The sequence below is a fragment of the Thamnophis elegans genome, chromosome 4 (assembly GCF_009769535.1).
Source record: "Thamnophis elegans isolate rThaEle1 chromosome 4, rThaEle1.pri, whole genome shotgun sequence".
In the NCBI taxonomy this organism is placed as follows: domain Eukaryota; kingdom Metazoa; phylum Chordata; class Lepidosauria; order Squamata; family Colubridae; genus Thamnophis; species Thamnophis elegans.
In genome coordinates this window covers 108,050,112-108,122,200 of record NC_045544.1, presented here as the reverse complement: position 1 = coordinate 108,122,200, position 72,089 = coordinate 108,050,112, and the positions used below count along the sequence as shown (strand labels likewise).

Here is a 72,089-nt window from a genome sequence, read left to right as displayed (position 1 = left end):
CATTAAAAAAACCTCAGAGGAAAGTTTAAATTAATGTTTCAAATCACTTGACAAAGTTTTTTTGATTGAAAAGCCCCAATGATCAGGACCATGATCATCTAATGCAGGGGTGTCAAACTCAAGGCCTGTGGGCCAGATCTGGCCCATGGGATGCTTAGATCTGGCCCATGGGACCGCCATGGAAACAACAAAGGACTGGCCTGCTGTACTTCTGTCAGTGAAAACGGAGCTCAAAGGGCTACATATGCCCCCCCGCTCCATTTTCACTGGCAGAGGATTGCAGGAGGCCCTAGCAGCCAGAAACAGAGCTTGGGAGCCTGTTTTGGGGGGCAGAGCATTTGGGCCACACAGGTGCCCCCAATATGAGTGATGTCGAACTGGCCATGCCCCCCCCCAAGGTAAAACACAACCCTGATGTGGCTCTCAATGAAATCAAGTTTGATTCCCCTGATCTAATGCAACAATCAGAAGGACAAAAAAATAAATAAAAAAATGAGCCTCTATAGAATGCACAGCCACAACTGGTAATTAGCCACTCACTTAGTTGACTACTTAAGATATTAGACAAATTAACTCAGGTGAATTAATGATGACTACATCATTACATTACCAGATACCAAAAAACCCAGCAGCATTGAATGCCTCATCTTGTAGGAAGAAACTGAGGCTTTCCTGCCTTGCCTGGGCAATCAATAGAAGAGGAGGACTAGGGGAAGAATCACTGACTGCTGTTCTAAGCAGTGGATTAGTTGCATCTTTCATCTAACCAGAAACATTCTGATGTTCTTTCAATAGCAATAGCACTAAAAGAACACTAAAAATTACAGTATAACCAAAATAATATTTCCAATTCATTTTGCTGCTTTCTGATTCCATGGTTATGTGAATGAGCCAGAAGATCCTAAAGATAATGGAAAAAATTTCCCATTACTCCAAATACACTACTATTCACTTCACTAAACATTTGCTTTAACTTAGATAATCAGAAGACACTTGGCAAGAAGAATCATCATGCGGGAGAAGACATATGAATTTAGATTTGCAATGGTCTATTAGTTCATGCAAGCCTAAAATTATAATTACATCAGTGTAGGAAACACTAGTACATGTATAGGAAGAAATTTGTTGGACAATTGGTGTTGGACAATCTATATACTGAGTTGAAATTTCTATAAACATTATTTAAAACCTGTCTCAAGATGCTAACTTTTATTTGCTGTAGGTCTAGGAAATACTATGTTTTGAATTACATAACTCTTTCCTTATCTCATTTGTATTTCTTTTCGAAAGTCAATTTAACAATATCCAGGATGGAATTTTACAACATTGCTACTCAAAACATGGTTATTCCCTCTAACATTTGTTTCTTGCTGAAAATTCCAGGTTTTCTTGCTTTTTTCTAAAATATTTTTAAGTTTGGAAGCCTCTAGTTACATAGCATAGCTAATTCAGAAGATAATATTGTAGCTGCTGGTTGGCATGACCAATGGTTTTTTTTATATTAAATGAATATTTCTTTATTTAAAAAATGTTTTAAATGTGCTATGGCATTTTCAGGAAGCAGAGAAATTCAACAGTTCTATTTAAAGCAGCGTTGTCTTAGGCTGAAAATGGTGAGTTCTGCTAGGAGAAAAGAAACTAACACATCCGCCTCAGCAATTTTCTAAAAAAAAATATCTGTTAACTTACACAAGTATTAAAAAAAGAGAGAAAGGAAAGAAAGGAAAGCTTTATGATTAATTGACACTCTTTTTCTGGCAAGTGTTGGCAAGATTTCCGAACTAACCTTATGCTGCATATATCCTTGTTTTGTACCAGAAAGTTTCACAAATATTCCATCTTCATATCAAAAAGCTATTGTAACATTCAAGCACGCAGGGGTACACATTTGTAATAGAATTATTCACACTTTTTTTGAAAATAAAACAATCTAAATGATAGTAAATTCCTCTAAACCTAGAAAAATGCTGCTATTAGGTATCTTTGCAAAAATTGTACAGGTAGTTATGCCTAATGCTTTTTTAGCTCTTACTAGATCAATATTTCTTTTTTTTATAAAGATTTTTTTTTATTTTTGAATAAACACAAACAGACAAAACACACAGACACACACAAAAACCCACAAAACCATCTTCCGTTACAAATTGTAGAAAGTGTGTCGATTGCTTACAAAAACCTCCGTGCATCCCTTCCACAGTCATCACCTACAATTCATATCAAATCATATATTTTAAATCAAGTATATTTATATATATTACTACCATCATACCTCAAACTTCATTTGACTATAATTGATTTTACGTCCTTTTATATAAAATATTCCAAATTTAAAGCAGGACCACATAATGGCATTTCATTAGCTCTTCCCAATATCATCCAGTAACATTACATCTTTATAACATTTTCTATATAAAAATTGCTTATATTTAATAACAGTGTCTAAACCTCCTTTCGTAGTCACCATTTGCAATTTATATCAAATTTCCTCTTATCAAACATATATATATATATATATAGCTTTGGGATGGTTTAGGTCCAAAAGGACTGTCCAGTGGCAAAAGTATTGACTACGATCTTGGAGCTCCAAGATCGCACGCCATGTCGTTGTGACATCAGATCCTCCTCTCCTAGACCAATATTTCTTAACCTCAAGGGCTTCTAAAATGTTTGGACTTCAGCTCTCAGAATTCTCCAGCCAGAAATACTATACTAAACATTGATTATTGAGCTGAATGTATAAAGAAAGACCAAGCTGTTTGGAGGGATGGAAGGCCCATCTCCCAAAGGAGTGTCATGGTTGGAAAGACCAAGCCCCCACCCCTTAAAAAAAGTTTATCAGAAGGCAAAAATAATTGATTCAATCACTCCATGCAGCCTCCCACCAGATGTTTCCTGTGGCTTCTAGTGGCTTTGTATACTAGGCAGCAACATTTCGAAGGAACCAAGTTGCAGCCAGCCAGCCTTTTAATCTTCCTAGAATATCTATGTACGACTTGGGAGATATTCATGGGAAAAAAAAGATGCTGAAAGGTGGTGTTTTGTTTTGCAGTATAAAAAAAAACCCCACATCTGTTAAGGCAGGGAGTCTATAGGCATTCCAAAGGTTATGTAGACATATTGGCCCTTGTGGGTGCTTATTCACTTTTCCATGATGTTTAGTCACAATATAAAGTGTTTTGCATTTCCCCCTGTAAAGTCAATATACCTGGGAGTTCAGCCTGGAGTTTTCTCCAGCACAGTATTTCTTAAAACTTTTTTCTCTCAGAATTTCTTCTCACTTTAAAAAATTATGGGGATCCTAAGAGAATTTGTTCACATAGGTTATATTTATCAATATTTACCATATTCAAAATTAAAATGAATGCATATGCTGTTGCTATTGCTTCTCAATAGTTTTTGATGGATTTTTAATATTGTATTATTTTTGAACACAGGCTGGCAAATATTACTGATTTTACACATCCCTGAAGGGTTATGGGGGACTTCAAGGGACCACATTTTAAGAAACGATGAAAATGAGGTGCAAGAATGGGAACATCTACATTCAGGATCAATGAAATGAATTCATTCTCTGATTAAGGAAAGCCCATTTTCCATGGTCCTTCTAGCAAGAGGGCAGGTTATGGGCCACAACAAAACAGGTCTTGCATTTAGGAAAGCACAGGAAGTAGAATGAAGAACATGACCATGAGTAAATCTGGATCTTCAATTAAGGAATTAAAGGCAGTTTTACATAAGACAATTTGGTTTGATACACTATTGTACTAGGAAATGATTTTTTTATATAAAGCATGAGGTTAACATTTAAAAATTCACACCTTTATCTTCGACCCTCATTTAACTGAGAATAAACTCCAGATTTACTTGTAACTTGATATATCGGAAGAAGCTATCAACCACCTTATATGTCCTTTATGGTTAAAAAAAGGCATCTATATTGAAGTTCCCTTGAGACATAAAGTTTAAATGTAATTGCTTAATTGATGAGCAAAACAGCCCACTAGTATTGGCGCAATGCCGGTGTAATTTAGACAGAATCCAGCTGGCATAGTGGAACAGTACAGGTCTGTGCTTAACTTGATTAAAGGACAGATGGCTGTTCAGTTAAACATTCTTTAATTAGCTCTTTTCACATACAGTATTTTAGGAATCCTTTTCTCTGTCCTGTAAGGTAGGCCAATATTACAACTTCTTCCACTTCCGGCAAGAGTTCACAATGTGTACTCTTAGCTACTAAGTTCTTAACTAAGCTACTAACTGTAGATGGCACAGTACTGTATTCATATAAATGCTTACTATTAATGTAATGTAACAAGCTGGATACTCTTGCTCCACTACGAAACTATGTGATCAGGCTTTATAAATCGACACTTACAGCTTGTAAATTAATGAGTAGTTAGGATCGGCCTCTCCTCTCCCTTTCTCTCCCTCAGGCTTGTCCCACAAAAGTCTCTCCCCTCCTATCCCCTTCTCTCCCTCAGACTTGCTTCACAGAAGCCTCTCCTCTCCCCCAGGCTGGCCCCATTGATCCTCTCCTATCCCTTCTCTCCCTTAGGCTTGCCCCACAGAGGCCTCTCCTATCTTATCCCCTTCTCCCCTTCAGGCTGACCCCATTGATCCTATCCTATCCCCTTCTCTCCTTCAGGTTGCACCACAAAGGCCTCTCTTATCTTATCTCCTTCTCTCCCTCAGGCTTGCCCCATAGGGTCTCTCCTATCTTATTCCTTCTCTCCCCCAGGTTCCTCTCCAAACTCCCAGCCACATGCCAGATGAGTCACGCCCAAGTGGCAGTTGGAAGAGTTATTTTCAGATTGGGAGGGGGAGTAGAATGTCTTACTCCTTAGCATCAGAGCATGTTAATAATAATATAGGAAATACTAATGATCTGATGGTCATTTTGAAAAAATGAGGCCAGCTAGATGACCTTGTGCCAGTCACTCTCTTTCAACCTTAGAAAGGAGGCAATGGCAGACTACTTCTGAAATTTTCTAAAACAAAAAAACAAAAACCAGCAGAGACTAGTCCAGGAGTCAAGGTTGACTCAAAAGTGAAAAGAAATGGGCCATGGCTAAGAATAAATCAAATCAAGGAAGGCCTTATCTTTCCAGTATGTTCTGCCATGTCTACAGGATATTCTATGGACATAGAAGGTCTAAATACCTCTGTTAAAAAATGCCAGGGTTTGGAGATGTAAAAAAATGAGGCCAAAATAAATAAGTTCATATTTTTTTTAATGTAACATATAAGCTGAACAAACGAACTGAAATTGGTTAGTGGGGAAAAATCAAAATAAAAAACCAGAAACATTGCATTTTTAATAGGAATGTGTAGACTTTCTCTATTCAGTGTATGTAATTTCTTAAAGGTTTTTTTTTTAAAATGGCAGATGTTTATTGAGCAATTACATTAAACTGAATGCAAACTGAATCAAGATTACTTTCCTAAAATATTCTGCTATTCCTTCTGGTGATTATATCACGAATAGTCAAATTGGTGACTATTATTATTTATAGTTATTTAAGTACTGTTTTAAAATAAATTTTCAATGTTATTGTGTTGAATACTTTTGTCTCTTCATGTAAATAATTAAGTAAATAAATAAATAAATGTGGAGTTTATTTTTATTGTTACATTTTCCCTATTGCTGGATAATTTTTTTGTTTTCTTACGGATTCAGCTTTTCACGGAGCAATCAGTTAACCAATACGTTAAAATTCTTTTGATTGAATAAAAATACTGTACATATTAGGAGAAAAATACCATTGAAAGTAGTCTTAATGCAAGCATTTAGTAAGAATTCAGATGACATGTTTGAATAGGCATTCCTTTGTATCTTTAACGTATATGTGTCTATGTACATATAGAATCTTTTATATTTTATCTCTTACTGTATCATATCTGAATTTTGTAGATTTAATGAAGAAAGTATGATTGGTTAAGATTTCTTGGATTACAAGACATTGCTAATTATGATCAGTAATTTTTATGGCAGTCAGTATGCTTACTTACACGTACAAATACAAGGGACTGATTAACATACATGAAACAAAAAATTGTAAGAGATCTTCACCAGTTAGGAAGCTGAAATTTGATACAGAATTCTTCTTTGAAATCAGAGTGACATAAAATACCTAAAATGATTAAGATAATTCAACACCAGCTATGAAGCTGAAACTTGGTACCCTTCTAAACCAGGCATCTTTTCTATCAGAAAGAATTGGAGTTGGGAATTTTAAGGTTGGAGATTTTAATGCAGAATCACTTTACATGATATAGACTTACATATGGACAGAAACATTTTTTCTTTAGTATTTTCATTTGACCAAGTTTTGCAGCACAAGTTTTAGAATAAAAATACTAATATGGACATTTGCATATTAGTGAAAAGTAGACAAAAATGTCTTTTGCTGAAAATAATGCACAAAATTAATGAAAATAAAAGACAATCATTTGCAAAATGTGTACTAATAGGAAAATATTAGGGCATCTGTGCAGAAAATATGTATATATTTTCAAACAGTTTTTCATATAAAATTGCAAGTACATCTAAGTAAGATTGAAGGAACTTACATATTGGAAAAATAAAAAATTGAGCAACATTTTGTCTGCATTCTTGCATTCTTTTGGCCCTGTGACTGGGGTTTAGCACTAAAACAAAAGACAAAACAAGATCTATGTACAATAACGTTTTTAAAATGGGTTCAAATAAAAGTGTGCAGAAATCCATTAAATACCAGCACTTTGTTTAATCTGAAGTAGTGTTTTTAAATCTTGACAACTTTAAGATGCTTGGACTTCAACTCACTGAATATTGGCTGGGGAATTCTGGGAATTGAAGTCCAGGCACGTTAAAGTTGTCAGAGTTGAAAAGCATTGATTTAAAGCATTTCTACCAACAATACAAGTATATTAGAAAATGTACACTATAATTTGGGGGATATCTTGTGGAAATAAATCCCCCCCCAAAAAACACAGCACTGCAAAACAGATGATTTTTCCACTGAACTCACCAAAATCAGATGTACAGTTATATAAGAGTTAAGTGTAGATAGAGTTGTTTTTATATTTTACTCCAAAAGGCATCAAAGACAAGCATGTAAAATGATTTTATTTGATGCTTAAAGCAGCACCATGAAGATTATCCGGAGAAGTGATTAGCTTCAGATCAACATTGGAGTTCCATTGCAGAATAAAAACTGGGATACAAATTTCTCTTGTTCAAGTTAAATATCATTTATTTAATTTGCAATTTGCCCAAGTGAGAGACACTCAATTGCTTTATTACAATGAGCACCTGGAAAGGAAGAAGGAAAACACAGAACCAAGACCACAAACTCAGCAGTGCTTCTCTTTCCAGCAGTGTGTTTTCAAGCTCAGGTTAATGGGAGCTCCTCAAGCCTTTTGCTTTCTTAGGTACCATTTTATCAGGAATTGCCTGGTATTGCAGCTGGCACTTTTTGAATGCAAAACATGGAAAATAAGAACTCCTGAAAACAAGCCAAAAATACATCTAGCCAACCCCCCCCCCCCAAAAAAAAAAGACTCACAAGAACTACCACAATTCCCAGTTGTTCTCATGTACCTGGCATTCAGTGGCTTAATACAGTAAATGAAAGTTTTATATAACTATTGACTCATAAATCCTCCATAAATGCAACTTGGTTCATGCATTGCCTAAATGGCCAAATCATGGTGTTAAATAAAACACAATGGACTGGGCTCATCCAACACACAGCCCAAAAGTAAGTAAACCACTTGATTGTTCAGTGTAGTGTGTAAACCTAAATTAATAGCCCTCTTAGGCCACCTGTAATGTTTAGACAAACAAGTCATTTTTTAAAAAAGAACTTTTACTCTGCTTTTCGGTCAAAAGTCCCCACAGTTTTAAAAGATCAGTTCATGAGGAACGTGCTCAGCCATTAAATGAAATCCCTTCCTTCTGTTGAGGTATTCCCATATGGAGAGTTTGAAAAGCAGATGCTTGATAGCCACAAACCACACAGGAAGTCTGTTTAAGACTGTTAGTCCAGCAGACCAAGGCAGCCTCCAAACCATTGGCCAGTTACACTATGGCAGTTCTACCATTCAGTAGACACCCTCCTTGGCTTTGTTTCATGCAAGTTCACAGTAGACAAGGAACAGTCCTCACCTTAGGCAACAGCACAGCTTTCTTTTCTCTCTCACTGGTAGGTAAGTGGGGTATGATCCCAATACGCCAAATCTATGTTTGACACTAGACTGAACTGCACATCAGTATGAACTCCAATCAAAAATCACAGTTGCAAAACTTACAATATGTGCACATAATGCTTTTCAATGGGATAACATCAACCATTATCTTTTGCCTAACATCCTGAGTCCTTCAAGCAGCACTCACTGACCCAGTAACATTTGTGTACCCAATTTCATTAAAAAAATAATGGTCAAAAAGGCAAAGCCTGGAAATTGTGTAGCAAAGCATCAACTTGCAAGTCACAGTTGCAGTTACTAACCGTTTTTAACAGGTTCTAAGGTCTGGAAAAGAAAACCATAGTCCAGGCGGCTTCAGGTGCATCTCCAGAATCTCTCTCTTGCAACTAAACAGAGTTCCTTCCATCTCCTTTATAGTTTTAATGTCCCAGATACACATTCCTAGTTGCCAGTTACAAAAAATCAAGACTGGAGAGAAATTCTAAATATAGACATGCACATATAAAGCAAGCCTTGATTAAGTGTTTAGTATGTTTTCTTTATTCTAATTGCCATTGGCTAGTCTTCCAACAGAGTAGATGTAAATTCCTGCAGATCTTCTAGATTACAGCCCCCTCATCCTCAAAACATTTTTCATATTTACTGACGGTAATGGGAGATGTATTCAAAAATATCTAGAGGACATCATCTCAAGTAAGGCCTGGGTTAGCTTTGATGTGTAGCAGAATTTTTTTGGCTCCCAGTTCCCTTGGTCTAATCTTTTGAGGTGGGGTAGGGATTGTCTTTGAGTCAGTGTTGACTCCTAGTGATTGTGCCTAAAGCATCACCAGTTCTAAATGATGCTTTTACCACTACACCAAACTGCTTGAGGGACTACCACAAAGAAGAGAGGGTCAAATTATTCTCCAAAGCACCAGAGGGCAGGACAAGAAACAATGGTTGGAAATTACTGTAATCAAAGAGAGAAGCAACCTGGAATTAAGGAGAAACTTCCTATCAGTGAGGACAATTAACCAATGGAGCAGGTTGCCTTCAGAAATCATGAGCGCTCTGTCAACCCTCCATCAACTAGTCAGTCACTTATCTGAAATGGTATAGGCTCTTGAGCAGGGGGCTGAACTAGAAGACCTCCAAGGTCCCTTCCAACGATCCTATCTTATCCTATTTACCTAAAACGTCCCTCTCTGTTCTCTTGAACAGCTGCCCAACTGTCATTAAAATGCTGTCCTTTTCCTTTCCAATCCAAATTAACATCTTTATATCGCGCGCGATTCTGCTTTGCCTCGGCTAATGATTGCCTTCGCGTCAGCGGTGAAAAAAAGCAGAAACCATGAAAGCAATTTAAACATTAAGTACGCGGTGTGGGGGAGGAGCCGAACGGCTAGTGTAAATGACTCCAAACGAAGGCGGCTCCGGGATCAGAGAAAGGCGTTTCCATTCAAAACGCCGGCTGCGTTTACTGCAGTTGGAAAAGTTAGAGTGCCCTAGTCCCTGCCGTCTTCCGCCGTGTAGTGCGCCAGCAAGTTAAAAAAAAAGACCGCCTCCTCCTCCTCCTCCTCCTCCTCTCTACGCTTCAAAGCATGCAAACAAATGCACACTCCAAACGCAAGACTCATCCGTAGAGTAAAATGGTCCCGAAAAGCTTCTCTTGCGCAGGAATGTTAGAGCGAATATTGCAAACGCGACGCACACAGAAGAACGAACTGAATTTTTTTTGTTGCTTGTGGTTGTGAGTCCGCAATTTGCAGCTCGCCCTCCCCCCCTACGCCAAGTTTTGCAATTAAGGCAGTTGTGAAAGGACCAGCAACTCTCCCGTCTAACAATGCAATCTCTCAGAATAATTATTTATAAAAGATAGGCGCGCATTCTTGGCGATAAAAACGCGGCTGTTTAGACCAACGGCTCTGAACATTCAGCATCAACAAATTGCACAAAGATGAATTAAATGGGAATTTAGGAATACCAAGACCCGGCTGCTGCAATTCCAGAGCAAAGCAAAAAAACAAAGGGGGGGGGGAGAAAGGTGTTTGAGCGCGGGAAAGATCTGAGGGGAAGGGAAATAAGGAAATTGAAGGAGAAATGGGTGGGGGGAGAGGATGACAAACGTGCTGATTTATTGCAGAAGCCGCTGGTCATTTCCATATATTGAAATACACCCAAGCGGCCAGCAAGGCAATTTTCTTCCAAGAGTTGCTATTGCAGCCGCCGCCACCGCTGCGCTTGGCCAGGGTGACTCCCACGTGACATCGCCTCTCCCCCCCCCGCCTTTTTTCCTTTCTTCTACTACATCTTTACACCACGATTTCCCAGGAGGAAGTGTGGTTGGATTAACTTCACGAGCGGCCGAAGAAGTGAGCCCGGCCTGGTCTCGGAAAGGAGGAGGGCGAAGGCTCAATGGCGGAGACAGGTGGGCTCGCCAAGAAAGCCGCTTGTAAATTTCTTCCCACCTTCCTTCGCCCGTCCTCCTTTGTGTGCCTTTCGCACAGAGAAATCCAGAGCTTGCTTAGTCCCAAGTTACCCGCCTTTCCTCGGAAGAAAGCCCTTAAGAAGTCGCTGCCATTTGACCTTGGGCGGAGGGCGCCTTTAGCCTGGCGCAGTGGGTTTACTCGGGAGTAAAACCTAAGCGAGCTTCGCCGGTTGCTTCTGGAAGCGGGCGCCGGGTTTTTAAAGCTAGGGTAGGATCCTCATGTAAGGACGGCTGCGATCTTTCTGCTCGTTTCCTCGGGAGTAAGGCTGGGTTTGCTTTCAAATAGGCCAGGGCGCATTTCTTTTGGGAACAAGGATCGGGAGCCCGATGTTTGCGGAGCCCTACGCGGGTGCTGCTCGTTTCTGAGCAGGGTGCGAGGTCATCTCCTTTAAAGGCCGCCCGTTACTCCTGAATTGGTTTCGTTTATTCTCGTTCTCACCCCTCCTAAATGAGAGTTGAGCTGTATGAGGATTTTTTTAATCATATACAGAATATTTTGGGACTTGGGTTGTTATTATTTTTTTAAAAAAATCCTTTTCCGGGATCTGACCTTATATTCTTATTCTTGCGTGGAAATACAACAGTTGTTCAAACGATTATTTAGCAGCATCAAGTGTTTTTATGTCCTTTTTTTACAGTCTAGTAGAGTTACAATTTTAGAAATTTAATTTTTAACATTCTTTTATTATAGATTTACTATTAAATTGTTATTTACATGAATGTCCGGCTTTGTGTGTGTCTACTTGAAAGTAAAGTCCACTGAATTCAATGGCTTTTATTCCCAGGTAAGTGTAAATAGATTTACATCCTGTTGCTGCCTTCTCTGCACAAGTTTACCTGGGATTCAGCCGGGCTGAACTTCTGCACAGATATTGAGTCTATCTTCAAGTGAAATCCTAAACACATAAACATAGTGGGCACGGTTTTAAAGAAAGTACACTCCTTTTGCATACTTGTTTGAGGACAAGCCAGGTTGTCCTGAAGACTTCCTTTTGAAAATGCAGTCCTGTTGGCAAGTTGATAATAAAAAACATTTGCATTTAAACAAGACTTTCATTAGTTTGAGCCCACATCATATTGGGCTGCATAAATAATTTTCAATTTTTAAATAATCCCCCCCCCCCCAAACTGGTTCACAGTTTTCTTATCGTTCCCAGTTCTTAAAACAAGTAAACAAATAAGCAACATTTCTAAGAACAACGTAGAGTTGGTGGAATTATATCAAAAAACCTTTAAGGTTAGAGCAGGTGGGATGAATGCACTGAGATGCAATGCAGTTTGCTGGACAGTAGTGGATTCTGCCTGCCAAAAAGCTTTTTGCTATTTTCTCCCGAGTGGTGATGGGGTGGAAGTATGTCATGAATAGCTTATAATACCAAATCCTAAGGGAAGACTGGGGGGAGGTTGTGGGAGGAAGGAATTGTAGAAAGGAAGATTTCTCAGAGGTGAGGAGGGATCACATCACAAGTAGATTTATGGTTGCATAAGAAGCTCGATCATTTCCATATATTGAAATGTGGTGTTCTTTGCACGCATTGCCCGAGCCCCTGGAAAAAAGAAAGGGGAGGAATAAAGCAGAGGGGGGTGCATTGGATTCTGCCTTGATCAATGTTGACTGTGAAGCCAGGAGGAGGAGGAGGAGGACTCTGCGGCCTGGGGGAAGGAAAACCCTAGGCTTGCACCAGATGGAACAGGGTCTAGAGGCAAAGGTCAAGGTTAGCTCAGGCTGATATTGAATCTGTGGCTGCCTCAAAGATAGTTCTTTGCCTTGGAGGCACCCACTGGGGCTTCTCAAAATCAAATCTAATAGAAAAAGCAGTCTGAGAATGAAATCACTTCATCTGAATGCTAAAATTGTTATTTGGCTACATTAAAGAGACAGAATGAGAGGGGAAGGATGGAGGGAGAGACCACTCACATCTCTCTCTAGCAGTGTGCCTGGAAAAAAAAGATTCTCTTGTGTGCACATGCTCACACTTGCACACACACATTGAATATGTTGATGACATCTGCAAGTTTCAAGAATGACAAAGAAGGGTGTGTTTTGTGTATAGAGGGATCAGATTTAAGATTCTTAGAAAACAAAAATTGATTGTATGAAATATTTGTACAATTCAGTTTTGTTACAATTCACATATTAATGAATTGGATTCCTCTTAGGCACCAATTACCAATTGGTCATTTTAGATTTGGATTATGTCTGCAAGATTTAGTAATCAGGATAGGTTAAACATATAATACTACCTTCTAATACATAGAATTGAAGACTTTTATTTTTATACTAACATATGATAGACACGTCTACTCATGAGAAGTTTTCTTTACATTGCTTTAGCTGCAGAGATTACATTCTCGCACAAGTTTGGGTTTGAGAATTCCAAAGGAACCTGTTACATCATGGCATAACTTCTTCCATGAACATGTGAAATGCTGCTAGCAAATAAGATTCTTTATTGATTTGTTCATATACCCATTTGTGCACATAAAAAGCCTGCACATGTCAATTCAGAAACATAGCCATAGAGTTTTGCAAGGCTTTTAGATTGGCTTCATGTATTTATTCACTAGATTTACTTCTCACTTTTCTTTTGGAATTTCTAGACCATGGTATGTCATAATGTGGCTTGTTTGGGTCTCTCTTGTCGCCATGTCAACTCAGCTAGTATGGTTTATAAACAGTGATTAAAGGTTTAGTGTGAGGTATGGAACAAGGAAAGTGAGGTTTAGGCCGTGGCACGACTTAACTGCGAACGTCAAAAGCGCGCCGACACCGCGGCGCTAAAACCGCGATGTCAAAAGCGCGCCGACAACAGCGCGCCGACAGAAGCGCGATTTAACTTAAGGTAAGGTTTAGGGTTAGGTTTAGGGTTAGGTTTAGGGTTATGTTACAGTGCGCTTCTGTCAGCGCGCTGTTGTCGGCGCGCTGTTGTCACGTGGTTTTGACGGTGTGGTTTTGTCACCGCGCTTTAGTCACACGCGCTTTAGTCTACCGCGGTTTTGTGGTGGAACCGGTTTAGGCAACAACCAATGATTAAAAGTCTTGCAACCTAACTGTGAATCCAGTTTTATTCCAAGATAAGAGGAAGTCAGGTCACAATCTTCATTAAAATTCATACAATAAATGAACCAGAATGTTTTTAATTAGATGATAATTAGTTTGCTTGTATAGGCTGATTTCCTTTTATGGCATACATAGGATTTCAATCAATCAGTTACCTTTTGTAATATGACTCAGGTTTGTGAAAGAATTGCATCACTAGAATGCAGTAAGTTCCCTTGTTCCGCCTCTTCCTTCTAGGATTTTTGCAAGCAGATCCATTTTTAATACCATCTGCCCATGAACAAATGTACAGATGCAAATGTACAGATCAACAACTGCAATGATTTACATGAAACATATTTTTAAATTCCCAGACTGGATACAATTCCAAAGTAGGACTTCTAGCTCTTCTGAGATCAAATGCCAGCCATTGTAGGTTAGATTTGAGGAGTGCATAATAGGGGTTAATGAATTTGGAATTAAATGATCATCCTAGCTGGATAGAACTGCTCAGATGTTTTAATATGCAGCCCTCACTGACAGCTCACAGATACAGATAATATCAAGCAGCCTCTACATTAAATAGTTGTATGCAATTCTGAAAAGTGAGGGACACGATGTAGGTGGCATTATTTCGGAGAGGGAGAGGTTGAGAATTCTAACTTTCAATGTCTGTTTTCTCTAAAAAGCATTCCCTGAAATGGAACTTGGGGTAGGGATGAAAAAATGGAGGTAGGAAATCCATCTGGAATGTAGGTATGAGGACAATCATGTTTTGTTTGCCCTAATGGATTTTATCTTGCCATTCCATTTTCAATAATTTGGAAAACTATGATGTTTTTAATTGTTAACTATTTTTGATGAATGTACTTAGTTACTTTTTCTCACATTATGGTTATCTCCAAAGTGTGCTTCTGCTTTATTTGGTTCTAAATAAAAAATGCTTGAAGCTAAAACAAAGTGCAGCTGTCCACATATTCAAGAGTGGTAAAAACCAGAACAAAACCAGTTCATATAACTTTAGTTGCACAATGGATATACTGGATATTGGTATTTATTTATTGGTCTTCAGTAAACATGCTTCTTTGGGCAGAATACATTGATCCTAATTAAAATGTGTAAAAGCCAATAGGAGGAAAAGCACAATAAACCAGGCAATAACAATAATTTGCTGTAGAAATTGCAACAAATACTGCATAAAACCTGCAATAAAAATAGCAATAAATAATGAAATTCTAAAAAGACCAGATTTTTTTTGGAAAAGGGGGGGGGGGAAACATTCTATAGATCTTGACTTTATTCCAAGAGCAGTTCTAATTTGGAAAAGTTGGGGACAGTTTTTGTCCAGGTCTTGTGCTATAAAACAAATAAATAGTACAAAAAACTATAAATTGTTTTTGGCTACACTAAATCATCTTGAAGAAGCTATTTGAATGCCCTGAACCAATAGAACATCCTTCCGCAGGACTTCCATAATACCCGGAGAATTTGTGTATGAAGTAATTCTTAATATCTGATATAATCACTTAATAGTACAATTTCTCTGGCTTTGGGATGGTAGAGCCCTAAAAAGCCATCTAAAAATATTTGAAATGCATATTACTTGGTGAGCATCATCTTAGAAGATACATTAATTAATGCTAGTTTTGAGATGGTACAAGAAATGAACCTATTGTTTCTTATAAATGATAATTGTAGCTATGCACAGTTATCTACGCAATGGTGTTTCAATTTGCTGACCCTTAGATTCTAGTGGTGTTTGCTTGAATCCAGTGGTGCATCACATGAAAACCAAATGCTACATTTGGAATGATTCTCATGCTCCCTTCAAAAAAAAAACAAAAAAAAAAACCACCTTTGTTTTCATAGAAAAATGTTTTTAAGAAGCACGGTAGATGTCAAAGAGGAGCCAGAATTGTGGAGTCTCTCAATCTTATCCATCACTCAGAAAGCAAGCTAGGCCTATATATATATTAAGATATTATGTGGCTTGTTTAGTTTTGGCTTGGTGTGTTTTGGAGTCCTATTAACTGGTTTGTGGCTTAGTGTGCAGATTATTATTGTGCAGTTCCAGCCAATTGTGGTTTACTCAGACCAAGGTTAAGCAAACAACAGTGAACAAGGCAATATATATAGTTGAAGAGGAAAAGAACTCAGAATTTTCAGTGTTTATTTTTACCTTTGTCCCATTCACACCTGTGCTCTCAGTAGGGATTTTAGAAGTTAAATATTTAAGCATCTTATAATGTCATTTGCCATCCTTTTCTCCCCCCGTCTTGTAGTTAGCTGTAATGTTGGGTTGTGTTTTTTTTTTAAAAAAAGCTACCCACACATAAAACAGTCCTCCTAGACGGGGGTGTAAGATGACATGATAGACTGGCCTATAACACTTTTTATTATTTGATAAAGAGGAGGATGCCTCCTGATCCATTAGATGGCGGCGTCATGTTAATACATTTCAGGCAATTTTTAAAATGGATATTATGTCTTCAATAGACCGTCAAGGGTGTGAACGATATTGTGATACTCTCTGATGTGTGGAGAGCACTGCACTATAGAGCATCAGAGACTAAAATCATTGCAAATCTGCTTACATCCTTTACTCTTAGATAAGATAGCTGTGTGAATGTTGTCATCCCCCCCCCCCCAATCTTTTGGAATAATGACCTACAGAATTTTATTTTGACAAACAAACTTCTATTAATGGCTCGCCAGAGGAAAGCACAGAAAGGGAATGGCTCAGAATTTTTGTCTCTTGTTTATATTCTATCTTTCCAATATGCACATCATTAGGGCAACAAACAGAAGTGTTATTTAAATTTCTCGCTAATACAAGAGCAAATGACCAAACTCAACCAATCCTGTCTTGGGCTATAAAAATAAAAAGATATAGCCTTTAATTTGTTTTAGCAGTAATGAGATTATGGCGCCATGGGCAAATACAGCTACATTTTTACGAGCAGGTACATTAGACAGAGAGAGAGAGATTGAGGAAGAAATAGTGAGTGAAGTGGAAGAAGTTTTATTTTTTGAAGGGCTGGACAGCTAGGACAGCCTTAAAAATGACTAGGTTAATATGCAAATATATTGGCTGAACCTGTAATTTAAAGGCAATCATAATATACTATAGATCTTTCCTGTGGATCTTAATATAGTGACATGTTTTTTAAAACAAATGCAAATTAGATTGTAAATAAATTTTGTAACATACATTAGAGGATGGATAGATTAAATAAGGGCTTTTAGTTGCCTCACATAACTTCATACTACGTAGAGATCCCCTTCTGGTAAATTTCTTTGTACTTTTTCACTTCCCTAGAATTTTGGTCTAAGCCAATTTTTATACTTATGTTCTGTTCCTTCTGAAAATAACATTTTGTGACAAAAATACTGATGGATCTTAGATTTGAAAGAGGTTTTTTCACATAACGCTTTGCCTCCTCTTCCGTGGACAGCTTGTGAATACAGCAGGGGGCACCACTGACATATAAATTACTCAGAATGGAAGTGCTTTGGCTGGCATCCTTCTACTTGAAGGCGGAACCATTGAAACCAGTTATCTCTCGGCGATTTGCATATTTATGGGGCCTCCTGCAGTTTTCCGTGATTGCTTTACAGTCAGGAAAGGTAACTGCAAAATATAGATCCTCTGCTTTAAAGGGAAAAAAATGAAGAGATCATACACAAGCAGTTGCTCAAATACATTGCTAATCTTTGTAAAACCTGCACCATGGAATTTATTTACCAACGAGAAACCCGAAGTGCATGATTTTTGCCAAAAGTGTCATGCAACAAACGCCAAGAATTTCCAGGACGATAATTAGCCCAGTCACATTCCATATGTGTATAAATGTTAAAGAGGTTGCAGTCCCAGAAGAAAAGAAATGGCATCTGACAGAGATTGCTCACTGAGGTGAGCTGTTTGCCCTTAGCTACAGCCTTCAATAAGATACAAATTCTAGTCTGCCATGTGCATGGAGATTTCTCAAATTCAATAGAATTTCTCCTTTACTCCGAGCAAATCTTCAATTCTGTCCTCTTTAAAGTATAGGATTCAGGTTTTATCCTAACTGATAAAGATCCAAACCAGCTTGCTTTTGCTATTCTCTTTCCCCTCCTTCAATGATTCCCACAATGCTGGGAGGGGGATGACTGGCCAAAGCCAGGGCGTCCAAGTCACACTTAGTCCAGGAGAAGCAGTTTCACGATGCTAAAAGCAGCATGTTGCACAGGGATGAGAAAAGCTGCATTTTTGGAAATTTGCCCCTTGGAGCTTTTTTTAAAAGAGCCATTACATATTGTCCCTGATCCCGCTCTCTCTTTCTCCAAAGGAAAATTGAGCCTTTTTAAAAATGGAAGTGGTAGATACCTGTGGCCATTTAGTCCTTCCATTTAAATCTAAATATTTATTGCAGTGTTTTTCAAATTTGACAACTTTGTATGTGGTCGTTCAATTGTGAGTTCTGAGTTGAAGGCCACACATATTAATGAACCCCTCCATGCCCACAGAGTTTAGCAGGATGTATGCACTAAGCCATAATGAGGACTGTTGGTTTTGCCTTACCAATTTATGCAAATCTGGTTATTGTGATTTGAAAAACGTGTTATGTACTTACAAACATATCTGGCAAGCACTCAGCTTCCTTGAACAAAGAAAAGTTAGAGAGATGCAGTCCTTAGTAAGCAAAGTTAGACCCTCCTTGTCTCCAAACATAGATTAGCTTCAATTTCTAAATGTAGAAAATGTAATCTAAATGTATGGGTGTTTGAGAAAGTCTGAATTACTCCCTTGACCTGACAATTCTCTTCTACCAGTCATCTTGCAGGCAAGAAGCACTTAGGAAGTAAATCTGTTCTTCGAGAATCTTGGAATTACTTGAAGAAAAATGTGATTTGCTGAGCAACTGCTACTAAAAAAAATGTTGGACACTGGAAAAACAATAAAATCCTGAATATTGTAATACCTTTGATGAAATGTAGGATCCAGTTGTATTTTAAGATTATTGCAGAACTGAAAAGGGGGGGGGGGAGATAAAATCTGATGAAAGAGATTATGAGGAAAAGTTACATTAGATAGGGCAGCCCATAGTACTCTAGACATTAAAAACTAGAGTTTCTAATATCTTAATTTTATTATTGATTTTATTAACAAAACTTCCTATAGTTAATAGATTTCTTCTAAGGTCAATAACTTCCATATCAGTTTAATTTTACTCACAGGGGTGACAGAGGAGCAAAAATTAAATAAAAACTGAACATAACTCATTAGTTATATATAATGACCCACAAATGGATTTATAAACCTATTTTTTGCAACGATATTAGAACTACAGTTGAAAGAAGTTACTGGATTCTAACAGGTTGCATGTTTGCACCAATTCCTTTTCATGTTTTCTTATTTGTTTAATTTATATGGCCACCCATCTCAAATTTCTGGTCCTAGTTAGCCAACATAATGATGTAAGCTCCCCAAAGTTGCTTTGCAATAAGAAGGGAGGCAAACAAATTTAATAAACACCTAAATAAAGCAGAGTTTAAAATTATTTAAAAATAAAAAATAAAAGAAAGTATACCTTGTAGCTTCAGACTGCTGCAGAGATCTGAGAAAAGCTACTCTATGGTTAGAGACTGAACAATTTTTCACAACTGTTGAGTGCCAGGAGTGTCAAGAATTTTGGTATTAAAGCTTTTCCGCACTGCAGCCTTAAGCTGCTTGTCTCCCATGCATAAACTGGCTGAAAATGAGGTTGGCTTAAGAAACCCCTTTCTGGATTTCAAACTCTGCCTCAGCTTTGGCCAAGGTGAAGCCTGATGTTCTATCTTCAAAACAGCCTTCAGGCTGCCATTACTGCAGCTCCTGTTTTTTTAAACATTCTTCCCCTGGAAGGTTAAAAAGAAAAGGATAACAAGACTTCTATTTTGCCTTTTTTTCTGTCAGGACTTTTTCTGTCACTTTTTTTTTAAAAAAGTCCATCCTTTATTTGTTCCATCAGTGAACTTGTACAAAACAAGAAAACTCCAGTTTTTCATTGTTCCACTTGTGAATGTTAAAAAAAAAGTCACTGCAGAGGCAGTGACCATTGAGAGGAGGTGTGGGGGTACCTTTCCTCCCAACAGCTGGAAAGGCCTGCCTGCAGTGAAATGAAGTATAGCAAGCATTACTTGAGTTCGCATAAGCCAGAAAACATTCCGGCAAGTAGAAGATAGTGCTGTGCATTCCTGCTTTCAAGAAATTGTCAGCGGCCCACTCATGAGCTAAGCAAGTTGACCATATGCATCTGGCCTTTGACTTAGGAGAATTTGCATCAGATTTTCAGCCATGCAGCCCAGTGAATAAACAACCTCACAGGGGTGTGTGTTGGAAGATAATGCACAATTTTGCTTTTGTTGAAGGAGTCCTTTAATGATTGATAACCTAGTTAGTTTTAGAGTGGCTAATAAAAAACAAAACACCTGGATTTAAAGGTGGATGGGGGGGGGAGAAGGGAATTGATTTATTATGATTCTTACAATGAGGGGTCTTTGGTGTTCCCTGAGCTGGGTTGTTTCTTTGTAGACATTTCATTACCCAAACTAGGTTAACATCTTCAGTGCATTAATGTTACCTACTTTAGATAATGAAAAATCTGCAAGAAAACAACCCATCTTAAAGAGGACCAAGGACCCCTCATGTCAACCCTGAGCTACAAATATTCTCCTTTATTTGATTGTTACAATTGATGTCCAGGTTAGGGGAAATATTTACTACTTGCATTTTGACTTATGACACATGGGAAAGAGTTGTTGACTGAAAAAAACTGAAGAAATTCCCCTTCATCAGGCAAACACAAGCTATGGTATTCCAGACTTTGGTAAACTATAGTTGGTGATGTTTTTAGGGAGTACAGCCAGTAGAAGGACTCTGTAATTCAACATTTGGAATACCATAATCAACTGTTCCTTCTTTTACATCATCACTCTTCAACTCTATGAAGAAGTTAGCAGCACTCTATACAATTGAAAGTTTTCTGTGGCAATTTCTATCAGACTGAACTGTAATTAAATATGTAAAAAAGACCCCCCCCCCCCAATTGCCAGTATTAAGAACCAGGAGCTGCCTGGATGTTTTGGGTAGTTTCATGAGCCTTATTAGGTGTGATGGGAATTGTAGGCAAAAACCTCTGAATGGAACCAACTTAAGGAAGCCTGAAACAACTCCTATATCATAAATGTTTTTTTACTACCACTTTTAATTGTAATAATGTATGTCAGCATTCTTTTCAAATACACATTTAAAGGTGTAACCTAGTCCATTTTTTAAAGAACAGAATTTGGATATATAGTTGTTTCTTAAAGGCACCTAAGCATATTCTTTCATTATAAATGTAACTGCACTATTTTTATAAGATCAGTGCACAGTTGTTGCAGGAACAAATACTTTGGGACAATTCTAAATCTCTGCTTGAGTAAGTGAGGTCAACATTATCACCCTGAGTTTCAATTTGATATTGAGGTAATAAAAACAATATTCTTTAAGATAGATTTCATGGAAGCACAAAGAGGCAATTCCAAGTGTTGAATCAGAGATCTGCCTGATGTGTGACCCATCAAGCTAAATATAGCTTCATCATGCAGGACAAAACAAGTGAATGAATAAATACATGGTCTGTATTAAGCTCCTGGCATAGCTGGGAGGCTGCATTTAGCTTGGTGGTTCTGTTATGCAAATATATATTATGCTGCTTTTAAATTTTATTGTGCTGCTGGCACTGGAATAGTATAGTATAGATTGGCAGCATGGTGTTTTCCACATGTTTTGAACTACATTTCCTACAATTCCTTTGCACTGGCTTTATGAACAGTTACTGATAGGGATCAAAGGATGTGCCTGGAGAGCAGAACAATTTTTAAGGCATAAGGTGGAAAACCCTGTATATAATTCCCTCTCAGTGATAAAACTCATGGGTTTTAGCCACTATCTCTTAGCTCAATCTACTTTACAAGCACATTATGGGGACATTGTGGGTAAGGCACAACCCTACACCCCCCCCCCACAAAAACTAACCTAAAGGTTTGGGTAGCATCACTGCATTAGAATACTGGAGTTTGTGTTGGTATTGTACTTCTTTATTAATTTAGAACTAACACTGCCCAGGAATCCCAGAGTTGGAAAAGTCAGTTAATGTTTTAGGGCATGTCAAATTTTTCAACTTTCAAACATTAGGGGTGCTCAAAAATTGTGACATGCTTTGGGGATTGTAAATATATATTTGGTTGCTTTTAATATCATTTAGATGTGCTTGATAAGTAATTACATAAATATTTTAACTTTTTAACATTTTGTTTGTTTCACTAGTCCAAACTCCTGCTCTGTGCGGGAATCCCAGTCACAGTTTCCCATGGAGATGGCTTCCCAGTCTCCATATGAAGAAATGCAATAAAGGGGATCTCCTCATTTCCCTTAGTAATATGTTCCATTAACAGATTACTTAATAGGTTTTTCTTAATGCTTAACAAGAATCTGCCTTCCAGAAACTAAAGACCACAATTCCTGTCTGGTTTCCTGGAACAATAAAAAGCAGATTGGCCTTCTTTTAGGTGATATCACTCAGTTACTTGAAAAGTGCAATTGTATCTCCCTCAGTCAACTGTTTTTCCTGTAGCTCCTTGGCCCTAAGCAAATGCAAAGTTGGGAAGCTTTTTAACTTGAATTCTGGAGATGAAGGACAAGATGGTGCTGTGCTTTCCTCCCTTGTATAAGAGCTGATTGAACTGGCAAATGAAGTGCCGATAATGGGTCAGCTTCTGACCCATTACTTTTAGAAGCAGCTTTGTAAACATGCCACACAGTTCTCTTTTCAGTGCTGTCTGAAACAGCAACCTGCCTCTCCTTGATCCCAGTTGTAATCTAGCTCTTTGTCTAAATTTTTTAAGGATTTGTTAAAAATCTGGTTCACATGATTTTCCAATCTGAAATGTAGTTTGGATGTTGCATGACATATAATCCTAGCCATTGTAAGCCAGGGTTTATGATTTAACATGCTGTGTGCAACCTTATGGTTTACTCAGTTGGATTAGGCCAACCACACCTTAGCATGATGTCTGAACTGATCTCGCAATAGCTCAGTAAAGGAGCACTTGTTTTGAATTCTGAAATTCAGTGACTATAATCTCCAGTGAAAGGATCAAGTGGCAAGGACCTTTTCTTATCTGCTATTTATACCTGCACAGATCATTCTGACTACCAGACAACCACTCTTTGATCACTGTATGCTGGCCTTATATATGGCCCGGAAAAAACCCCAATAACTTCATTTATTTATTATGGTATTTATACTGCTGATAATTTTATTCCAGAATATAACTCCTCCCCCCCCCTTTAGGCCATTAAAGTGCCATGATGGATAAAAAACTTTATTATGCTTTCTCAAAATGTGCTGAAAGCTGCTATAAAAGGACAGTCCATTGAAAAATGTAATTGCACAAAAGTTGCCATGAAAGTTGCACTTGTGATGTTTGATTTCTGATGGTTCCTTCAGTGGAATTCATTAGGTATAGATAAATCAGCTTCAGAAGCAGTTTCCATGGCAAACTACAATGATAGGCAGTTTGAACCAGTGAGACTGTTCCTTAAGGGTAGCTATGTAGTATGGAGGTATATATTCTTTCAATCTAGAGTTGTCGACTGACTGGCTTCAAGTTCTAAACTCCGGAACCTTTTCTTGTCAGCTTCTGTCAGACTGGAAAATGTTACAGTGTCCCAATATGGCTAAAGTGGATTTGGAACATCAGAAAATTGCTAGGTTGGAAATAGTTGCTTTACACTGCAAAATGGATCTAGAACTTGCAGCCGCCAACTTGCCAGTGGCCAGCTTGGGAGGAAGTCTCCATTTGAAATCAAATAGATCTCCTCCTTCCCAGACAGAAAGATGCTGTCTGGCTCAGATCTGAATACTGCAAACTTTAGCAAAAAGTTTCACTGAATTTACCAAAATTTCCAATTCCTATGATCAGTGACCAGTTGCAATAGAAAATCAACAACAAATACAGGTTTATATGTTTCATCATGTTTATCTTAAAACAAGCTTCCCTATGGTTGGCTTTCCTCCAAGCAAGGCCTTAGGATTTCATGCTGCAGCTTTTAAAATCTCTTAGGTAAACATCCTGATGGGGTCATGCCCTATAAAAGAGCCAGTTTGAAACTGCCATGTGCAAAAAACCTAGACAGGCCAGCCACCAGAAAATAAAGTTACAGCAAATATCACTCCTTACTAGTAGCACTGATGATGTTATTAGTTAGACTAATGAAATGTCTGCAAGAAAACAAACAAGCTCAGAAGTGCACCAAGGACCCCTCAAAAGATGTTCCATTGAATTTATGTCTAGTAATGAAGTCTCTTCCAGTTGCATTTTGAATCAGGATAATGGATTCCTCTCTTTCCATTAAGTAAGGCTCAGAAAAGTCATTTTGGGATTCTCCCTTCAGTGTGTTTGTTTTTGGAAGGAGTTTGCTGTGTGAGGGCAAAACAATCCTCAAAGACACAGCAATTTTTTTCTGGTAAAGGACCTACTCGCAGAACCCCCAAACCAGAGCTGCTCACCTCTGGCCTGAATGTCTCTAATGCAGGAAGGGGATTCTCTAGTGCCTTTTGTTTCAACTTTTTCTGCCAAATTGCTTACCCACTTTTTGATCTTTTAATCAAAGATTTAGTTTATAAAATCTTTTTATCTTTTAATAAAAAAGTTTCTACTACATGGATCTTTGCTTGGAAATAATACGGTTTTCCAGTAAAGTTCTTATGTATTTTATCTTTCACACAACAATCCTGCAAGACAGTTGGCTATTAAAGATCTCCATCTTGATCAGAAAAAGACTCAGTCTGGCAAAAGGAAGTGATTAGCCATCACACCGTTCTGAAAGTGAAGAGGAGGAATTTCCAGTAGAAAACATACACATTCTCTCTTCTTCCCAAGCTATAACTTCCAAAATGGGTTAGGGGAAAGCTATGCCAGTTAATCTGAAAGTGGTATCGATTTTCCCAGTACAGATGTATACCAGATGCTTTTTTAAATAGCAAAGTCAGCTATTGAAGTAGCTCTGCAGTCCACACATTGTTGCTGTTCTGGAATTTAACTAAAGTTCCCCATCCTGCTTCTCTCCTCCCCCCATGTCATTCTGTAGTTTTCATAAGCTTTAGCAAACATGGCTGACAATGATTGGAACTGTAGTTTGGTGCATTTGGAGGGCACTATGTGGGAAATTTAATTTTGATGTTACATGCTTTCTTCACTGTCTTGTTTCAACTTTGCACACAGATATGAAATAATATTACAAGATTTCTTCCAAAGTAGTTCAATCCTATCCTCTGAAATCTGAGTTCAAGCTCTCCTCAGAAGTAAACTACTAAAATTTGCAGTTATTTACTTCTAGATATGTCTTAATACCACATATAGAACTATAAGTTTAGGAAAGTTGGATTCACTAATGAACAACAGATAGGAATTGGGTTCACTAGACTTTGCTATGATCCATGAGCTTGTTTACTAAAGCAGGCAAAATCAAGACCAAAGCTTTTAGGAAGAAATCTTCATGTTTGAGAAAATGAACGGTAACAGGTAAGAGTATACCAATTTCTTCTCTTCTGTACTCCAAATCAACATGACCATTTGTTTCAGTCCTGTGGACCTTTAAAAAGATTGTAAGCCAGCCAAATCTGAGAATAAGAAAGCTGATGTGCTTGCAAGTAAAATATTACATTTGAATTTTTTTTCCAATGGTAGTGATGGGTAGGGAGAAGAATACTGAAATTACACTGTCTTTAATTTATTTGAACTTCTTCTGCAAACAGGTTCTGATAAAAGGCAGCACTTAAAAGAAGCCTAAATGGATTTTGGAATCCCAATGCTGAGATCTGTAATCATAGACTTCTGGAGGTTAGATGGGAAGTCACCTGGCACCTGTTAAAAGTGCATTTTAATCAGTTAATATATTAGTCTTGAAAAGTCATGTTAAATGCTTTCCTACAAAATACATTTGTTATTCCATTGCAGACTGAGAAAATATTGTGGCTTGGACATCCCATATTAAGGGGGATCATAAGTGCTATCTATTCATAGCCTGCAGAGAATTAAGCTCAATGGTGTCACATCTCCCAATAAAATAAGAGATCTAAAGTCCATCATTTGGGACTAGATTGCATTCTCCCTAGGCATTCTGCACAATATATACCAAACGTTAAAATATTCCCATGCACACACTGCAGAAAGGACATGTATAGACTTGTAAAATATAGGGGAGGGGACAATTTATCAGGGTGTTATCTACTCAGCATGCTATGTGGCAGGTTCCTTCTATACAAAAAACAATATTAATTTTGGAACTTGACCCAATAACCTATTGAGAGCATAAAGGAATATATAGAGCAGGACTTTGCTAATGGAATTCCTAAAGTTGCAAACATTCTGCAGTCCAATGCCATTTAGGTTTATTCATAAGTGATACACAATGAGTTCAATGGAAATTACTACCCTTCAAAAGTTTCTCCTTTCTTGAATGTGGTAAGACTTAAAGATCTTACAAGATTCATAGTTGATTTTACTGCAACTTTTCGGTTGCAGTAAATTATTTCCAACACATACATTTTATGCATGTTCTCACAATGTAGAAAAATAGCTGAATGCTCCTGTTTACTCACTTCCTGCTTGATAGAGATAAGACTTCTGGATATAAAGGGGTTAAATGGATGTATACATTTCCTCTTTGCAAGTTGACATTTGTTTCTGTGATGGATTTCTTCATGCAGCACCCAAGTCACATTAAACTCAGTTTTGCCTCTTGATCAGGGTTGGGGAATTTCTGGTCTCAAGATATTGTTGTACTCAGTCTCGGTTAACACAACCAACAAGTGGAGATGGCAGTTGTAACCCATCACAATAAGGATGATCAATGCTAATCTGTCTCAATCATATCTGTAGAACAGAGAAAGGTGTCTGGAGCATGGCCCCGAGAGGTGGGGGTCTCTGCAACTGCCTTCTTAATTTTGTCTTCCAAATGAAATGTTATTAATTTTTTCTTTCTTGCCAATCATGCCTCATTTCTAATTGTTTCTTCCTACAGTAAAAGAAATGAAAATAAGATTTTTGGGGGGTGTTAGGTGGCATTTATTTGGAATTAAAGACAGACACAGGTAGCACAAAGAAAAAAAAAGGAAAAATATGGAGAGTTTTACTAACATGAAAAATTTAATGAAGCACAAATAGTGCTAGATTCCAGTCAGGATACAGAGCTCCAGATTGCATAGCTGGGTTAGTGAGACATACTGTATCACTAACCAGGCAGCTTCACCCAAGTGATTTGGCAAATCCTGCCTGCATGGCTATCTTAGAGCATCTTGGCAATCAGAAACTTGGGCTAAATGCATAATACATGGCCAAGTTAACTATAGGTAAGTCAGTAGTGTGAAGAAAATCTGTGTTCATGCACACTGAATATATATTTTAAATATGTTTCAAAACAATGTAAATTCATTCTGGCTTTTTCCCCATTTTATTTAAAGGAACATACTTGCTTTGGATTAGTATTCCAGATAGGACAAAAATATGCACATGCTCCTTATTTCAAGCATATTTTGAGACATAAACCTAAGAACAGAATTATTTGCTTGCTTTTATAATGGTGTATATTAAATGTACTTCCAAATGGATTTAACTCTCATTTGCACATATACTCCTTTGGAGTACCCATTTTGCATCTGATTCAAAGCAGTTTTCTTCCAAGTAGGCTGTACTGACTTCAAAAGACTTCTTTCCAAATAAGCATGCTTGCTTGCAAGACAAACATGCTGAAAAAAATATCAAAAGATCTTTCATCTAACATACTGAAGTTGACGCTATTTTAGTTGGAAGCAAGAATTTGTTTTGATTCCTTGGGGCTGATTTCTATATTAGTTCACTGATAACTTTAGTTGCATTTTGTGCTTTTACTACCTCCCCCTTTTTCTCTTTACGACAGAGCTGTGCATTTAGCTGCATTTGTCATATTTTCTGCACTCTTGCCCATATCACAATGACATCCTTCCCCACCTGTTTCCCCTTACCATATTTTCTACCAGATGTATCTCACTACCCGTCTATAGGTTTGATTTCTTTCTCGGATCTTTTCATCTCATCACAGTCTCGTTTTACTGGGCGATTTTTTTCGTCGCTGCCATCTAATCTTACTATTCATCTTCAACATTCACAGATTGTCATTAAGGTAACTCCAAGTGGTATCATTTTTCAGCCGTCAACATCTACTCAGGCTGACTGCAGGAAGGTAGTGCTGGAGGAGGAGACCCGAGTTGCTGCGGCGGGATGGGAAGGAAGGAAGGGAGCCGGCATTTTGTTGATGCTGGGGAGCGCCTCTGCTCGCTGTCCCATTCAATGCGCCTTTTTCTTCCGCGTGGCTTTCGCTGAGCCCAGGGAGGACAGAAAGCTGGCAAAGGGAACCTAGGAAACCGCCGTTGCCTCCTCCCGCTGTTCTCTCCACAGCAATATCTCGCTTGCCGGTTCTAGGGGGAGCCCTTGTCGTACGTGGAGGCGCGCAAAGCCGAGTCTCAAGAGCAGACTTCAGGCACTGGCAGCCACAGGCCTGCATCACTCTGCAGGACAGACCACAGCAGGCGCATCACCTCGGGGTCTGCCAGGCGCAGTGTCCATCCACCCAAAACGTCCCCTTGCCCCGGAAAGACCTTGCCTCCCCGCTCAAGGTACAAGGAGCCGCCGAATTCAAGGCGTCTATCTACCCGGGAACTCGATTACACCAAGGTCAACGAGAGACACTGAACTTTCTACTAGCCGTATTTGGCATGACCTCCGAGGAATGGCGGGCTGCAAGTGGCTTCCCTGGCAGTAAAATCGCCACGATTCGTCTTCACCCTCCCTCCCATGCCCTGGTACAGGTGCGCGCCCGAAATTCAGCAGCAGTCTTTCTCTCCGAAGTTCCCTTGACCAGAGAAGAAACTTATTTGGGGGGGGGGGGAGGCGTCAGTTCGAACCCCCTTCCATTCAACGTCATTAACTTGTTCGCAGGCGGCGCCGATGGCCACTCCATCTCGCCCGGGGATCGTTCGATTCCTCGGGAAATTCGTCATTTGCCTTTCTCCAGAGCCGAGGCTAAAACGCTGTTATGCTTTGGAGCCCCGCAAGTATTAGGCAAGAGAATCGATCTGCTGATTTCTGAGAGCCTCTTCCTTCCCCGTTCGGACCAAAAATCGTTTATGGGAGGGCCGGGGTTGTGCAGGCGTGTCAGAGAAGGGGAACACCGAAGAGGAGGTCTTTTGAGCTTCTCCGGGTACGCGTTTGGATGAAAGAAAACATCTTTCTGTTGGGGGTGATAGCAAGAATTACACTCTGATCCTATGCCAACGGCTCATAAGTTCTGTTAAGTGGAGTCAATGGTCGCGAGAAAACACTCGGTTCAAAACGGGGCACATCTGCAGTCGAAACGTTTGTAGTGGCGTGCAGAGGGTTGGCAGTTTTGCCCCTTGTCTGGTCAGCAAGCAGCTTGCTGCACCCAACAGAGCTTGTTGAGAAGGTGGGCGCGTGTGTCCGAGTCCGCGTGGAAGCTCGTGCAAGAATGAGGCGAAGCGCGCCTGTTTCTCTGCAACTCGTTTGGACGCAGCTAATTTCGGCGCGTGGACCATGCGCAGGCCGTGTAAAAGTTGGGTTTTTAAAGATGAGCGGTGCCTATTGGAAGGCATCTTGACAGAGATCCTGGGCATGCTTCCTCAGGAGTATGTCCCACTGACCTTCGCTGGTCTTACTCAGGGGTAGGCCCCCCGCAAGATGGACCTGAGCGTGAGGCGCGTGTTAAGGAGAGCGCCCCAAGTGGGCGCACATTAGACAAATTCGACGCCCGAGCCCAAGAATGAGTGGGGGAACGGAATGGAGAATCGTTCATTAAAGATTTTTAAACGGCCTCTGAAGCACTTTTCAAAAGTTCCTGTCCGCAAACGCTCTCAATACCAAAACTTTCTTCTGAGGAAACGCACCCGACAGGCGGACTTTTCTCCTCTAGAAATCAGAAAAGACCCGAAAAATGCACAACTTTGGCTGGCTGGTGGCCTGTGCGTGTGCGTACGTGTTTGCCAAGTTCGATTCTTTCAGGGGGAGAGAATTGATCAGGGCCCTACGCGTGGTCGCTGGCTCCCCCCCTCCCAAGTTGAAATGGCTAGATCGATTTCTCTCCCCCCCCCCCCCCTTCATTCAAGACTGTTAAAAAAGGGCAAAACAAAACCACCACACAATCGATCATCGCACGAGTCACATCAAGCCGTTGGCTTCACCTTCGCACTCCTCTTTCTTGGCCTTCATTGCTATTCAACGGAATGGTTTGAAAGGTGCTCTCTGCGAAGGGGGCAGAGAAAGGGGCGTTGGAAAGGCTCCTTCAGCCCGCGCGGACTTCGCAGAGTCTAGAAAATGACCGCGCGCGCGCGCCGCCCCTCCCCCACCACAAGGAAGCACGGGGCCGCCGCAGCCACCCGCTCCGCTCGCGTCGCCCAAGCCTGGCGCCGAACCCTCTCGCCCCATCGCGTCTTCCAGCCCGCCTCAGCTCTTCAACCGATCCACCCTCCGCCGCCGCGCTTAGCTATCTCTTATCTGTGCGGCTCTCTTTTTGTTTTTGTGGTTGGAAGGTGAACAGCAGAAACTTCATTTTCCCCAGCGCGGGATTTTTCTGCTTTCCCACCCTCTTTACTGTAACGAGGAACTCTTTTCACATACGTACATTAGGGCGGTGGTCGTTTTTAATTGCTGGTTATCATTCTCTTGTCTGCTGCTGCTGCTTCCTCCCCTCATGCCGAGGCTATGGCCGTCTATAGCCAATTAACTAAGAATGAGCCTCAATCATCTCAATGGGTGTCAGACCTTCGCGAAATTCTTACTTGGCCTTTTTGACCACGGAGAAAACTCAATAAACCTTTCCTATACTGTCCTTCCCTTTCACTACTTGTGGGGCTAATTCTTATCACTTTTCTTAAAATGAAGGTTTTTTTTTTTACTTGGGAGCCCTTTTCTAGACTTTCCTTCTCTTGTATATTGTGACCTGGAGTTAGAGGTGTTTTTCCTCCCTTCCAGCCCCAAATCCAAGACCTTCATGGTTGCTAATATGTCCCCTACCTTAACAAACCATTAATTATCCCCCTACCTTAACAAACCATTAATTATCCCCCCAGTCTGTTCCCCCTTCAGGATATTATAGATAGAATCGTAAACATTCCCTTTCTTTTTGTGAGGGACAACCGTCTTTTTAAAAATGTCCCACTTTTAAATTTATTCCGAAAATATTTTGGACAGTGCATGGTTAGGGGGGTGGGTGGGTGGGTGAAAAGCTTCGGATTACTTATTTCACAAACCTAAATAGTAACTTATTCTTTCACAAACTTAATAATAAAGACTTGCCACGGTCTCCAAAACTACCTTCTAGGTTTCGTCGGAGGACCCTCCTCCCAGCAAAGCAACAGGTGAACCTCCGTTCTCTGACCCCAGTCCCAGCTTTTCAAATAGGCAGGATCAGCCCTTTTAATAGCTTGTTGTACAATCCTCCCCTCCACCTTGCTTAGATTAATTGTAAAGGACCAGGGTCGCAAGCATATTGGCAAAATGAGTTCTGCGATCCTGTGCAATCTCTTTGGAAGCAAGTTCCATTGCGTCCAATGAAAAATCCCCCTTAGATTCTCTTAGTAACAGTTGTATTTATTTACAATGGATTACATTCTTACAACCCAAGTGTGCTCCTGCTTATTCAAGAGTGTCACCGAATTCAACGAGGGCTATTCAAATAATTGATAAAGTTGAATCTTTACACATTTTTCTGGTTATATACTAGTATGATTTACGCAGCGAGGATTCCAAGCGTGGGGAAAAGGGAATCTTAATCCACAGAACATTTAGGAATTACGGTGTTTTTAATCTTAAGAAAAATGTACCAGCTGCTATTCTTCACTATAGTAACTCATACTAAATCAAATAGAGCTTCCATGATTCGAGGCAGTGTACCTGTGTTGCTAAAAGCAGACATACAATCAGCGTTGCCCTCTAGTTCTATACCGGTTCCTTCCGAGGTAATTACTTGTCCGGAGAATAATGGCATAACCTCCGAGCCTGATCCTATTTAAACAATTTTTAAGTATTCACCTCTTAAAAGGTGAGGTAGTTATGCTCTCACTTTTGTCTGTTCGTTACCGCTGGTTTGCTTTTTAATTGTGCGGCAATTTACTAGCAACTCTATGAAGAGCACTCATTTGCAGTGGTATTTGACTTCTTGTTACATTTTACGGTCTCTTCCTTTCTCTCTACTCGCCCCTCCTCTTTAAATTTCCCTCCTGGCTCTAATTGATTTTTTTAAAGGCTTACAGAATACTTTCTTTCGTATCAAGTCTTCTTGCTCCTCCAGCGTGCCTTTCCTTTTTCTGCGGTCACTCCTGGGCTGTTGCGCGCCTTTACGCACGCCTCTCCCTCCCCGCGTCTTTTACTACTCCGCCTCCCTCCGGAGGAGCAGCAGCGTGTGCCTGGTGCCTAGGAGGGTAACCCCCTCTTCTCCCCCCACCACTGTCCATTGGCTTGCCCTGCTACGGCTCCCCCCTCACTCTTTTGCTTGATCATGTCCAGCCCCCGATGACTGTCCATTGGCGTGGCGCACAGCTTCCCTCCTCCCCTTTCCTCCAGTTTCGCCCTGCCCATGTTTTGTATGTCTCTGTCCATCCAGCCGCTTGACGTTCAAGTTCGTAGGGACGTCACGTCCGCACTTGAACTTGCAGCTCAGGGGGGCTTTTGCCATTTTTTTCATCTCTCTCTCTCTCTCTCTTCTTTCCCCCCCGACTGTTTCTCCCTCTCTTGCACAGAAAGGAAAAAAAGAAAAAGAAAAAGCCATGACTGCTATCCCACAATTCATCTTCCCCGCGCCATCTTTGTATTATTTCTAATTTATTTTGGATGTCAAAAGACATTGATGAAGGTATTTTCTCTGGAGTCTCCTTCCTTGCTCACCCGGCGCTTCCCGATGTGATCCGAGCGAGAGAGCTCCGTGCGCGCCCGCCCGAGCAACCAACACCACAATGTCTCGCCGCAAGCAAGGGAAACCCCAGCACTTAAGCAAACGGGAATTTTCGCGTAAGTAAACTACCTTGCCGCTCTGCCTTTACCTTTGAGCACACTCGCTTGCAAACTAACAATCATAATTCAACTATTTTTTTTTATATTTTGCACATTTCAATCTTTCTTTGTGCATGCGTCTTTTTAATGTATTGAAAGACAAAAAAGCAACTCACCTTTAAAACTCAGGCCCCTTGCCCCTCCCTTTTTTTTGCATCGCTAGCACCTTCAGTACTTTTCAGAGAAGGTCCTTCTGTTCTTCGGCGCTTACGGCCGCTTGCTCTCTCGCTCAAAGTTCCATTTGTCTCTCCTCCCCCCCATTGATTCTTCTATAGATATTTTGCCGGAAGACAGCGTGTCTGGGTGCGCGCGCCTGCAGCTTACAAATGAATTGCAACTTAAGAAAGCGCGCAAAGATACACATTTTTTTTTGCAAAGGACAGAGAAGAGGCAGGCGGCTTAAAGGAGGGGGTGAAAGTACGGAAGAAAGCGGTAGATGTGTGTGTGTGTGTGTGTGGGTGTGTGTGTTTGAATCGGTGCACTTTCTTTTATTTTCACGCGGACAGATTAGGTGTTTTCTGAGCGCCTTGTCGTGTGACGACTCTCCCTTTTTTCAAATCCGCTTTGCTCATTCCTTGCAAATCTCATTTTTTTAGATGGGGTGAAAGGGGGGACCATTTCTTTTGTCTCCACTATCAAGATAGGGGTAGTGGCGGTGAGAGATCGCCTACCCCCACCCTTTTCTGCATGTCCCGCTCCTTTTTCTTTCTCTCTCCTCTCCAACTCCGCACCGGGAAAGGGCAAGGAAGGGGGCAGACGTGGTGTCTGTTTTTGGCCGAAGATCGGCTGCTTTTCTCTTCTTGCGCCGCCACGATTAGCTTTTCTCCCCTCCCCCCGTCAACTGCCTACACTTACCAGCCTCATTTTACCCCCTCCTTTCTCTTTCCGTCGTTAAGCCCCCAAACTCTTGCTTTGCAGAAACTTGGGTTAGCTTGTGTACAGCTAAAAATGTAAGAAGGATCGGAGTGTGTGGATATGCATGCGTGTGGAATTCCCCTCCTTTCTCTCTTACCATTTTTTGGAAGATTTTCAAAAAAAAAAGTGGAAGTGGATTTTGATTGGGAAAAATCTCGTGTCTGACTGTTTACAAGCGCCGCGTGTGTTGCGGAGTCGCTGCCAGAAAAACAGGCTAGGAGAACAAACGTATTGGAAGGAGAAGAAATTCGTGCAACATATATACATGTACACATGCAAGGTTTTGTAGATATTATAAAAATAAATACAAGCTTAGGTGCAGCTGCGTTGACTCTGATCACAAGAAAGGGAGCATCAGTCTCCTCCTAAACAATTAATTAGACTTCCACCCCAGTAATTGCATTTTGATGTAAAGGTTGTATTTCCTTTTTTATTTAAACAAAATAGGGATTCTTGCAACGTCTCGGGTTTCGTCTTTCAGCCTTCCAGGCATTCGGTGTACAAAAGCTCAAGCAAAGCCGGGCTTGCTTGCAAACACAAAAGGGAAGTCTGGTCTGGACTTGAGATGGTTGAAGGCGGTTGGGCAAAGTCGAGGGGGGGGGAAATGGAAGAAGGAAGATATTAAATGTATAGGTTATATTTGCAAAAGAGAAATAAGTGGTCTTCCTTGGGCTGTTGTGTTACTATTTTCGTCTTTAATTTTCAAGATTGGTTTTTCTTTTGGTTTTGCAAAAGTTTGCATTTAAGCCGTCAGTGGTCCTTTCTCCCAATAATTGCTGCTTGGATTGTAATGTAAAATAATATCGTTTAGCAACACGAATGCTTAATTAAAATAGCCAACAAATGAAACATCCGCTGCCCCTAAATTTTATGGATTATAGTTGTCTTTTCAAATAAATATCTTGCAGGTTGTTTTTCTGCCCATTCCTACAATTATTTTTGTTATTTCAAATGCAAAACCGTATGTTTATTGCAACATAACTGACACACTTTTGAACATGCTGCTATCACCTTCCAAACACGTTGCAAGATTTATTCTCCCTCCCTTCCTTCAACCAAACTGATAACCTAATTTGACTCTTATCTGAAATGAGAGGTAGGGGGTGGGGAAGATGAAGTGGCTGTTTGGAGGAAAAGATGCCCCTTTTTCCAATATAAAGACAAGATTTGTAACTATATTCCAGTCTCTCTACTCCACATTCACCCACACACTACTTGAAAATTAGCCCCAAAAATAAATATACAGAGAAGTGTAAGTTTTTGTTTAAATAGAGATTTGTGGTGTGTTACAAGGGATAAGTAGAATTTCTATAGAAGTTTATTTTTATGTCTTCTTTCCCTTGTCTTGGGGAGCAAAATGAGAGAATGGGGGATAATGAGATTATAGCAGAGAGGGCAATTTATATGAGTTGGGTTAAAACAATTCTTTTTCCGTTTCTGTGTATTTTTTAAAATTTAAATGTGAATTTTAGCCACTAGGAGGCAGAGTGAGATCAAGAAAGCTTAGTGAACTTGAACCTGATCCTCTTGCTCACACATTTTTAATTTTCTACATTTTTCATTTGGCATAGGAAGGTGGGGTGAGAGTTCTGTGTATTTATGTATAATGCTGTGTGTATGTATTCAGATATTCTCCGTTCTTTATCTCCCACTGTTCCTCTGTAATTCAGCTCCTCCTTTTTCGCTTTTAATTTTGTTTCCTGTGTTAATCTTTGGGAAAGGACTGTAACATTCAAATTATTCTTTTACCAGATTCCCTCCCATATAGAACATTTACAGTTACTGCTTTTCATCTTGTCGTTACCCCCCCCTCCCCCAGCAGCAATAGTTCTGTTTGGAAAAACAGCATTAAAATAATTATTACATGACCAAGTGCACTACAACATAGTATTTGATTATTTATTTATCCACATAACACAAAACAAACTGAGAAAGGCAACCCCTCTTAGCATTTAGAAATAGTATTTCTTAGATGGAACCTAATTTTTCTGATAAAGAAAAACTACAAAAATTCAAGGGTATTAAATTTCTTTCCAAAGACTTTTGGGTGCTTTGGCTTGACTTGCAGAGCATCTGCTTTTGTTTGGGTGGCTTGGTGAGGGCTGTTTTCATTCAGTCTCAGTCCTATTAGAAAGCTTATTGTTGCTTTTGAAAATCAATTGGTTTATTTTGTTTTTAAAGTAGATCTCTAAGAGAACAGCTGGCTGAGAAGGCAAGCAAATATTTTGGCTCCCTTGCAAGTGTTACTTGATGAGGTTTCTGAGGCTAACCTATATCCCCCCCCCAATTGTGTTTTGTGCTCCTTCCGAAGTTTACATCCATCCAGATGTTCATTCACCTAAACACTATTAAAATTTCTTTTTTCCTTTCTTCTCTTTTTGAACATCATTCCCTCCTCTCCCTCAGTTTCTGTTAAACTAATCCACTTGAATGCAAAGTTGAAACTGAGCTGTTGTTTTAGGTTTAACTATTTTGCTGGATAGGGAGGGAGAAATATATGTTTTAATTGCTTTGGATTATTTTGACTCGTTTGATTGCTTGTTCCATCCTAATTCATATTTCAAAATGAAAGACATGTTTTCTACTATAATCTGGAAAATGCCTCCGTTGGCACTTCTGCTTCTGTATTCTTTCTTTTTCCTCCTATTCTTTGTAAAGAAGTGAAAATCTGTGGCACTAGTGTTTTGTTTTTTTTAATTAAAAACACCACCTTCTTTTTAGGTTGGCCTTTAAAAGAGAAAATAAAATCTCCTTTTTCCATTAAGGATGTATTAATTTAAACAGAAATATCAGACAGATAAAATACAAAAAATGGTGCCCAGTAAATTAGAAACAAAGCATACCATGCAAATAATCAACAGCAAGGATGATAATACATTAGCTCTTTGAATTGCAGACACACTTATAATAACAGCAGTACACGTTTGCCCTGCATTCTGTATTTTAGGAAACCGTTTTTTAAATAAACTTGCTAACTCTTGCTCATTTATCGTCTTATCATTAGTCTTGATTAGCAATCATTTATATTAAACACATAAAGATGTGAAAGGTGTGGGTTTTATATCTGTACATTTTAATATCTTATTCTTAAGACCCTTGCCTCTTATAAAATTAATTGAATGAATTGTTAAGGTGCAATCAACAATACTTTTTACTTTTACTTGATTTGCTATTATTTAGTGAAAATCAAGAGCAATTTACAGCCAACTTTATAAGAAATCATTTCCCCCAACTGTTATTTAGTATAAATTTTAACTGCTTAGGAAACAAATGTTTTGTATTTTCTTGCTAAACCATCTTACTGATTTCACAATTGTTTTAGGCCCTAGTCTTATAGTTTGACTAATTACTCCTTAGAACTTCCTGTTTTATAGAAAATACTTTGCTTCTTGGATTGGGCTTTGAAGCTTGCATGGAAAAATATTTCCAGTATTTAAATATTTTCAAAATAGTGTGTGCTGAAAGATTTTTTCTTGTATTTATTGCCTGCCATTTTGTTAGAACTAGATATTTGCTCACACAAAAATAGTAGAAGAAAGTAGATATCATAAAATCACCATAGTCCCAATTTCCACCTTGACTATTAATCACTAACTGGTATTACTGCATTATTTTTGGTCAAGAGAGCTTAAGCGGAACCTATGGATTGAAGATATTTTAATGTAAATATAATGTTCATGTTTCTATAATCATTATTACTCTACATTTAGGAGTAAACTTGAGAGACAAAAAATAACGTGAAAGCAGAGATTTGCAGAATTGTTGTTTAGAAGGAGCTATGACATCCTAAAATTATGTTCCCTTGTACATATGGGAATTTCTTGAGATCCCCTTAACTAATATAGATAGTTCGGAAACAAATTTAATCTGAGTATATTTTTAAAAAATATCAAATCTCTTCCAATATGACTCAGTCAAATTAAAATCTATTTTTTGATTCTCCATGGCTTTAAATTCATTAAATGTGAAATTGGTCATATACTAAAGAAGGTCAAGTTGATTAACTGTTAAGGTATTATGTCCTTTCACTTTTTTTTAACTGGTAGCTTTTGATATTTTGCAAGAATGCCATTTCATGCTTGTTTATAAGTGAAAGTACTGTACGGTTGTAATGAAATTACATCCCAAGATGAATTCTTCTTTTTCCTCTCTTTCAATCTGGAAGTCTGAAATCATGAACATTTTCTGCACAAATACTTTAAATAGAAAATAATAGTGGGAGAAAAAGCTAATTGCTGTATATCTACCTTATTAAAACACCTATTAGTATACTGCCTATATAAATAGAATTTTTGTGGAGCTTTCTGGAGCTTGTTCAGCAAATTAATCAACTTGGACAACATTAAGAAGCGTGCTGTAAAGAAAGGAGTTTGGTGATGAATGCTGAAATTCAGTCATGTTTATACTAATATTTATACCTTATGAAGGCCCTCATTACTAATACATTCTGAATAAATGGGACACATTTCCCCTAAATGGGGAAAAGGACTAATTTGGTTTATTTTCCTAGATGTTCAGAAGCATCTTAATTATAACTGGAAATTAAACTGGTAGTTTGACGATATGTATTTATATTTTGTAAATGAAATGCTTGGTTATTCTTGTTTTTTTAAAAAATAATACTTGATAAATAAATAAAATACTGCAGATTTATCTTGTTTTTCTGTTTGCTTGATCATTTTAGAGAAGACTTCTAGGAAATTCTGTGTGCATCTGCATATGTATGACACAGAACATAGGAACATACTTAAAAATCACGGGCTGTTCAGGTAATGGGTGCCAACTGGCGGATGGACACAAGCAATCTTTTTTGTAATTGTATGATTATGCTTGCTTATATTTTTGTATGCATGTCCAAACACTTGTATGCATAAGTGAACCCTAAAGTAGCATATTCATTCCAGCATACGACACTGACAGGGAGAAAATAAATATTATTTTGTGAAAAGAAAAGAGAAATCCATGGGTTTTATAGATAGATAGTTCTGAGGTTTACTTTTGGAGGAGGTGAGTAAAGGTAAGACTTCTGAGACATTTGTATTTTAATTTCCTCATTTGTAAATAGCAGATTTCTCTCTTGTTCATTGAGCTATGAAAGAACGTTCTCACCTCAGTTATTAGCATTATAGCTGATTTCCTTCAGATACTATCGCTTGGCATCACTGATAAATTTGTTTTCTTATAGCATGACAACATGCTATAAAGGAGAAACTCCTTAGGTTTAGGTAGGAGTGACTTAATTTTTTCTATTAAAACTAATACTATAATAAAACATAATCATGTAAAAATTGGGATGTGTAATGCATTTTGTTTTAAGTCTCTTGAAGTAAAATACTTCTGTGGATACTCCCTTCCCCCCACTTTTTTTTTTTGTTCAGGCACCCCAGCACAATGCTAGATTCGAAGTGTGTTAGTTACTGCTACTCAATATTTGGTTTTTTTTTTAATCTTTGGGTGTACTCTGCAAACATACTTTCCATCCCCAATTCTTTTTATTTCTTAATCTGTATTTGAATTTCTGATTTCCTTTGTTTCCTTATTTGCAGCTGAACCTATTGAAGCCATTCTTACAGATGACGAACCAGATCATGGTACTTTGGGAGCTCCAGAAGGCGACCACGACCTCCTTACCTGTGGCCAGTGTCAGATGAACTTCCCTTTGGGGGATATTCTTATTTTTATTGAGCACAAACGGAAACAATGCAATGGCATTCTTTGCCTAGAGAAGGCTGTGGATAAGCCCCCTTCGCCCTTGCCAAGCGAGCTGCGAAAAACTTCCAATCCTGTGGAGGTTGGCATCCAGGTCACACCTGAGGATGACGATTGTTTGTCAACGTCATCTAGAGGAATTTGCCCCAAGCAGGAACATATAGCAGGTAAATCAAAGTGGTGGGGGGAGGGGAGGCAGGAATGGCATGCTTACAGGCTGCACATTGAAATTGTGTTGTTTTGTAAAAAAATGTTTTCTGACATTTCATTTTACAAATTCATGAATTTAAATTTCATTATTTCTATTTATAGTAAGTATGCATATCTCCAGCGTTATTAGTTATTTATAGAAGCGTAAAACTCATGGCATATCATAGAATAATTTTCTAGCTGCCCTCTTTCACATCTTTCATGTTCTACACATTTTTTTGACACTGTGTTACCAAATTGTGCTCACCCAAAGAAGAGGATGCAGAAGAGAACTAGGTTCCCCCACCCATCTTTACTCCCTTTATAATTACCTTGCAAAAATGGCATCACAGCAAATTTAATTCCATATCATACTTTACCATTATGTTTTAACATAGGCCATAGGTTTATGGTATTAAGAAACAAATAAAATATTATGGATAGGTGGATATCCCTATCTTTGCAGTGAATGTTCATGAGTGTAGATTTGTTTGGCTCTTGTTTTCTGTCATATGTTCCTAGTGTATGTCTGTGCACTTTAGCTTTCATAGATTTATTGCAGGTAACAGGTACAATCTCACCACAATCATAACAGCAAGTTCCTTATGAAGTGTAAAGCATCTATGTCTGCCTGTTACTCTTGCTTAGTTCTTATTCTGGTTCTTTGGATAGAAAGGACCCGGGAAAGTGTCACCCTACAATGCCTTTAAGTCAGACAAAAACAAGCTTTACTTCTTAGAAGAATCCTTTTTCTCAAATTTCAAAGTTGATTGAACCAATGTGTTAAATGGAGACAAAACCCAAATCTGGGTAGCTTTTCCTTCCCCAATTCTTATACAAGTCTTTGTATATAGGTCATTGAAGGGCACCAAAGCCTCCTGGAAATGCAATATGCCTGCTGCAGAGTTTAGAGTTCTTCTACTATTCCTGGTGCTTGATGGAATTGATTGTGTAGCCTTTTTATTTTTATTTTTAATCATAATTTTCTGCAGACTGTGGTGTAAATGTGGAAGAGGTGTTAATACCCCCTATTCCATTTTGTCTGTCATTGCATGGACTGTAATTAAAGGCAGCCCCTTGGTGAAGCGACATGGCTGATCTTGACTTTCAGACGCCATTTTCACTGCCCAGGCCAGAGTAGAGAGGGCACTTTCCAAGGTGTATAGGTTTGCTTACATAAAAAGTTTAAGAGTATGTTAGAAATTTCTAAAGGTTGGCTTGACAGGGAAGGAGGTTGCTCTCTGCAATCTTGCCTTTTCAGCTAAATGCTAAATCCCCCCCCCCAAAATACTGTCTGTTATCTCTGATGTGCTTTTGACAGATATGTCTTGATTTTCTTCTATGGCTTTCTGCTGCCCCATGTCACCTATATGAATGTCCAAGGCAGATTCACTTTTTGGACAATGGCAAAAACCTCAACTTGTAATTAAAAATAATATAAAATTAAAAAATGGATGTCATAAGCAACATCAGCAAGAAAAAACAAACGGTTGGGCCGCATACTGCCTGCATGTGTGTATGTTTTTTATAAAGGAAGTGAAAGGATGTTTGAAGTTAATGCAGATGTGGAGAGGTCTGCTAATACTGCTAGACTATAAAGAATTGTGTTTGGTGTCATAATCCAGATGGCAAACAAAACTGCTTTCTTTTGGTTTTCTTGTGTGCTACCAAAATTGACATAGATCGAATGAGGGTAAGGAAAGGCCAGAATGGTTAGCATAAAGTATCACTTGCGCTATTGTTTTAATAGCCTCGGGGATGCTGTGGCATTATGAGACACTGTATGTAAGTCACATGCTGCCTTGTGTTTAATCCTTCCTCCCCCAAATGATCTCAACAAGGCAATTCACAAGCTACCTCAGTCGGCATGGTCCTGTCAGTGTTGTTGGATCTGCAGCTGAATAAAACTAGCTTTTACTTGTCAGCTGATGGAAGTGATGAATATTTATTTTGCCTCTTTCAAAATGAAATAATTAAATTAAATATATATGTATTTATACACAGAAAGAAAGATGATCGGTAGGTAGGTAGTAGCCTTGATATAATTGGAACAAATCAAATTTGACTTCTTTTTTAAAATACTTGCTTTGGCAATTTTGTATTTTGTGCAGTTTTATAATTCAGGTTTAGCCAGATGACTCTTTAATACAGACATGGTTTGTGTCAGTAGATTTTGTGGTAGATTTTAATTTTGCTGGTGGAAGTTACCTACTGTATTTGCAAATACATGCGCTTCATAAATCTTCTTGTAAATTAAGTCATTTTATTGGTAAAAATAAAGCAAAAGCTCTAAATTTGATTGTTGAGCTCAAAATATCTAGCATTTTAATCTAGAATAGAATAGAACAGAACAGAATAGAATTCTTCATTGGCAAGTGTGATTAGACACATAAGGATTTTTTTCCCGATGTGTAAGCTCTCAATGTACATACAACAGTAGTGATAAGCAACAAAGTTATAGTCATAAGAAGGTAGGGAGATAGATAGGTAATAGGGAAGATGAGAATAACGATGGTAATACTGCCTTTTTATGCAGTTTATTAGAATTTTCAATTTGGATAAGGAATTGTTTTGATACTAAATTGCTTGGAAACACACATCTTTATCATATAAAAAGTGGAAATTTCTTTTATATATCTATAATTTTAAAATTTGTTATCCTAGTAGGTATGCCAGTGCTGCACCCTTATCAAGTTATCAGCAATTTTAAATCTTTTTAATTCCTTTTATATATCTGTGTTACTTGTTATTAAAAAAATACTTTTTACCTCCAGAATTTTAGACAGCTTTTTATACAAGCATGGCATTATATGCCTATGTATAGAGTATTGGCCAGCTTCCATTCTCTGAGCTTGAGCAGTATCTGTGTTAGAAATTATAGCAAGTTTCTTGCAGAACTCCTTTTAGAGTTACAGTGCAGAAACAACATTGCCATTGATCCAAAATTATTATTACACATTCTTTGTTCCTCTCAGCCATTTAGATAAATTAAAGAGTAATTTATACATATTAAAATAATAGCAAATATAAGTTACCTGGACATGTGATTGGAAGTGTATGTATAAGTGATGGTGGGGGGAGGGGCTGGAACACAGCTATCTTACTTATAGCGTGTATCTTAAGCTATTGTAACTGTCATGTGCTGCTCACATTCTGAACATGAAGGAGGATGTTCGTTTAGTCAGAGCTTTCAAGAAAGGTTTTTCTGATCTTCTGTGTACTGCAGGCATGTTAAATCGCCAAATATGGAACATCCCTTCTGTGACATAATGCACTATTTACATATTAAACATATCTATTTCAAAGACTAAACACAGCATCTGTCAAGCAAGAATTAAGGGGGAGGATGAGCTAAAAGGCCCGTTCTGTAGATATTAGATAGGTTGCTTAATCGAAGATGGAGCAAAACTCTGAGAAGGGAAATAATAGCTTTTTTCCCCAGCGCATTGCTGCTGCTTTGCCAAACTCAGACTCTTTTGTATTACTGGCACAAGTCGATCAGTATACAAAAAGCATATTGGATTATCATCCTACCAAAGTTTGGCAAACTGTGGTTTGTGTGGTTAATGTATTGCTTTCAAGAGAAACTGAATGCACTGTGTTGCTTGGGGATTGACGTAAGATTGAGGCTAGGCCATAGAGATGTGTCAAAATCATGAAGTGAGTTCATTGCTGAGAAGATGTCTGAGCTGAAGTTTTCTTGTCCTAAGTCTGGCATTCACCTGGACTAAAATTTGGGGAGAGATATTTGTCACAGTTAAATGAATATAGTTTTGAAGTTCATTCAATTGCCATTTATTGTAAGAAACTTGTTCTATCTATCTATTTTGATCTTTAAAAAGAGCTTATATTTATGTCTAATGCTTCAGTATAAATGCAGTTACATGTGACAAATTTGCTTGGAAGCCATGGAGATTGATCCTAATGCAATGAAAACAATATCTATTTGGAATACCTTGCCACCATTAACCCCTTCCTCCGTTCAGGGCTATTTTCATTCTGCTATCAGCAAGAATATTTACAGCACCAAATTCCTAGGTAACATACTGGTGGGCTTATGTTTAAAGCATTGGAAGGCATAAAGTCGGGAAACAGGAAGTTATATTCTGCTAGCTATTCATAAGATCATATTGAAATGTCAAAAAAGAAATTCTTTTTCTCATATTTTAGTAGAAAAAGAGTTGGGTCTTGTGTGTATTTAAAGCCTTTTAAATTATGCCTTATTCTCTAACAAAATAGGTGTAAATAGCTTTTAAGAGTGTTCATAGAATTGACCATTGATGATGAAATTTTTTAATCGGACTTGAAAGTATAATGAAACTGCTAAATTTAGTACTGTTCAAGGTTAATGAATTTAAATAAAAAGTGAATCAACTGAATTTTAGCTAATCTATCATTTATACAAATTTATTTTTGAAGTGATTCTTACTTTGGTGTTGTACTGTAATCAGGAATGAAAAAGAGAAACACAGTGTTTTTGCTATGGAATTGGATTTTTTAAATTAGTGAATACATTACCTTGCACACTTAATAAAATGGAAATGTCTTTATATTTAATTTGTCAAGTAGACAGACTGTTGCTTCAATGAGGAACCCATTTTTTTCAGGTGAGGTCGAGAAGGAATTCCTATTTAGAATTTGTGTAGAATCAACAATGTTAAAAGAGTTTATTTCTGTCTTGAGAAAAATGTAAACTAAAATTTGAAAATGGGACAGTTGAGAGGGGTGGGTAATGGATGGAAACAAATTATGAAAGTGAACAAATATAATACAGATACTTTGACTTCATTTTGGTTAGAGGTGCATTGTACAAGGGTTTCAAAAACTTCATGCTAAGTTGATGTTTTAAAGGAAGTTACTGTTACTTATTCCTTAGGACTTCATGGAAGATAATTCGTGAGATAAATCTATCACTTCTATACACTAAGGAAATGGATTCTATTGGGAAAAAATATTTTCTTTTCCTGCATACGTTCTCCCACATTTGCCCTCCAGGTCTCTTCTAAGGATTTGTGAGATATTTATGGAGTGAGCCTGGAAGAAGAATTTTAAGGATACACTAGGTTTGCTCATACTGTGGTAGATGTTGCCACACCATTTTTTCCCCTGTGAATTGACAGGTGAAACAGGCACTCAGAATGTTCATTTTCAGTTAGACAAGTGAGATAACATTTCACAGGTCTTTGGTTCTTATAAACATGGAATACTGATCTCCCAAACCTGTTAATCCACTGGCTGCACTGATTTCTCTGGTTTGCTTTGTAAACAATAGCCTGATGGTTTCATTTTGAATGTGGGAGATTGGGGTGCTCTTTTTTGCTTACCTTGTTTGTTATTTCTACATGCTGCTTCTCTGTCCCTTATGTTGAAATGAATGGGACGGTTACCATTTTTAATTTAGGACCAGAATGATTAATTAATGTGAAAAAGATTGTAATAGATTTTATAGTCACTCATTGATATTTTTCTTTGTATTGACTCATAGGAGTAGTGCAAAAGCAAAAGAAAGTTTTCCCTTATTTAATTTATATAATTTACTTGTAGCCAAAGGTCTATTTGATTTTATCCACTTCTGTTTGTCATGACTGTGAAGCCCAAAAGAGCAGTATGGCTGCATCAGGTGATTGTCACTCATTTAGCACCGCCCAGGGAGCACGTGTATTAAGGAATGCTATTGAAGTGGGTTATTATTGCTCCTGAAAGATGTGATGACAACTGACTTCAATCACTTTCAGAGGGAAGTAAGACAAATTTGTAGAGTTCTAATGATTGCCAGTATGAATTGATTTTTATAATCTAAAATTCAAAAGCAATTCGATTTTCATTTCAACACAGTGAGGGACTCTAGTCAGTTGAGCATGTTTAGCACATTTGATCACTATATCACTAATTATTAGTTGGTGCGTAGCAGTCTATAGTAGAGAAGTACAGCTTTTATATTTTAGTACGCTTCCCTGTAGCATTTGGTGCGACACTGCTGGGAGCAGGAAGATGAAGTAGATGAATCTTGGTTTTGATCCAAGATTCTTACATTTCTATGCATGTGCATGAGTTCTGGATATCATTGGAACTGATGTGCAATGTCCTGGAATGATACATTCATTACTGATATATACAAACGTTTAGTGTTAGGTTCACTACATTTTCTACATTCTTTCAGAAGAGAGCCAGTTTAGGGTGACTTCCATGTTAGACAGCATCTTTTCAGATGTATAAAAAAGATTATTATATAAACTATGGATATCTGCAATGGTATAAAATTCTTTCATTGTATAAAATAATTCTTTCCATTACTTTTTTTCATTTTGTTTGTCCCTGTTTTGGCAGTTTACATAAATTCAGGATAAAATGTACCATACTATCAAACTAATGTTTCAGTAAAATTGGAGTAACAAAAATTGATTCTTTGTAATTCTTTCTTTTGGGTAAAAGTACTTCTGGAATTAGGGACTGATGAATCAAAGTAGTTGGGTTTTTTTTTTAAGGCTTGTTAACTTTAACAACATCTTATAATTCTTGAAAATAGAACAACTGAGTATGACATTCTGAATGATGGATGCATATAGTAATGAGTGGTATAAACTAATATTTGAAAAACCTGTGGAAGAAAAATATAATTTATCATAATAAATGCCATTGGAAAAAATGCTTCATAACAACAAAATAATGAGTTCTGTTAAGACTGTAACAGGAACAATCTTTGATTGTTGTCCTGTTATATATTAAATATGGAAAGTCATTGAGCCCTTTTCTAGTCAATAATCAAATGTGTTGCAATAAAAGGCTATCTTCCTAGGATAAATAATATTCAGGGTTCATTGCTTTGATATAGAAGATACAAGTTATTGCATCATACTATCAGATGATCTTTAACTCTTGGTTTCACTTTCTCATCTTGATTTATAATAAGGAAATTCAAAACGAATATTGATATGAAATTTTAGCAATCTATATTAAAAAAATACATCCCCCCCAATAGTGCATGTGCATTGTTAATAATGTAACAGTGTAGACTAACTTTTCTACACTCTCTAAAGCAATATAGTAATTTTAGAGGTCAATTGCTGTAATAAAACAAAATTAATAGAAAATGAAAGCATTCTTCAGGATTGTGCATATTTGTCCTATATGGTATCTTTTGCCAGTGATTTAGCAACAGTTTAATGATAAAGGAATATTAGCTTTTGTTAACCTGAAAAGTAGATAATTAAGTTATTACTAGTGAATGTGATATTATAATTTTTAGTATTGCTTCTTTTTATTAGGCAGATATCAACTTGTTTTTATACATTTTGTTGTGGTTGTAAGGAAATGTAATTTTAATGTTTGTTAAGCATTGTGATTTATAATGCATTATATAGGTATTGCATGTGCATGTGTACACATATAAGCTGTAAGCTGTGTTAATGGGAACTCAAATGATAGTATATATTTCTTATAATGCAATTAATTTCATTTTAGAATTTAAATATGTAGAAGATTTATAAGCTAGTTGCTTTACTTGCCTACATCTCTAATAGATGGAATAAGTGCAGTAGACCAATTGTTCTTTTAATTTTGTGCTTTGTAGATTTTAGTTTGTAATTGTATCCTATTGAAAATTCAAAAAAATATAATTTAATTGTTGCATTTTGCTGGGGAAATGGGACATGAGAAGTAGATGAAATCCATTTTTCTTAATTAGAAGAGTCAATGAAGATAGCTACAGTTTGTGTAATACTGTATACTGTAAATTCCCACTGAGTTAAATTGGATTTATTCTCATGTTTTCTCAAAAAAATATAACATTGCATTTCAAAATAGTTATTCGTCCAAAAATTTGAGTTGGAGTCCTGCCTTCTCGTGTGAATTGTGCTTATAAATAAGAATTGGGAAATACTAAATTGTCAAGTTTCTTTTATTTGGTCAATGCACAACATCTGAGTAACTCTTTCCAACACAAATTGTAAAGGGAACCATCACAAAATTGTACAGTTGAGCTAGAGAAGTGCTTTTCCTTTCATTGCTGCATAGTTGTTAGAAGACTTTGAAAGCTTAATTAAATCCAGAGGTTTGCTTGGATAGAAATGTATTTTTGACAGGCAAAGAATGATACTACGATGGCTGAGGCAATCACAGTGTTCTGTTTTATTCTGACTTATATATTGAAACATTTTAAAATGTACTTTCTCCTTGCCATTGTCCTGGCAGTTTACCAATGCAATACAATACTTTCAGAAAGTATTCTGAATAAGTGCATGGCATAACTTGCTGAGTATGCATTTAATGACATTTCTTTTCTGAAGTTACTAATTTGGAGAAAGATCTCTGAATCTGAATTTGCCTGCAGTTAGTGATTGTTCCATTTTTTTTCTGTTTTCCTCAAACTTATGATAAAAAAGTCAGTTTTTACTTCAAATATCCCAGTCTTTTATTCAGAAGCATTTTGTTGTTATCCCCCAAAGGAGGTTTCATACAAGCTGGAGTCCCTTGAACTAACCTACTACTTTGCTTCCAGCTTTTATATTATTTGGGGTATAGAGATTTTTCCACCTTACACATTTTTTTTTCCTTTTTCGTTGGCAGCATGTGATGCTTGATTGAGGTTCTCCCAATGAACGGAAGTCCCCCTGAATGCACAGAATTGACTTGAATAGCAAGAAAGGAGCAAGAATATACTGCAAAGGAAATAATTTAATAAACACCAGTCTTTGGCCTGGACTTGCTTAGACAATAAGGAGATTGATTAAGGAGAGAGAGAGGGGGAGGGAGAGAGGGAGAGGGAGAAGGAGAGAGAGAGTGAGTGAGAGTGAGAGAGAGTGAGAGTGAGAGTGTTAACAGACATTTAGGGAGGAGTAAAGTGCCAAAAGATAAAATATTTCAGATTAAAAGTAGGAGGAAGTGAACCATTCTTTCCTGGAGGTCTCCCTAATATTTTTGAACAGATTTCAGCTCTCTAATAATAAAGCAAAATTCTCTTTGTCTGTTTCTCAAACACAAATGAGAACCACAGTGATGTAACAGAAAACAGTTTACATGAAATATATATGCATTTCTCACTTAAAATATGTAAACTTCTTTGGATAAAATTCAAAGCCTCATATAATTATGTACAGTGCAGGGATAGTAAAACTCATTCTCTGTAATGCTGATTACAGTGCTGTTTTGTTTTTAAACAAAAAGCATAATGGTTATTTTGTATGTTTTTTCCCCAGTAATAATTGCTTCAAGACGTGTATTGTTCACTAATGGAACTTTTACTATGCTACATTTCATATATTACACTAGGAGAAGAAATGCAATTATTCTTACATAATACTCCATAATACTTTCCTGAGAGGTGTATCTATATATAGAAATATATTCCAAATATTTATGCATCTCACTGAAAATTAAATTCTTGAATATACTCTTGAAAAAATTAGATTTAATCTATTTTTTTTAAATGAATGTATCAAAATGCTTTACAAGAGTCTTAAATCTGACTGATTTATTGTATTGTGCACAATATAGGATGATTTGCTTTGGTCATGTTACTGTACCATTGGAATTTGAACTCAGAGAACGTGAGTTCCGCCATTTTTATTTACTTTATCGAATCTTTTTAAAGCATAATTTATTGTCCTCGCCCCCCCACCCATTTTCTATCTAGATGGAAGGCAATAATTGCTGAACCATTCAGCAACTAACTTGATCCAATTTTAAATTTATCTTGTGCTTAGCTACTTTTATTTTAAAAAATCAGTTACCATTTTTAATTTGTATATTCTGTAATTTGACTATGGTTACACATTAAACATAGTATAACCAAGTTATATGTGCTGGAATCCCAAGATCTTATATTTTCTAGTTTCATGCTCTCAACATCTTGGGTATCATATTAATTATTATTTTTTCTTAAAAAGGATATGTGAATTTCTAATCCTTAAGGATATGACCTAGAAAATAAATTCTGAAGTGATGAATATTTGAATAGCATATTTGTTTATTAGTCTTGGACTAATCTAAAAAGCTCTAATTTTTAGAAAATGTGGATACCCTATATGTTTTATAAGTTGATATAGAAATACATGAATATTGTAAATGATGTGTTGGGAATATCTGTCCTTTTGCATCTTGAAGCAACAGGATTGTATATTTTGTTGGTGGAAACCTCTCCCTCCCTGTAAATATATTTTTTTTATTCTTTCCATTCAATCATGTCTGATTCTTGGAGACTGCCTGGGCAAGTGTCTGCAGTTTTCTTGGCAAGGTTTTTCAGAAGTGGTTTACCATTCACTCCTTCTTAGGGCTGAGAGAAAATGACTAATCCAAGATCACCTGCTTTGGTTTGTCCATAAAGCAGGACTAGAATTCGGGACCTACCAGTTTCTAGCCTGATGCCTTAACCATAGCACCAAATTGGCTGTCTAAACATGTATGTTAAAAAAAATACAAACCAATAATTCTTGTTTTTCTTCCATAATAATTGAATGACTTTGTTTCGTTTGGTCCAAAGCATGCAGCCTCAGGCAGTCAGACAGGGGTTCATACACTGTGCTAAGATATAATGTGATTTATTTGGTGTCAAAATAAGGTGTGAACTGATTCCCCTGTGTTTTGTAAATGATTTTAAGGGATAGGTTTGTACCTCACTTGAAGCCTAAAAATGGTCACACTATGAATTCATACCTTCTGTGAACAAACTGAACTGGCCATTTCTTTCCATCACATTACTGATGATGGAGTATTGTTTTCTGTGTCTGAGGGCAGTAAATAGACTAAGGAGTAAGATACATATTGATTTGGATCTTAGTTTAAATCAGAACTTCCATTGCAAATGGTAAGTGTGCTGTGCTCAATTTTATGACCACATTGCTGCAGTGGTGAAGCAAATAACTTATTTTTATTTAATATTAATAAATTAATAAATAAATTAATAAATATTATTATTTATTTATTTAAGTAAATAAGTGAATCCTTCTCTCACCATTGTCTTAGTTTGTTGGAAGCTGGTTGAGAAGGTTACAAATAATGGTCATGTGACTCTGGGATGCTGCATCCATTATAAATATAATATGTTGGTTGTCAAGCATTTGAATATTCATCACCTGACTGTGAGGACCCTGTTGCTGTTGTAATTGTGAGGACTGGATGTACGTCACTTGGTTCAGCACCATCGTAACTCTGAACTGTCATTAAACAAATGGCTGTAAGTCAATGATTATCAGTATCAGGTTGTCGGCATGTGCTATCAGTAGCAGTTATCTAACTGAAATCCAGTTAATTTCAGCAGATTGATTGTAAGGCATTAGGACACAGCCTTGGTTATTGTGATTGCCTTAAATGAGAACACCTCTACACTTTTACTTGTCCCTTTTTCACTTATGTATCATGTACTCCTTTGTTTCCTTTTGTCTAAGGATTTCTACTGCATTACTTTATGCCCCATCATAAATCTGTCCTCCAGTAAACTATATTTAATAACATCTTAGCATCCTATTAGATAATTTTCACTGCAGAATATTTCAACTGATCAATGTAAAAAGAAATAGATGCAATTTTTTCCTTCTGGGATAACAGATGGAAGGAAGTTCTTGTCTACTTCTCACATGATATAGTTTTTTTGAGGTATAAAATAATAGCTACAAGAGATAATAAAATATGTTTAAAAATAAAAACATTTTAAAAAATGTAATCATTTAATCCTAAATTTAATTAAAACAAGCTTTAGCTACTTCCTGTAAAGTTTCCTTTTCCTGAACTAGAGTGATGGGATCTACATATAGAAACTTGTGTTTTAACCATAACTAAATTGGCATTGAAGCTTTTCATTTGTCATATTAAATTTGCATGAACATATAAAGCGTGCATAATTTTATTTATTTTATTTTCTCTGCCTTTATTATTTTCATAAATAACTCAAGACATCAAATGCTCCTTCCTCTTCCAATTTTCTCCACAATGACAACCCTGTGAGTGGGTTGGGTTGAAATGATGTGACTGGTCCATAGTCACCTAGCTATCTTTCTTGCCTAAGGCAGGACAAGAATTAACAGCCTTTTGGTTTCTCGTTTTGTTCTTTAATACTTGCAGTATGTGAGAGGGAGGTTTTTGGACTAGGAGGAAGCTTTTTTGGTTGCTAACTTATGCCTCCCCTTTCAGACCTCCAGCCTTATATAGGAGTTGGTTAGAGTGTAACCGCTGTAGAATGCAGCTGAATGATCCTGGGAAAAGGTGTACTTGCTTTAAGTACTTGCAAAGGGGGTATTTTTCAGCTCCTGAATGTTCTGAAACACCATTTTGCTTCTAGTCTGAAGCACTGGGCAGTCTTACTAGATACAGATGTATGATAGAATGTGTAGCAAAATAATTCTTTCTCCATGGAAAGTTTTAAATTAGACAAAAATATTTTTGCAACATTTGCAAAATGTTGCAAGTGGGATGATGGGAATAAGAGATATAAACCCTTTCCTTTTGTATGCATGGCAGTTGATTAGGAATATCCTCTGTCATAACCTCCCAACCATTTCACCATGCTTATAATGAGCAATGCTGGAGTTTGCAAAATGATGGTTTTCTTTGCTCCTACTGCATTAAAAAAAATTATTTCAAGGAATTCTTTGCGGTAGCTTTTCTTTACATTCCTCATTCCAAGGTGATGTTGAGTCAGGCTGTTGAGGAAAGGAACTGAGATATGCATGCCTATATATATATATGTCTATTAATGTGGTAGGGAGGTTTAGTTCTAATTCCTATGGGGATTATATGCTCCTCATTTGTCCTCACAATTAGAGTGCTGCAGAATAGATTTTGGGTTTGAGCTCAAATGGGCCCATGTTTTATCAAATGCAATCTAAAGAATATTAATTTCCCTTAACCATCATACAATAATAAAGCTACATACAGCAGATTAATATGGAAGCTATTTTGGGAATTGTAGAAGATTGATATCGCCTAGAGAGAATGAAAACAATAGCAATATTTTCAGCATGCTAGATTTTCCAGAATAAAATGAATCTGATCCACATTTTTAATTTTTATAGAATTAAGGCTTTTCTCTAACTCCCCATTAGCCATTTAAAGAATTGTTGTAGACATTTCCATAAAAATAGGATAAGAAATACTTTCAGATACTTGTTTGAAATAAGTTTTACCTAAGAATTGCCATACATTAATTTTTAAAGACAACAATTCTATATCTGATTGAATGAAACAATAGGGACACTATCATTGCTACCTTTGTGGTCTATTTTCTTCCTAGCCAAACAAAAACCTCCCCCTTTATAATCAGAAGTAATTGTTGGTCCATTTCCCTGTTTTTGTTTGTGTATAGTAAAGCTCTAAACATGTCTTTTACTTGGGAATCAACAAGATTGTCTCCCCCCTTTAAAAATAATGCATGGAAACACCTGTCAAATAGTTAAATTAAACTGAATGAAATGCATGAACAGTGGGATGAAAAAGAATGGCTCCCCTATCTTTGAGTAGCTAGAAACACTTTTTAAAAGTGGAAATAAATGAGGTATCAATTAGGTGTTGATTTTGTACTTTCTTGATTGTGCATAAGATGTCTGTTAGCTCCCCTAGGTAATCTGATGCAATTCTTTTGGAAGTTTTACGTGTACAGTTTACTGATTTAAGCAAATGTGCTTTTGTAGGCTGAATGAATCAGTGTTGTTGAAATTTGGAATATGCATGTATGTATGTATATATATGTATGTATGTATGTATGTATGTATGTATGTATGTATGTATATACATACACACACACAAGCACACACACGGAGGGAGAGAGAGATAGAGAGATCAAACATCTTAATTTTTCGTTCAAGATAGAATATCACAAACTGTATCAAGAAGCAATCAAATTTTAATCTTTCTATAAAATTATGATGGGAATATGCTGGTGCTTTTGTAGATCATCATTGTCAGCATGTTGTTTTGCTTCAGATAGGCAGCAGTCTTTGAATTCATCCTGGAATACTTCAGTGTTGATGATGATGACAAAGGGATGCCCAGGGAGAACTGGTCAGTTATAAACAATGAACACTTGTTTATATGGTCTTGCTTTTTTTTAGTGCCACTATTGAAAAGGTTATACTGACAATTTAACTTTGGAATTAAAAAGAAACATAGATGCACACACACAATTTAAAAGCTTGTTTAAATTCTTGATCCTTTATTCCACAATTCAAATTATATTGAACCAAAAAAATATATATCTGAAAATAAAAATCTCCAAGCAATATAGGTTTCCTGAAAGAAATACATTTTAGAATCCCCTTCCTCCACATATTTTTTTTGCCCTGGGAGTTTCAGTTTTCAGTTGCTAACATCTTTTCAGTTTAAATAACAAGATAAAATATAAATTAGCTTTAATTGATGAATCAGTATGGGTAATCAATAGAAGCTTTAATCACAAATTTAAATTGCCATCAATTAATTGGCATAATACAAAAAAGTTTTGGAAATTTCAAATAGGGTGCATTCTTGTTACCAACAGTATTAAATTTTGTCTGTTTAAGTTAGGTTCGCCTCGCACATATGTGCTAGTTGTTCCTGATTCTAGGGGGCAGTGCTCATCTCCGTTTCAAAGCTGAAGAGCCAGTACTGTCCGAAGATGTCTCCTTGGTCATGTGGCCGGCATGAGTAAATGCTGAAGGCTCACGTAACGCTGTTACCATGCCACCAAAGATGGTCCCTATTTTTCTACTTGCATTTTTACATGCTTTTGAACTGCTAGGTTGGCAGAAGGTGGAAGAAGTAACGGGAGCCCACTTTGTTACGTGGTGCTAGGGATTTGAACCACCGAATTGCCGACCTTTCTGATCGACAAACTCAGCGTCTTAAACTTCATAGTTGGGTTTTTCTTCATTCCAATTTGTATGATAGTCAGAAGTTTTATTTTCAGATTTAAATTTTATTACTTTTTACTTAATGCAAAGAATGTAGATCAAGGATATTTAGTTGAAATTCTCAGAAGAAGGATATCTTAAATACTGTTTGACATTTATTTATTTGACTTATAAACCACCCATCACACATAAGTGACTCTGGGTGGCTTATAATAAAATAGATAAAAACAATATAATAGATAAAAGAATACAATATATCATATACCTAATATGAAATAAAAGAACATAATTTGTTAGTATTTGTTAGCAGATCTTATTAGTATATTTGATGTATTATGTATCAATTCAAAAGACTAGTCTCATAAATTTGGTCCATAAGAAACAAAGAAGTTTTGTTTCCTAACTTGGTATATTAGGGGCTTTATGCCAGGTAAGAAATTAAATTGCTCTTAAGAGAAGCTGCCTGTCACTTGATGTTTCTTCACAAAAACATTTTACTCAGTTTTTAAAGCTTTAAGCCCCAAATCCAGCCTGAAGATGGCAAGTGAGACCTCGCCAAAAGGTTGCCAAGACAATCTCAATTTTACATGGGAAAAGACCCGAATACAACAAGACCAGCATACCTACACCCGTGAAAATCTACGAAAACACACACACACACACACACGTATGTATGTATGTATGTATGTATGTATGTATGTATGTATGTATGTATATGTATTGTGTCACAACTCCTGGTATGCCCAAATACGGGAGGGAGCATACTGCTTCCCTTTTTCTGTCTTTTGGCTCACCCTAGGAGAGGGTATATATAGTGTTTAATAGGTTGTTATTTAAACTCATTCTTCATGAGGTAAAAATAGGTAAGTGAAAAATGCCTTTCTAAATTTCAAATGTCAAATGACAACTTACTGATATTCATACACAAAACTGTAAATTATGTTTTAAGGGCCAGTTTGGTGTAGAGGTTAGGATATCAGACTAAAAACTGTAAGACTGTGAATTCTAGTTCTGACTAAGGTAGAAATGGAGTTAGCCACTTTGTCTCAGCCCATTGAAGGAGGCAATGGCAAACTACTTCTGAAAAACCTTGCAGGAACTTGTCTTTGAGAATTGGACACAGTTGAATGAAGAAAAAAATGCTGAATAAAATATGTAGCATGTAAGATAGTTTAAGAAAAAATGGATGCCAAATACTTTTTTTTACACATTTTGGATCAGTTACACATGGTAATTTTGTTGATTATACCAGATTTTAAATGTACTGTATATAATTTATATTCATAAAAATTCTAACATAAACTATAGAAATCAGTCTACCTTTAATACATATACAGGTGTGTGCGCATGTGTGTGTGTAATATCAGAGCAGAAAAAAAGGTTCTTTAAAAACATGTTTATAACAATCATACAATCAACGTGAAGATGCTATTTATAGTAGAAGTATAGAAACTATAATACAAACATCAAGCATCCCACACTATTCCTAAAAGCTCTGAATGCAGCATGATAGAGCCCTTTCCAAAGTTTTGCTGAAGTGTAATTTTTAATGCAGTTGAAGAAGATTGTTGAACACACGATAAGTCATACTAATTCTATTTAATTGCTCAATTTTAATTAAATTTAACTTTGAATTAAATTAAATTTAGCTTTTGTCCCCAATCATTTATGTATCCTGGGCACACACATTCTCTGCAGTATGAACTACTCTGCATGCTTCTGAAAAGCCAAATAGCTTATTTTTAAAATATATTTGCAGTTGTATCATATCCTTTGTCGCAGAATATGTATAGTCAATTTAGGCTCATATTCTTACAAGGCATTTCAGTGAAGGCCATTAAATTTATTTATTTTAATTATATGCTGCCTTTCAAAAGTTCTGTGTAATTCTGTTCCTTCTTCACCCAGGACAACAAAATTAAAATTGGTCACATTGGATCAAATGTGATGTCTTTGTTAAGAAGAATTTTTAGCTATACTGTTTCCTCACTAAATAATTATATTGAGACTTTCAGTAACCTTTTTAAATATAAACTAAGCCTCCATTTTCATAGCGAACAAATTGTAATGTGAATAATGTGAAAAATATCCAACACTTAAATATTTAGAGGCTTAATTTCAGTTGGTGTTGAGGATTTCCAGAATGTATAGGGAAAGATGAAATATAAATAGGATCATAAGACTGGGGGAAATTAAAAAAAATGGAGAAAGAGGCAAAGAGGCATTTTGCAATTTGGCTATTAGGTTATGATAATGTAAATTGTATTTCTGACTGAACACAGTTGTTTGCTGTTGGTTCTGCTCTAAACACGCTCCATAAAACAGGTCATTTTCCCCCTATGTAAACAAAAAGTGGCTTTAGAAGTTAAGAATTATAGGTTCTTGACTTTTAACTGAGAAATAATTGTCCTGTAATAAAATGTGTACTGTTTATTTAGTGGTAAGTTTTGTATAATACTGGGAAAGGAAGTAATAAGGAAAACATTGAGTTTTGATAAATAGACTCTAGAATGTGCTGTCCTTTTTAACTTCAACATTTGAGGAGCTTCTAAGGGATAAATTTCTTCTGATCTTGAGGCTTCTATGACTGATAGCAGGGACCAAAAATTATAGTAATAAAAAAAATCTACATTGTTCTCCATATAATGGATGGCATAACAAGTTAGCACAAACATGCTTATTTGTACAATAGAGATAAAAAGATTACTGTATCAAAACTAATTTGTTTGTGGAAACTGCTTTTAAATTTCTCATGATGATCAAGGAATGAAGTTATGGATTAGCATTTCATATTATTTTCAGTGGTAGCCAAGTGGTGGCTGGGAAAAATATTCTTGAAATATTTACCTCAGTATCTAAAGGTGAGCATTCAAAATGTCTTTAGCTTTATTTTAATCAGGGTTAACATGAGTGAGTTGTCTATCACACATTCATATTGGCAGGGAGGGGGTTATACAGTAAAACATTTTATTGATGTTTGCGATTTAATTTTGAAATTTAAACATAATTCATACAATACATGTGTAAATGGTGTCATGTCAAGATTTGCCTGAGGTATTTAGGTATTCTCTAGTAAAATCTTATTAATAATTTTTATAGAGGTTAGGGTAGGATTTTCCCCCTGTCTTTCTCCCTTAGACCTCCCCAAAAATAACACACTAAACCCATGATGGCGAACCTATGGCACACGTGCCACTGGCACGTGGAGGCATATCTGCTGGCACGTAGGATGTCAGCTGTAGCGCAGATGCACAGCTGGCCAGCTGCTTTTTGGCTTTCCGGAGGGCTGGGGGAGGCTGTTTTCGCCCTCCCCCAGACTTCAGGAAAGTCTCTGGAGCCTGGGGAGGGTGAAAAATGGGCCAACCAGCCAAATGTTTCTGAACTTCAGGTTGGCCTCTTGGGCCCGTTTTTCACCCTCCCAAGGCTCTGGAGGCTTTTCTCCCCCGCCACCAGAGGAAATGCCAAGCTCAGTTTGGAGGTGAGTAGTGCGGCACATGTAGGGGTGAGTGGGGAGGGGGGTTGTGCGTGCATGCACATGCTTTGCATTATGGGTGCTGGCATGCGGACGCACTATTGCATGCATGCCCTCACATTTTTGGCACCCAACAACAAAAAGATTAGCCATCATTGCACGAAACCATTAAAGCTTATTAAAATAGTAGCAGACATGGAAAAAAGGTAACAACCATATTGAAATCATAGTATTCAGTTTTCTTTATACTTTTTTGGGATAAAGAAAACTTACTATGTACATAGAATCACGATGGATGTTCTCTGTCAGGGAGATACATGCCTCTAAGATTTGAGATATCCTGGAAACTCTAGAAGCCTTCCAAAAAGAAATATGATATGGATACAACTTCAGAAATTTCAGTTCTCCAGACATCTCCCTGTAAGTGTCTTACTTTTGTTTTTAATCCAATTTCAGTTTATTCCTTCACAATCCTTAAGAAAGGGCTTTTTGATATTATATGGGAAAGAACTGGGAATTATAAATTAAATGGTTCTAGCATAAACTGAATGACAGTTCACCCTGAAGGAAAACAACTTTTCTCATAACGTGTGGCTCTTAAAACTTAAGTTTGGTGTACAATATCACATTTACCTTAATGTTAGAGCAGTATTTTGTGATTCTTCTCTGAAACTGCCATTTTAATTTAGAGGGCATTTCTGCAAACCAGTGTTTTTAACCCTTTACTGATTTAGTACTATTTATTATGCAGGAGGATAATAAAGAAATTATTGTGCTGATACATAGTGACTTTAGCCATTGATTTATGACCATCTGCTTAATGACACTTCAGAGTTACAATTGATCCTCAAAAAACATCAATCCATTTTGGAAGTTACAGTACTCCCCCCACAAAAAGCCAATTAGAAAAAATGAATTCACTTAGCAATTGAAGTGTTTGCTTAACAACCGTGGTGTTGGCTTAGTTCCACCATGTATGTTTAAAAAATCAGGTCTAGTCACATGATGGCTTGACGTATGACTGCAACAATTTATGACAATCATTCTGGGCTCAGTTATGGTGGTAAATCAAGGACTACCTATAGTTAAGATACCTGGATTAAAATAGAAAAAAAAATTGAAGTTTGCTTCATTCTCATTTGTAGGATAAGAGTAGGCATACACATGCATTTATTTGTGAAGAGTTTTATTTAACTACCAATATACTTTAGGACTTAAATTTTGAATTGATTTAATTGAAAGATTAATTGCCTAAACAATAGAAGGCAAAATTTAAATAAATTTATGTAATTTTAATTGATTGAAAATATTTTTGGTTTCTTATTTTAAAACTAGTTTAAACTGATGATAATATGATGGGTACTTTAAAACATAATGAAAATAGACAAAACTAACCTAGCATGTGTTTATTAAATTATTTATAATTCCTTCAGTATTTCAAAAGGGCACTTATATTTTTTCTTTTATTTTGAGTACATGTATTTAATTGATTAATTGTTTAATTTGTGAAAAGGCGAGTTCTTCCAACATTAAAAGTTCTTCAGTAAAGCATATGGTTGTAAAGGATTAATTCTAAAATAATTTTCCATTGATATTTTTACATTCAAACACCTGTTGAAATAAAAATACCTTGTGTTGCTTCAGAAGATGCTAAGATTTGGACTTTCCTGAGCCAAATGCTGCTTGGGGGGGACCTCTTGTAGTGAAATATGCCACGGATATTTGAATTTGCTTTTTCATCTAGATTCAGTTGTTGATGAGTACAATATTTTTGGAATTATTACTAACCTCTCTGTCACTGGAGGACATTAGTGATAAACATGTAAACTCAGTGAGAAGACTGATAATAATATTTTAAAAAAATGACTCAGCCCCCTGTTTAGTAGAATTATTTGGGGGATAGTGTTTGAACTAGATCTTTCATGTTCAGTGTAGAAAATTCTGAGTACTATCAAAAGTTTTTTTTTAAGACCCAACAATCCCTATTTAATGTATGGGAAGCATTATTAAGAGGCTTAAGGTTTAGATTTGTATTTTAAGAGAAATCTATTATTACACTAGGCGAAATTATAACAAATTTCAAATGGCATTGCTTCAGAAATTTAACAATTAAAAACAATATTTTGGAACAAACATAGAAGAAATTATATATGTGGTTAAAAAACTTAAAGAAACTTGTAGAGCAAGATCTGTGTTGAGCAATATATGTGCTAATACTATAACTGCCTTCCGTTGTGCAGCTTGCAAAGTATCTATCAGCATCTGCTGTTAAATATTGACAGGATTCATTTTTATTTTAGGTAATAGAACTCAATATCATAAGAGCATATAACTGATTAACCTTTCTTGCTGATGATTAATGTATTTTAATGTTTTTCACTAAAAATAAATAAGTTTCTTTTTTAAAAATGTCATTCATTATACTCATATGCCTTTATTTCTGTCTCTTCTAGATCACTTTGCCTTGCTTTCTTTCTAATGAAGAAAGCTTGTTCTCGCTTTGTTTTTAAAATTGGTGCCAGTGCACATTGACAGTAATTTTATAACACAGTTAATATTTACATGGAAAATGCAGCTAGAAGGGAGAACAACTTGGTGGGAGGTGGAGGTGGTAGAAATTTTCTTAATCTTTTTTGGAAAGTAGCTCACAATATCACTCATAAGCTGTTTATGTTGCTTTTGATAAATTACCATGTTTAAAAGCATGATTGGCACTGAAGGGTTTAGGGTTTTGAATAATATCTTCCGAATTGTTTTTATTCTCTCTCTTCAGTGCCTTTAGCTTAGCTTAGAGGCCTCTGTTGAAGTTGTATTGCAGTCTGGATGACAGAAAGATTTTGCATTAAAAGAAGGGGAGAAGAAGGAGAAAATCATAGGAAGAAACCCCCTTTTTGCTTTTTGGACGAATCTTCCTGATAATTTGCTAAAGCTCATTTGAATTTTAAGCACTTCTTTAATCTTCAAAGGCTAAATTGCTTTATGAATATGCATGGTGTGGGCAGACTTTAGTTCATTACCTAGTTGTAAATTCTAATGACCATTAGGTCCTTGCAGTAATTGCGAATTGTTTTGCATTTTTGATTGGCCTATTAACATGTGCAGTCTGCACACATCAGGCCAAACTGTCAGGCTGCTGAAGGAAAGGAGGAGAGAGAAGGGGAGGGGGGAAAAGGTGAAAATTGTTTATAGCACTAAGATTCTTAGATTTTTTTTTTCAAACTCAGAAAATTGATGATGTAGAAAAAAAAATTAAAGCAGTGTTTTCAGCACCCCCTTCCTCAAGATTGAAAGTTCACCAAGAGATTTGACATATTTAATTTACATGATGACTTTGCACTCCTTCATTAATGCAATTTGCATATGAAGCTGTTGTTAATCACTTTTGATCATGTTTTGTGTATTAGCTGCCTCAGTAGCTCTTCTCCCTTGGATGCTCCAGTCGAATGCAACAAAATGATGCCTTCTTTCTTGCCAAGTTTCCTTTAGTGAATTGAGGAATTAGATGTGTAACCTGGAGTAATTAAGTATATTTTATCTATTCTCTTTTAATGTTAAGTACAGTTTGTGGAAGTGTAGAATTAAATTGCTCCCATTTGGGGGAGACATTTCTTTTAACAAATTTTAGTTATATCTCCATACAGTCATGTACATACCTTTTCTCTTAAGTGAAAAAGGTACACTGCCATGAAATACACCTACTATCTTTCCCTCTTGAGTAACCTGGAAGAAGTAAAATTCATTCTCTTTTTTTATTTGCATAATATGTTAAAATCTTAGCTGCTGCAAATGTGGATATGTTATGTTATAAAATTTGGAATACAGTGCATTGCATTTCTTTCTTGCTCTTCTTTCTGCATTCAGGGTTTACCTGTAAGAAATAGGGAATAGGCTTATATATAGGAAGGGGGTAAATAGCCTCAACTGGTGAACCAGAGTCCACCTTCATGTAAAATGGGAACTTGTTAATTTATGGGAGTGAAATGGGTTTCCCCTCCAATATATTGCAAATATTTGGTTGTGTCTGGATCCTAAAATTAAAGACCAAGACCAAGGACAAAGCACAGAATAATAGGACAGTGGAGTGCAGGGTGACCAAAAGGGCCGAGATAGAGGAGAGATAGGCAGGTGGGTGGGATTTGAAGTGCATCCTGCAATTGTAAATGGGACAGGTTGTCAAACAACCAAATATTGAACATGTGAACATATGGGCACTGCAGTGGATTTAAATTTGAGGGCTGGGTGTAAGTGCCATTCATTCAGCAATTTTGTAACTTTAAAACGATTGTTGAATGGGAATATTGAAGACTGTCTGTATTTGATGTTCCTCAGTTGAGAAGATCAGTAATAGCATTTGAGTTTCTGTAAAATCTGATGCTTGCTGCTGTTCAGTGCTTTGTTACCAAGGACAAAGAACTGATGTAGGAAAAATAAAGGGAACTGATAAAGTTCAGCACTGCTGACTCTGGCAGGCAGGCAATAGTTTTCAAGGGTTTAAAGAAGAATTTCTTAGCTTAGCAATAAACTGAAATGCAGAGCATTTCCTTATCTGTTAAGCTACAGCCATTCCCCCATCCTGGCCTAACATACATATCCTCATTTGTGTGATGGTGGTGAAACTAAACAGCTCGCATGATCTATGTGACAATCTTATATCATTTCCTAGAATTTACTACAGCATCCTGGAAAGTATTCCTAGAAAGTAGACAATGTAGAATGTTTATAGATCACAGGTTTATGAATTTACAGTTAGGAAACAAAGAATGCTACCCAGTCTGGGTATTTTGTACTAATCATTTCAGAAGAAATCCGATATGTATATATATTTATTATATGTTGGAAGCTGTTTCCTTTGTCGCAGTGGATAAGAGACAAGGTGTTTCTTCAGTGCATCCAGCACCTAAGCCCCGAGAAAATGATATTGATTCAGGATTGGGTATAAACTATCAAACTTTTGTTGGTATGAAAAATCTATTCAGAAAGAAATGTGTGTGTGTGTGTGTAATTTATAAATTTGATTAGTAAACTTTTAAATAAGTGAGGAACAAGGAATTTCAAAAATTGAATTACTTAAGTTAATTCCACTTGATATTTATTTATCTATTCTGTTCATTCATTATTTACTACAAAATAGACTGACTAAGGGGTTATGACAAAGAGTAACACTTCTTGCTTTTCTAGATGTCCCAGCAGCTAACGAGTGGCAGTTATGTTGAACTTAACTAAAGGGATGAATGCTAAAATATATTGTAGGTTCTTGTAGCTTGTAAAGTACAATGGGATACATGTGAAGTGTAAGTAAAGATTTGTTCTGTGTTTGAGGAATAATTACAGAAGTTAATGCAAGAAAAAGTAGGCAATTAAATTCTTCTTTCCGTTGCATTGGTGTTGTCTTTTTAATTTTTCCATATAATTTTTGCTCAGTTCCTGATATGCTTGATAAATATTGTCAGCACCACAAAGTTTTTATGGAAACCGAAATTTGTAAAGTAATTACAAATAAAGTGGATAGGCAACTTAATACTTACAGCTTTGATAGCTTTGAGTGTGGTTCCTTTTCCCAGTTTTGCCATTGATTTGGGATACACGGAGTTGTAATAAAAAAGTGAAAGAGACCATCTTTTTTATACGTACGGTATTGTTATAACATCTACTTTCCATTAGTAGTTTAGAACTTCCATAAGTGTAACTAAAATAATAATGAATCAATGCCAGTGCTTTTGAATTAACTGTGGCTTATATTTTTGAATCTACTCCAACATTTTGTTAAATCTCCTTCTATCTGTATCCCCACCAGTTTACAACTGAGTGAATTTAAAAACAAAATAAAAATTTCACAGCAAGAAAATCAGAACTAGATGCTGTGACAAAATTATGGAAATTAGCTAGATTTGCATGTAATTGCATATTTTTGCCTAGTTTGTTCTGTTTCTAGGATTCAGATGCTGAAATATTTATGCTGTGGACTGTGTTTAAAGTAAGAATGCTGATGGGTAAAGTAAGGATGAAGGAAGGGAGGTGGAAGAAGTGGGAACTGAGAAGAGTTGTGAGATGGAGTGTAGCACTCCCTACAAAAAATGATTTGTATTGAGTAGTGGTTTGCAGTTTTTGGAATTTAAAAAAAATGACTAGATTGATAAACAGAGTAAACTAACATGCCACTTTAAAAGTTCTTAATTTTCTGACCTATACAAGAAAGCAGAAGAAATAGAAGCAAAGAAGGTAAATATCTATGCAGTTATGTGTTAAGTTGAAAAAGTGTATAGAATTTTTCTTCCTGTACAAACTTGGAAATAGAAACTTGGAAACACCAGGTTAACATTGATAAGAATAGAAAGTTGTGATTGGTTATAAGTTGCTGACTTTGAGTTACTGATATATGATATTCAAAATGTCCCTAAAATTTCTAGTTTTGAATTTTTTTGTCAAGTTTTTTAATATACATCAGTAGTTATAAGTTCCAAAATTATTTTTATTAATTTATTGATGAATAAATGAATTTTATTCATAAATGAATTTTATGTAAGATTCTGTTTATATATAGAATAATCTTTAGAGTATTTTTTTATTGCTGCTTAGAGTGCCTTGCCAAAAAAGTTGAATTTTTCAACCTATAAATATTTGCAAATATTATCCATTAGTTATTTTGCAAAATATATTATACTCCTGTTCATCATATGAAAGGTCAAAGAAAGCTATAGAAGGTATTGAAATGGATGCTTTACAACTTAGGATCTGGTCTGTACTTGCATTAATGTTGTAAACTGCCCAAAGTTGTCTTGTAGCAAGATAGGCAATAAACACATTAAACAAACAAACAAACAAACAAAATGATTTTGACAGTGTTTGATAAATTTTTTGAAGCCTAGTAGTTGCTTGATCATACCTAAGTGGAATTGGTTCATGTGGTGAAAAAATAGAAGAAATGGATAAATGGGCGGAATGTTGGATTATTTATTCAATATTTTTTCTCTTAAAGAGAAAAAAATTAAATGTATGTTTGGACACTTAAGTTTAAAGTTAACAGATTTAACATCTCATTTAAAAATTGTTACAGTATATCTTTAATAAAACTTTTAGAAAGTCTTTTCAGCATCTGGATTAGTCCACTCATCTTTTCACTGAATAGATGATCTGTCATTTACCATATCAAGTACTTTTCTTTTGGTTTTTCCACATTTTCTGCTGATCATAACATCAAATACTTTTATGGTCTAGAACGGGTCCGCAACTTCTGGTCCGTGGACTGGCACCAGTCGGCAGCATACCAGAAATCGGGCTGCGCAAACAAGCGCAGTGCAGGCAGCACATGAAATAACATTCCCATCGGTCTGCAGAAAAACCTCACTCCATGGAACCAGTCCCTGGTGCCCAAAAGGTTGGGAGTCATTGGTCTAGAACAATTAATGAAAGTGAGAAGGAGTGACTATTTTGCAAAAAGCATTAATTTGCTGTTTGACAAGTCGCTTTTTGGGGACTCCAACCATATTTTTAAAATGTATCAATTAATACTTGCTGATATTCAGTTGTGAATATATTTTATGTATGTATGTGGAATGCAAATAATGTAAACTTTTGAGATTATAAAATGGGGTCCTTCTGTGAGTTCCAAGTCTTTTTTATGGATAGATATGCAATGGTTCTCCATAGTGGTGGAGAAAGCATCCAGGAATTGGTTAACTCCATCTGTCATCCAATCGGACTGAGTCTGCAAGCTGTGATAACACGCCTCATCTGGTAGCTCCTCCCAGCTTTTAGACTCAGTCTATCTTAGGACGAGACATGTTTTTTCTCTTCTTTACTTCCACTCCTGGAAAAATAACAACAATCAACAAACCTTGAGGTTTGCTCCCTTCAACAACAGGTTAGAACAACCTCCCAATCCAGCGAACAGGGCTTTGAGTCCTGTTTTGCTGAAGGCCATGAGGCAGCAGTTCGGCTATCAGCCGGATAGGGCAGCACCCATGAGCAACACTCTGGAATGTTGACCCTAGGACTGCATTCCATTTTGAAGCCATTTTGAAGACGCATGAAGGCAGCGGACACCATTTTGGGCAACATCTCAGTGCCGGGTGCCATTTTGCAGCAGTGCTGAGCCAGGTGAGAGCTCACACCGTGTGGACCCTGCGTCAACCCTTGACCGTAGGCAGACTGCTCCACTACCTTCTGCCCCTTTAGATACTTCTCAGGTGAAGAGGGGTGATAGGAGTGATCTTTGTTGGGTGCCCTTTAGGCCTTAATAATGGTGGCCACCATTTTATGGGACTCAGCCACGGCGACCTAAACCCCTCAGCTCTCCTCCCCCCATAAAGGGGACACTGCAGGGACCTCGGGATCGAGACCTGCAAGGAAGCAAGTTGCCCCTGAGTCACGGTCCAGAGGGCGCTCTTGGAAGGCCTCTGAGGCCATGGAATGGGCTGAAAGCTGGCACCAAAGGGCCTTAGATTGTGAATTTGCCAAGGCTCAGAGAGAAGCAGCAAGAAGAGCCTCAGATCAGCGCTCCATGGAGCAGGTCGGTGCCAACCTGTTCAGAGAACTGCTCCTCACTTGCAATAGCCCTCAGCAGGCCGAAATGTCACACGACAGGAGGAGCTGCCATCCCCTTCTGTATCCCATCACCCTGAAGAAGGGGGGGATTTCTTTTAACACTCCCATCAACCAGAAAACAAAGCCAGGCATAGGCGTCCCAATTCAGAGGCCACCTTCATTCTGACTGCAGGGGGGCTCAGCCCTCAGCAGCCAGCAGAGACTATTCCTCCTCCCAATATGGCAGCCATTATGTCTGAAGTCATTGGACAAGGTATTGCTGCAGGCTTGCAACACAGAACCACCTCTGAGGCTAAATCCCTTGTTCACCTGGAGTCTGAGAACCCCAGGACTTCTTGCCCCCTCCGGAGCACCTTCCCTCTGTATCCCCCAGTCAGGCTTTCCTGTCAGGAGATGAGGAGACTCACAGGGACTCAGACCTGTTAGATGATGAGGGACTGATCCCACCAATCAGCCTTTGTGGGCCTCTTTTGTCCTTCCTTATTGAGACCCCTTGTTTTCAAGGCTAGAAAGGTTGCCAACATGAGAACCAGTCAACCAAGGCAGGAGGGAAACCTGGTGGACCCTCTTTTCTCTGAGCCAGCTGTAGAGAAGGAGGTGCTCCCATCCCCCAGGCTACTCCTGGACATAGTACAAAGGCAGTGGACCTCCCCTGGGTTGGGACCTTTCCCAAACAGTCAGGACAAACATCTTTATATTGGTCCGGATCTAGCCAAGGCTCTAGAAGTTCTCACAGTGGACGTCCCTTTGGCGGTCATATCCACTTCCTCTCCTTTGACAGGAGAGGAAGAAGCTCCAGAAGAAACCTTCCATCTGGAGGACCAAAGGTCAGAGCAGACTTGGTTGTCAGCCACCAGGCTGCTGTGAGTGGTAAGAGCTTCCACAGCGGCCTCCTTCAACAGAGCTTCATTGCTGTGATTGAAGCAATTACAGGAAAGGATTCCCCCAGGTAACACTAGGTTCCACCAGGAATCAATAAATTGAAGGCGGCAATGGAGTCCTCTGCGGATGCATCCCTGAATGCTGCTCAGTTTGCATCCAAATCCATTGCCTCTTTGGTGGCAACTAGGCATTTCCTTTGGCTCTGGCGGTGGCAAGCGGATGCCAGGCATAAGTGGAGACTAGCATCTGCTCCTTCTCAGGGGACTGCTTTTTCGGGGACCCCTTAGAGATCCTCCTTGTCAAATCAAGGGGATAAGCCCAGGATATTGCTATCTCCTTATCGGTGGGCTAAGCCTCACCCTTTCCCTTATTATCGATGCTCTCCCTTTCGAGGGTTGGACAGTGGATTCAACCTCCCCTGTACGCAGAGACAACTCCCCTCTAGGCAGCAGCAGGATAGGGCAGGTAGAAGTGGCCAGCATTTCCCATCCAAGAGTTCCTTCAGGGGTGGGGGAGGTCTCCCCTTTCGCTGTCAAAAGTGACTGCCTAGAGAACCTTCCCATTGGGGACCGATTAGCTTTCTTTGCCAGCCGATGGCAGGAGATGACCATGGACGCCTGGGTCAGGGAGACGGTGAAATTCGGCCTGGAATTTCTCTGCACTCCCCTGAGGTTTTTCATCAGGTGCCCCTTATCATGGGACCAGGAGAAGCATCTCCTTGTGGAATCAGCAATTCAACATCTACTGGAGAGCCAGGCGATCCATCTGGTTCCAGAGGAGCAACAGGGCTGGGGGTTCTACTCCCTCCTGTTCATTGTCCCAATGGCCTCAGGGAATTGGCAGGCAATTCTAGACCTCAAGCATCTGAACCCGCCACATTGTCTATTGGTGGTAAGATGCATTTGCTCCAGACCATCCTGGAGGGTGTCAGAAGGGGTAACTTCTTCACCATCACACATCTGTCTGTAGTGATCCCTTTGTTAAAAGCTGGGAGGAGCTACCAGAGGAGGTGTGCCATCACAGCTTGCAGACTCAGTCTGTTTGGATGACAGATGGAGTTAACCCATTCCTGGATGCTATCTCTACCGCCGAGAGAACAGGCGTATCAGGTAAGACCAATGCCCATTCTCTTCTTCCTGGTTTCCTAACCTTACTCAGATAAACATCCAAATGTATATGTAATTGGTTTCATATATGCAAACATTTTCATAATGTAATTTATCTGTAAGATATGAAAATAAAACTATTATAATGGATAAACTGGCTAAATACCAAATGTTAGTAAGAAAACACAATAATTTTAAAAATAGAAGTAATTCCATTATTTATCTAAAACAATATGTATCATTTTCCTTCTGTCATAAAACAACTAATCTAACCTTATAAAATGCAGACATTTCTTTCCCCAACATTTATGAAGCAGATACGTTACGCTTTTATTCTTGTAACGTGTAGAATATTTATATGTGAGCATTGACTGCTATTTGCTGAAATGAAATGGCAAAAATTGTAAAAAGTCTTTGAAAGTGGAATGAAGGATTGTATTTCTTCAAGTAGTCGTGAAATTAAAAGTACAGCATTGTTTCAGGAACTGTTTTAAAGTGTTATGATATTTTCAATAAAACTAATAAATGTAAGCAGATTTTTTGTTTCTGAATAAATGTACAATTATGTAATATCTAGTATATTTTAGACACTACAGAAACTGTTCAAATGTGAGTTAAAAAAACCTGAATTTTATTTTCTCCCAATCTTATTTCCGTTTTTATCCTCCATTCTCCCATCTTCTGTTTCTCACCCTGAGTCTCTCAAAATGCTTGCATAAAATTTCTATGTTGATATAATGCTACTCTTATATTATATATTTAGACTCCATTTCTAAAATATTATTTTAATTTCAGGGAGCAAGTTTTGGAATCAGACTTAATATAAGTTGAAGCCAGGAATCCTTTTAATATTACTCTCTGCAATTTCTTTTTTCATTTCAAAGCTTTCCACAAGAGTTGGGCAGTGTCTGAGGCCAACCCACATAATCACGGCAAACAGTTTTGAGGCAAAGCCACAATAATGAAAGACACATGAAATGAAATTTGATCAGCAAACATACTTCTATGCCAAGGAATTTCCTTTCGCCATTCACATACTAAAATTATGTTACTCACTGATTTCATGCAGTAGATTCAATTTAAAGGAACCATGGAGAAAAGAGCATAACCAAAAATAAAATAGCTAACCAAAATTCTCTTGTTCTAAGAATTAATTGTTGAGTGACTATTAACAGATGAATATTTTATTGGAATTGGTATAATGTACAAGAAGTGAACTTCCTGAAAGTAACATTTTAAAACTTAAAAAAAATCTGATTATTCCATCTCATCCTTATTTTTGTCTTACATTCAACTAAAATGTAAATTATTTTCTGGTTTTAATTGGATTTAATTATTTCTTTTGGAGAAGATAGTTGGGAGGGGTGTTGACGGCGTGCAGCTGTTCTGCTGAAACAAAGGATGTAGTGAAGGGAAAAGAAGTCTACCCGAATCCCCTCCCCTTACCCCCCCCCCCCAATGCTGGTTAATAAATACTATAAGGGATGTAAATTCTGAAAGGCAATTCATATATTGGATGGGAAGGGTATGGAAAAGATAGGAACTATCCATTCTGTTGGGGCTTACTTATGAACGTGGAATCATTAACTGTTGACACATAATTTCTTCTTTAGTCCTGTGTGCTTTTAGAATACTTTTTCACATAGAACCTATATTTGACCTATTAGGATGGGAGGATTAAACAATTCTAAGGTCAATTCTATTGCTTTAGGATACATTATAAAGTTAGAAAAATGTAATGATACAGATGGTTTTCTTCTAAATAAATAAACAAAATATTGTTCAAATAATATGCAGAATAGTATCACAAATATGTACAAATTAATGTTAGTATCATTAATTACCTAAGTGCAAATTACCTATTTAGATCCTACCATGTGTAAGTTAAATGTGACTCAAATGGACAGATGTAGGTGCTCTAAGGTTTTGAGATAGGATGATAAGAAGCTTGCTTGCATTGAATATGATTATTGATCTTTTTAGTTTAGTATTGTCTACAATAACTGGCAACCAGTTTTTCAGGTTTGGGGCTGGCAATGATAGGAAGTGAATGGGAGAATGTTAGTGTGCAAAGGATATTTTGAAATTTACTCATTCTCATGGGATACAAAGGGCAGGGGTGGTTGTCCATAAAAGTGCAGTAGGCACACTTTGAGAAAAAAAATAAAAAATACATCTTATAAGTGCCAGCTATTGGCAGCCAATTTAAAATCATAGGCATTACCTTACAAGGAGCAGATAATGAAAAAAAAATGTGCATATATGGAAGGACGACCCTACCCCCCCGGATATTTATCTTTAATGTAGGAGAGTCATCTTGAACTTGCTGACAATATACTGATGACAGTAGACAACGTTATTTTCAAATATTTCTTTGGTGTGGGGAGATGGAATTATATTAAATTCAAGGCTTTGTTTCATTTGAGTACGTTAGCAATCGCCTTCAATAGCAGTGTATGTAGAGAGTCCTATGTTTATGGGAGAAATTTTGAAATTTGTATTTTAAATTACTGTGTTATAGCTTAATATCCAGTAACTTTTTTTTTGTGAAAACAGAGGAATCCACCCAAAGTTTCTTTCACACTAAAATTTGTAGGGCAATCCTACTTGGGGGCTTTAGCCATCAGAACAGCAAATATTATGCTAGTATAGTGTGTTTTTTATTAATAAGAATTGAGGAATTACATTTTTCCATAGTCATGTGTCTCTGACTGTAAACATACAATGAAGAAAGTAAACCATATAATCCACACTCAGTATATAAAGAGATGGTACATGAGTAACAAAAAGTGCGTTCTATACAGGCAAACACATAATATTATGAAATTGAGATTGAGAACAAGGGAACACATATTTTCATTTTTTCTTTCCCCTTTGACTTATGCCAAAGACATACGTCTTTGACATGACCACAATAAAGCCCAAATCTTACATTGCTAAGTGGGACAGTTGATTTTCCCCTGTTTTATCACTTTTTTTCTTGTAAAGTGAACTACTGCAGGTGTTATAGCCTGGTTGTTAAGGGAATCTGGCTTCGCCATTGACTTTGCTTATCAGAAGATGATCGCATGACCCTACTGTGAAATATGAGTTTAAATATGAGTCAGTTGCCAAGTGTTTGAATTTTGATCAAATGACCACAGGGATGCTACAATGGTCATAAGTATGAAAAATGGTCATGTCACTTTTTTCAGGGCCATTGCAACTTTGAACAGTCACTAAATGAACTCTTGTAAGTTGAGAATTACCTGTAGTTGCTCTCTCTCAGCCTTAGGAAGAAGGCAGTGACAAACCACTTCAGAAAATTTACCAGGAAAACTGCTTGGACTTGTCCAGGTCAAGAATGTCTCAAAGGCACAAAAACAGACATACAAAATCTAAACGCTTTAGTATGTTATGTGTCAGGGATCATGTACCATCCTTGCCTTTTGGAGAAGGAACAACATTGAGAGTTCAGGTATATTGTCTGAATGTTCTTTGGATGTCAAGTTTAGCTTTCTCTTTTTTGTTACACTGGTAAAGGTCTCCTGTTTCACCTTATGTTCCTCCTCCATACCTGTGACTTGTGAGTTAAAATAGGCATCATGTT

The 72,089-nt window shown here is 37.3% G+C and overlaps 1 protein-coding gene across 1 annotated transcript; it reads left to right on the top strand.

The window, feature by feature from the left end:
• Positions 1–32,431: 32,431 nt before the first annotated feature.
• On the top strand, positions 32,432–65,596 carry LOC116508359 (B-cell lymphoma/leukemia 11A-like). The gene is made up of 3 exons (XM_032216943.1): positions 32,432–32,825; positions 39,329–39,658; positions 65,184–65,596. Exons 1-3 carry the CDS (start codon positions 32,771–32,773, stop codon positions 65,276–65,278), a joined length of 480 nt encoding a protein of 159 aa, XP_032072834.1. The 5' UTR covers positions 32,432–32,770; the 3' UTR covers positions 65,279–65,596.
• The last annotated feature ends 6,493 nt before the right edge of the window (positions 65,597–72,089 follow it).

What these genes read in the sequence shown, in the direction of transcription:
- LOC116508359 (XM_032216943.1), top strand. Translation starts at nt 32,771, where the DNA reads ATGTCTCGCCGCAAGCAAGGGAAACCCCAGCACTTAAGCAAACGGGAA. An exon ending in AAGCAAACGGGAATTTTCGC is followed by an intron (nt 32,826 to 39,328) that starts GTAAGTAAACTA and finishes CCTTATTTGCAG; the next exon opens with CTGAACCTATTGAAGCCATT. An exon ending in CAAGCAGGAACATATAGCAG is followed by an intron (nt 39,659 to 65,183) that starts GTAAATCAAAGT and finishes TTTATGGTCTAG; the next exon opens with AACGGGTCCGCAACTTCTGG.